At 37.3% G+C, this 72,089-nt stretch overlaps 1 protein-coding gene and 1 pseudogene across 1 annotated transcript; both read right to left on the reverse strand.

The window, feature by feature from the left end:
• Positions 1-16,383: 16,383 nt before the first annotated feature.
• LOC147911830 (nucleosome assembly protein 1-like 1 pseudogene) lies at positions 16,384-16,990 on the reverse strand (annotated as a pseudogene).
• Positions 16,991-17,549: 559 nt separating this feature from the next.
• LOC147911831 (cancer/testis antigen 47A-like) lies at positions 17,550-18,185 on the reverse strand. Its single transcript, XM_087426420.1, has 2 exons — positions 17,801-18,185; positions 17,550-17,753 (listed from the first exon to the last, which is right to left on the reverse strand). Exons 1-2 carry the CDS (start codon positions 18,143-18,145, stop codon positions 17,550-17,552), a joined length of 549 nt encoding a protein of 182 aa, XP_087282546.1. The 5' UTR covers positions 18,146-18,185.
• Positions 18,186-72,089: the final 53,904 nt, after the last annotated feature.

Raw genomic sequence — 72,089 nt, forward strand, 5'->3', positions numbered from 1 at the left:
ATAGAGAACTAATTAAGTAAGTATTGGAATCCTGAGAAAGAATAAAAGAAAATACTGAGGAAACTCAGAGATAGGAAAAGCATCAAGAATCTACCACCTCAAGAGCTGGGCAAATGGGGTTAGATTTTGCCGTGATGAAGGATATCTGTTGGGGTGACACTGAAAGGAACAACAGCATAGAGCAATGCACATTCTGTTTCTCCCTCTTGCACAGTCCCTGTGGTAGCCTCCAAGGGCATCCTTAAACTGGGGTTCAGGTGATAAAGGAAAAATGTGGTTTTCAAGGTCCCAGGCCAGCCCTGGTGGTCTAGTGGTTAAGATTTAGCACTCTCAACACCATGGCCTGGGTTCCTTTTCCAGTCAGATCAGGGAATGACACCACCCATCTGTCGGTTGTCATACTGTGGCAGTTGGGTGCTGCTGTGTTGCTGAAAGTTATGCCACCAATATTTCAATTTTCAGCAGGGTCACCCATGATGGACAGGTTTCAGTAGAGCTTGCAGACTAAGACAGACTAGGAAGAAGGCCTTGGCCACCCACTTCTAAAAAATTGTCCGTGAAAACCCTGTGAATAGCAGTGGAGCATTGTCTGATATAGTGCCAGAAGGTGAGAGGACGGCATAAGAAGATTGGGCAGGGTTGTGACCTGCTGTACACAGGGTCAATAGGAGTCAGAATTGACTCAATGGCACTAACAACAACAAGGTCCCAGCCCCGGCATGGTAGAACAGATTATGAAAGTTTTGAAACTTGGCTATTCCTTAGCTACCACCTGAGTTATCCTAAAGTGCACCTCATAACAAAGAAAACAGTGATTTAAATTTTGTGCCAGTCTAATTAAAAGGGGTAAACAGAAAGGTCAACAGCAGCGACTACCTAAGAAATGCATAGACATTCTGAGCCTTTATTAAGTTTCACTTTATACTGAAGGTAACAGGGACAAATTTACAGGTTTTAAGTACTGATGTGATAAGATCACATTTGACCTTTAGAGCAGTGGATTCTAAGCTATGTTTGAACAAACTAGGTCATACAGAAGTTGATCCATTGAGGTCAGAGAAAAAATATTAATAATTCCAATCATTTATGTATTGTCCTTTATTACCTTTAATTACTGTGTATTTCATAATGTACATAAAACTATTATTTCCTTACAGCACATTTGTGCAGGTATACAGACATACATGACACACACACATATATTTACAGAATGAAGATGCATATTTGGGGGATATCTGTACAAATGTTTTTCTGGATCAGTGTCCATGATCAGGAATGTTTAGAGAGCTATGGAAACAACCTAAATGTCTGTCGACAGATGAATGGACAAGGAAAATGTGGTATATAATGTGACACATATGCACAGACACACACACACACACACACACACACACACACAATGGAATATTATTCCGCATTAGAAAAGAAAGAAATCCTACTATTTGCAACAACATAGATAAACCTGGAAGACATTATGCTAAGTGGCATAAGTCAGACACAGAAAGACAAATACTGCATGATCTCATTTATATGTAGAATATAAAAAAGTCAAACTCATAGAAGAAGACAGCAGAATTATGGTTGTCAAAGGCTGGTGGGGGAGGGTTAAATGGGAAGATTTTGGTCAAAGGGTACAAAGTTTCAGTTATGTAGATGAATACGTTCTGGAGATCTAATGTACAGGATGGTGACTCTAGTTAACAATAGTGTATTGTATACTTTAAACTTGCTAAGAGGTAGATCGTGTTTTCATCACAAAAAAGATAGAAAAAGAAAATGATATCTATGTGAGGAAATGGATATGTTAATTAGATTGATCATGGTGATTATTTCACAATGTATATGTATAGCAAAACATCAAGCTGTATACCATTTATACAATTTTTATTTGTCAATTATTATTCAATAAAGGTGGAAAAATAAAATAAAATGTTTGGAGAGTTCTGCTTGGTGTAACTCAGAGTTCTCATGGCCCTCCCACCCCAAGTACTATTTCAGCACACAGAAACAATTTAGGAGAAGGAATGACTGGGGACTCAATCACCTCAGCTTTGATTCAGCGAGATGTTGCCATCTCTCATACAACAGAATTGATCAGATCCATTCATCCCCAACCAAATACCCCTACCCATGCACACACACTAACACACAATATGATGTTAGGAATCCGATAGGCTTTATACCTTATGTAGGTAATAGACATTTCCTTCCCGTAAACATCCTTGCTAAATGGTTCTACTCTATGATAAAATTATATATCCCAATTGCCATATAAACCAGAAGCTCATCATGATGTTTGAACTGTTGACAGCTTTCTGTGGTAATCAAAATGTGAAAATTGATTTTCACCATGAGAGCCATAATCCATATGTTGGCCGCTTACACCTCCTTCCAATATAAAGAATTAAATAGACTTTGTTAAAGACAAGAAGCTCACCAAGGTGTAATGTGGAGAGGAAAACTTCACACAATAAGTTAGGTAGGTAGTCAGTATATGGTGGGTAACAGATTTGGTTTCCTTTCAAAACCACAAACGCCTGGGATTCCAGTCCTGTAATTTAACTTCCTTACAGACCAGCATAACTGATGCTACAGCAAGGAGCAATCCCAAAGACAACACAGATATCCCAACAAAGATATCTCAAATATATACCCATCACTCAGCTGACTCTAGGGTTTGGCAGATAAGGAAAATAAGTCTCAAGAATGAGGAAAATACAAGCAAATCTGAGAAACTTCTGATTACCTGCAGAAAGTGCCTCAGGTCTCAATCATATACCAGAAAGCTCAGGCAGCTTCCTTCCACTTCCAAATAAATACAAAACCACAAACTGAGTGGTGAGTCACCTGGAATCCCTACTATCACATCCTGATATTAACCACCGTGTGTCAGTCTATACCTCTGCTCAATATCTCATTTCCAGGCATAAACCACTACATGCTGTCAGCGTAAAAATTTGTCACTTCAATTAAAAGATTATCCACTTCTTTCATAGGCACATTAAGTTTATCCTCAGAGTTACAGGCTTTAAAAAGCACCATTATTCCTCACAATGCTAGAAATGTATGAACATATGAATGAATGAAGTGGTAGAAAAAATATTAGAGATATTGATATGATTTTAATGAAAAGGGATGACCTGAGTAAACATATGGAAGTCAGTTTATATTTTGATAAATATCTTCCAAGTAGCAAGTGGAGACCTCTTGGTAACAACAATCCTTACGGTTCCAGTGAGGCCAGGAATGTCTGTGCAGGTGAGATGCCCAAGGAATCTTGGTCACATTGGAATAATATTAGAAAGCATAACCCAATTAAAAAATGGGCAAAAGATCTGGACAGACATTTCTCCAAAGAAGATATATGGATGGCCAACAGCCACATGCAAAGATGTCCAACATCACTAGTTATCAGGGAAATGCAAATCAAAACTACAATGACATATCACTTCATGCCCATCAGAATGGCTATAATTAACAAGACAAGAAACAGCAAGTGTTGGAGAGGATGTGGAGAAAATGGAACCCTCATACACTGCTAGTGGGAGTGCAAACTTGTGCAGACACTATGGAAAGCAGTATGGAGATTCCTCAAAAAATTAAGAATAGAACTAGCATATGATCCAGCTATTCCACTGCTGGGTATTTATCCAAAGAACATGAGTGCATAAAGATATATGTACCCTCATGTTCACTGCGGCATTATTCACAATAGCCAAGACTTGGAAGCAACCTAGGTGCCCATCAAGGGATGAATGAATAAAGAAGATGTGGTGTATATATACGCAACAGAATACTACTCAGCCATTAAAAAGGATGAAATCTGGCCATTTGTGACAACATGGATGGATCTTGAGGGTATTATGCTGAGCAAAATAAGTCAGAGGCAGAAAGTCAAATACCCTGTGATCTCACTCATAAATAGAAGATAAAAACAGCAACAAACAAACACATAGAGACAGAGATTGGATTGGTGGTTACCAGAGGGGAAAGGGGGAGGGAGGATGGTGAGAGGGGTGATTAGACACATGTGTATGATGATGGATGGTAACTAGTCTTTGGGTGGTGAACATGATGTAATCTACACAGAAATCGAAATATAATGATGTACACCTGAAATTTATATAATGTTATAAACCAATGTTACCACAATAAAAAAAGAGAGATAGAAAAAATATATAAATAAATAAATAGAAAGTATAGAGAATGGCAAACAACACACTGACGTGTTTCCCAAGCCAATAGTCAATAGCTGTTTCCAAAGGCAATCTTTGGAACAATGTACATAAAGATGGCAGCAAAGATGAAAATGATTCCTGGAAAGACAGATCCATTTTCGAAAAAGTGCCCTAGTGACCACAGAGAGATAATCTGATTCTGTCACAATTGGGAAATTACATTCCTAAAACCATGGAAACACCTACATACTGCCAAAGAGTAAGGGTGCACAGAGATAGTTATCTTAGAATGATGCTAGACAATGACTCAATAAATAAAATGTATGTAAAGCAGATGAGGACCCAACAAATACATCATTACTGGGGGAAGTAAAACACAATTTCTGTAATATTGGGTTATTTAGGTTAGAAAGGCAGAGCTGTAATATGACATAGTTTTGTTGGATTAAAAAGCAAAGTGAAAGAACCTTCTGTGTTCATTCTTGGGGACTCTACTAAAGAAGAAGCCATCCTATTTCCCAGATGACATGCAGAAAAACGGCCACACTGGACCAGAATTAAACCTGGAAACAAAATTAATAAAGGTCATCATCAGGTTCTTAGTGGGGACAAATAGAAGACAGATATCAAGGATCATTACTGAGCCTCTATACTTTGTCAAGAAGGCAATATAACAGAGTGGTTGCATGTTTAAGCTTTCCATCAGAAAAAAAGACAGATGTAGGTTTCAGTCTTAGGGTTGCAACTTAAAAGCTACATAACATTTAGTGTAATCTTTAACCTCAGTAAAATTTAGCTTCCTTATCTGTTGAATAGGGATAATATTAATGCTAGCATCATAGAGTTGATAAAAGTACATAACATAACATCTGAAGAGAATAGCCATGAACATTCTTTTAAAACAAAGTAATAGCAGGAAGGTTTAAAGTCAATAAGCTGTGCACATTAAGAAGCTAGACAAAGAAGAGCAAATTAACACCAGAATTAGTGTAAAGAAAGAAATGATACAGCTAATAAGAAGAAAAATATCAGTTTTCTGCTAAGCTAACATTATTTTCTTGAGAACATAAATAAAATTCATTAAGTCTTGCTTGAATAATTAAGGAAGACAGAGAACACTAACAACATCAGGAAGGAAAGAGGGGATATTTCTACAGATTCTTTAAACACTCTAATAATAACAAGAGAACATACAAACAATTTTATGCCAATAAATTTGATAACATAAGAAATAGACAAATTCCTTGGAAAACGCAATTTTTGAAAACTAACACAAGATAGAAAATCTTAGCAGTAGTGTATCTACAAAAATTTGAATTTCTGATTTTAGAAACACGTCCTGCTTATGGTGCAGGGAAAGGGAACTAAGGCAGAGCCCAGTGGACTTTATGAGCAGAAGAGATGGAGCTGAGTATCTGAGGAAACCGAGGTGACTAGAGATTGTAGAATAGAATACTCAAGAAGAGAAATCTCCACGGAGAGAAACTCCTAGTTCTGCAGAGTCCCTTGAATAGTAAGAGTAGTAATCAGCACATGCACATGAAGAAATTACCCCAGGCTGGTGAAAAAAACGAATTGGAAGTACTAGAGTACGCTTTCCAGTGCTCACACAGGAAAAGGGATAGTGCCTGTTCCCACAAGCCAGACTGGAAAGACTTATAATTCACTGAGTATTTGGCTGAATACACAGGAAGATCTTGCCTCAGTAACAGGAAATAATTAGCTCTATATGGAATAGAGCTCCAAATCCACCATACAAAATCACAAAAGCAATACCTGAAATAATCAAATTGCTTCCAAGTAACTTAAATGTATCTCAGAGAAAACTCAAGGATATGTATGGGAATACAAAAATATCCAAGGCGCACCAAGGTAAAATTCACAACTGACATCCATTTCATTATTAATAGGCATTCAGTGGACCAGGGAAAACACAATCCATAATGACGAGAACAATCAATAAATCAAAACAGACTCAGAACTGACATTAGAAGAATTATATATAAATATTCCATAAGTTCAGTTATATAGAACTATGGAAGATATAAAAAAAGATGGAAATTGAAGATTTGGAGATGAAAACTACCATGTTTGACATGAAAAATACAATGGATTTCCAATCAAAATCCCAGCAAGTTATTTTGTGGATATCAACAAACTGATTCTAAAGTTTATAAGGAGAGGCAAAAGATCCAAAATAGCCAACACAATCTTGAGGAAGAATGAGGTCGGAAGACAGACATTACCCAACTTAGAGATTTACTATAAAGCTACAGTACTCAAGAAAGTGTGGTATTGGTGAAAGGATAGACAGATAGATCAATGGAACAAAATAGAGAGTCCGGAAATAGACCCACATAATACAGTGAACTAAACTTTGACAAAGAAGCAAAAGCAATACAATGGAGAAAAGATAGTCTTTTCAAAAAATGGTGCTGGAACAACTGAACATCCACATGCAAAAAAAAAAAATTAATCTAGATATAGACCTTTTACCCTTCACAAAAATTAACTCAATTGGATCCTAGACCTAAATGTAAAATGCAAAACTATAAAAATCCTAAAAGATTACATAGGAGAAAATCTAGGTGACAATGGGTATGGCGTTGAATTTATAGGTACAACACCAAAGGCACAAACATGAAAGAAATAATCGATAAGCTGGACTTCATCAAACTTAAAAAAAAATTCACATCAATATGTCATTAGGGAATTGCAAACTAAAAAAAACAGTAATGTGATACCACTATGCCTATATTAGAATGGCAAAAATCCAAAACCCTGACAACACTAAACACCGGTAAGAATATGAAGAAAGAGGAACTCTCATTTCTTTGCTGTGGGAATGCAAAATGGTGCAGCCACTTTGGAAGACAGTTTAGCAGTTGCTTAGAAAATTAAACATACTCTTACCATACAATCCAGAAATCTTGCTCCTTGGTATTTACCCAAAGAAGTTGAAAACTCATGTTCACATAAAAACCTACACAAGGATGCTTGTAGCAGCTTTCTTTGTAATTTCCAAAACTTGAAAGCAACAAGATGCCCTTCAGTAGGTGACTGGATAAACAAAGTGTACATGTGAGAGGACAGGGGACTCTGTAGGTTGTGCTGAATGCTGCTGTGAATCTAAAATTGCTCTAAAAAATAAAGCTTAAAGAACACAAAAACCAAACCAAAACAAATATAAACAAAAAATACACTTGATGGGACCTACGGTAGTTGAGACTTTGCAGAAGAAAAGATAGTGACTTTGAGGACACAGAAAAAAAACTATTCAAAATGAAACACAGAGAAAAATCTAAAAAATATGAAAAGAGCATCATTGATCTGTTGGAAAACCTCAAGTGGCCAAATGTATATGTAATTAGAGCTCCTGAAGAGAGGACAGAAAATAGAAATAATGACTGATATTTTTCCAAATTTGATGTAAATGATAAATCCATGAATCCAAGAAGCTCAGCAAACCCAAAGCACAAAACACATAAAGAAAATTTCAACAAGGTATATAATAATGTGATTGCTCACATTGAGTGATAAACAAAAGAATCTTAAAAGTAGCCAGGGGGCAGGGGGAACATATTACTTACAGAGGAACAAAGATACAGATGACATCAGATTTCTCATTGGAAACAATCAAGTGAGAACATTGTGTAGTAATACTTTTAAAGTACTTAAGGGAAAAAAATTTCAAACGGGCTTTTTATAGACAGCAAAAAACCTTTTAAGAGGAAGAGAATTTATCACCACAAAACCCACATTGTAAGAAATGTTAAAGGAAGTTCTTCAGGACAAAAGAAATTTAACAGATGGAAATCGAGATCTACACTAAGAATTAAAGAGCACCAGAAATGGTAATGACTTGGGTAAATATATATGTATTTTCTTATTATCTATCTTTGATTAAAAGATAATTAGCTGTTTACACAAAAATAATAACAATGTGGAGTTTATAAAATATGTGTAAATAAAATGTATGACAACAATATCATAAAGGCTAGGAGGGTAGAAATGAAAGTATACTATTTTAAGGTTCTTATATGTGACATAGTACAATATCACTTGAATGTAGACGTGATAAGTTAGAGATACATACTATAATCCCTAAAGCAACCACTATAATAACAAAACAAAGAGTTACAGCTAGAGGCAACAAAGGAGTTAAAATGGAATCATAAATATAGTCTGCAAAAAGGCAGAATAAAAGTAAAATGTATTGGAATGTATATGAATGTATTGGACAAATAGAAACCAATAGCAAGATGATAAACTTAAACCTAATCACATCAATAACTACATCAGTGTCAATGGGCTAAACACCCCAATTAAAATGCAGAGATTGTCAGATTGGATAAAAAAGCAAGACCCAGATACATGCTGCCTACAAGAAATACACTTTATATTTAAAGACACAAATAGGTTAAAAGTAAAAGAATGGAAAAATATATACCATGCTAACACTAATCAAAATAAAGCATAAATGGCTACTTTAATACCAGATGAAGATTTCAGAGCAAAGAATACTACCAGGAATAAAGAATGATATTTCATGATGATAAAGGGGCCAATTAATCAAGAGGACATTAGAATTCTAAACATTTGTGTCCCTAAAAAACAGAGCTCAACATACATGAATTGGTATTATTTCTCACTTATGTATTTGGTAGAATTCACCATTGAAACCATCTGGTCTTGGAGTTTTCTTTATGGTAAGGTTATTAATCTACTAATTAAATATCTTTTTTAAAAAATTTAACTATTAGATTTATTCTGCTAATGTTAAATTTCTTTTTTCTTTTCCTCCCCAAAGGCCCAGTGCATAATTGTATATTCTAGTTGTAAGTCCTTCTAGTTCTTCTATGTGAGCTGCTGCCACAGCATGGCTACTGACAGATGAGTGGTGTGGTTCTGTGACTGGGAACTGAACCCGGGCCACCAAAGTGGTGAGAATGCTGAACTTTAACCACTAGGTGATCAGGGCTGGCTCTAAATTTCTTTTTTCTTTAATTTAGGTAACATTGGTTTATAACATAATATAAATTTCAGATGTACATCATTATATTTTGACTTCTGTATAGACTACATCATGTTCACCACCAAAAGTCTAGTTACCTTCTGTCACCATACAAATGTGCCCTTTTACCGCTTTTGCCCTCCCCCACTCACCTCTCTCTCTGGTAACCACCAATCTGTTCTCTGTATCTATGCGTTTGTTTATTTTCCACATATGAGTGAAATCATATGGTATTTGTCTTTTGCCATCTGACTTATTTCGCTCAGCATAATGCCCTCAAGGTCCATCCAAGTTGTCACAAATGGCAAGATTTCATCTTTTTTATGGCTGGATCTTTATGGATGGATTCCATTCTTTATCCATTCATCCGTGGATGGGCACTTAGGTTGTTTCCAAGTCTTGGCTATCGTAAATAATGCTGCAATGAACATAGGGATGCATATACCTTTTCAAATTAGTGTTTTTGTGTTCTTTGGATAAATATTCAGAATTGTAATAGCTGGAACATATGGTAATTCTATTTTTAATATCTTGAGGAACCCCCATACTGTTTTCCATAGTGTCTGCAACAATTTACATTCCCACCAGCAGAGTACCAGGGTTCCCTTTCCTCCACATCCTCTTCAATACTTGTTATTTCTTGTCTTTTTCATAATAGCAATTCTGACAAGCATGAGGTGATTTCTCATTGTGGTTTTGATTTGCATTTCCCTAATAATTAGTGATGTTGAACATCTTTTCATGTGCCTCTTGGCCATCTATATATCTTCTTTGGAAAAATGTCCATTCAAATCCTCTGTCCATTTAAAAAAATTATTTTATTGAGGTCATATTGGCTTACGACATTGTGTAAATTTCAGGTGTACATTACTATATTTCAGTTTCTGTGTAGACTGCGTTGTGTTCACCACCAATAGTCTAGATTTTATCCATCAACATACATACGTGCCCCTTTACCTCTTTTGCCCTCTCCCTACCCCCTTTCATCTGGTAACCACCAATCTGTTCTCCTCTTTGTCTTTGTTTGATTATCTTCTACATATGAATGAAATAAGATGATATTTGTCTCTCTGTATCTGACCTATTTTGCTTAGCATAATACCCTGAAGGTCCATCCATGTTGTCACAAATAGCACAATTTTGTGTTTTTTATTGCTGGGTAGTATTCCATTGTATATATACACCACATCTTCTTTATCCATTCATCTGTTGAAGGGCACTTGGGTTGCTTCCACATCTTGGCTATGGTGAACAGCGCTGCGATGAACATAGGGGTATATATATCTTTTTGAATAATTTATTTCATGTTCTTTGGATAAATACCTTGTAGTGCAATAGCTGCATCATATGGTATTTCTATTTTTAAGTTTTTGAGAAATCTCCATACTGTTTTCCATAGTGCTGCACCAGATTGCAATTCCCACCAGCAGTGTATGAGGGTTCCCTTTGCTCCATATCCTCTCCAACACTTGCTGTTTCTTTTCTTGTTAATTATAGCCATTCTGATGGTGTGAGATGATATCTCATTGTAGTTTTGATTTCTATTTCCCTAATAATTAGTGATGTTGAACATCTTTTCATGTGCCTGTTGGCCATCTGTATATCTTCTTTGGAAAAAAATGTCTGTTCATTTCCTCTGCCCATTTTTTGATTGGCTTGTTCATTTTTTGTTGTTGACTTGTATGAATTCTTTATATATTTTGGAAATTAACTCCTTGTTGGATATACAACTTGCAAATATTTTCTCCCAGTTGGTCGGTCGTCTTTTCATTTTGTTGATGGTTTCCTTTGCTGTGCAGGAGCTTTTTAGTCTGATGTAGTCCCATTTGTTTATTTTTTCTTTTGTTTCCCTTGCCTGAATAGACATGGTATTTGAAAAGATACTACCAAGCCCGATGTCAAAGTGCATAGTACCTATGTTTTCTTCTATAAGTTTTATGGTTTCAGGTCTTACATTAAAGCATTTAATCCACTTTGAGTTAATTTTTGTGTATGATGTAAGATAATGGTCTACTTTCATTCTTTTGCACGTGGCTGTCCAGTTTTCCCAACACCATTTATTGAAGAGACTTTCCCTTCTCCACTGTATGTTCTTGGCTCCTTTATTGAAGATTAGTTGTCCACAGATGTGTGGTTTCATTTCTGGGCTTTCAATTCTGTTCCATTGATCTATGTGTCTGTTTTTCTGCAAGTACCATGCTATTTTGATTACTATAACTTTGTAGTATATTTTGAATTTAGGGAGTGTGATATCTCCAACTTTGTTCTTTTTTCTCAGGATTGTTTTGGTTATTCGGGGTCTTTTGTTGTTCCATATCGATTTTGGGATTCCTTGTTCTATTTCTGTGAAGAATGTAATTGGGATTCTGATAAAGACTCCATTGAATCTATAGATTGCTTTAGGTAATATGGATATTTTAACTATATTTATTCTTCCAATCCATGAGCATGGAATATCTTTCCATTTCCTTATGTCTTCTTCAATTTCTTTCAATAATATCTTATAGTTTTCAGTGTTAGGTCTTTCACCTCCTTGGTTAAATTTATTCCTAGGTATTTTCTTCTTTTGGTTGCGATTGTAAATGGGGTTGTATCCTTGATTTCTCTTTCTGCTAGTTTGCTATTAGTGTATAGAAATGCTACTGATTTTTGTATGTTGAGTTTGTAACCTGCAACTTTACTGTATTCATTTATTGTTTCAAATAGTTTTTTTGGTGGATTCTTTAGGGTTTTCTATACACAGAATCAATCATATCATCCACAAAGAGTGACAGTTTTACTTCTTCCCTTCCAATTTGGATCCATTTTATTTCTTTTTAGTGTCTAATTGCCCTGGCTAAAACTTCCAGTATTTGTTGAATAAGAGTGGACAGAGTGGGCATCCTTGTCCTGTTCTCAGAGGAATGGCTTTCAGTTTTTCAACACTGAGTATGATGTTGGTTGTGGGCTTGTCATATATGTCCTTTATTATGTTGAGGTTCTTCTCGGCCCATTTTTTAATCAGATTGTTTGCTTATTGGATATATTATTTGCAAATATCTTCTCCTAACTGATAGATTGTCTTTTCATTTTGTTGGTTTCCCTTGCCATATGGAAGCATTTTAGTTTTATGCAGTCCAATTTGTTGATTTTTTCTTTTGTTTCCCTTGCCTGAGGACAAAAGTCCTCTTTTCAAAACCTTCTCCCCAGGGCCAAGTGCATTAGTTTTCCATTGTTAAAAAAGAAAACCAAATTACCACAAAAATGATATAAGGATCAAACTATAGTAACATATCAGAATGTAATCAAGGGAGTGACATCCCATCACTGTTTCCATATTCTAATGGTTACAAGAAAGTCACAGGTCCAGCCCAACTCAAGGAGAGGGTAAATACGAAAGTATGAATAACAAAAAGGTTCAGGTCACTTAGAGGCTATGCATAATACCTGGACTCCTCAAGCTGTGTTCCAGTGATGTGAGGAGAGGGAAGGCCACAACCCAGGCCACTGGTACACATCCCAGGACCCAGTCTTCAGCCTCCTTGCCGTCTGTACTCACTCTGAGCTCCATTCCTTGCCTCAGGAGACCTCATGTACATATACAAGGATACTTAAGCCCACTTGTCCCCTATTCCTTGAATACAGCCACTACCACTTGGTCACCTCCGAGTCCTGGAAGTATAACACTGGCATTGCTAGTCAACCCTCAGAAGCAGAGATCCATTGAATAGGAGCATGCAGGCCTCTTGGCACTTGGGCCTTGGGGCCACTCGTGCAGCAAATTCAGGGCCCCAGATACATGGAACATGGTTGGGGGCAGGTAGTGTGGGTTCTGAGCATGCACCTCTCCTTGCTCCCATACAATGGACCCTTAGCCATTTGCAGAGAAGTGAGGCTGGAAGAAGTTGAGAGTGGAGCATCTAAAGTGTGGGGCTCATGAGAAGCCCCTCTAGCCTGGGTCTCAGAGCAGTGCTATGATCAAGAACTGGTTCAGCACAGGTACTGTGATAGCCAGCCTCCAAGCGCACCCCAGTGATTCCTGCCTCCTGGTGTTCATGTTCTGGTGTAGTGCCCTACCTCATTTCACAGAGGTAACCTATGGGACAAAGCATTTGTCATGAAGCAACAGAAAACTAAAACAGATGTTGGCACTAAGAGTAGGGTGCTGTGGTAACAAAACAGGATAGAGATATAAATAAAACCCTTTGAAATAGGCGAGAGAGATAAGAAAACCCTTTAAGATCCCAATCATTTAGAAGCTCACATCACAGGGGGTGGGGGAGATAGACACATATGTAAACAATGTGAAAATATATTAGGATATGATATGTGCTACCATGGAATATGAACAAAGGAGGCATTAATGAGACCTAGAGAGCACCTAGGCAGCCTTACCTAACTGCAAAAAGGAGGTCTACACTCAAACCCCTGGCCTTTACCCTTCTCTGATCCTCTACTCTGGTGAACTAAGACTTCATTTTCTTTAAATAGCTTCCAGATATTAGGACCATTTTCTCCCGTTCCTTTTAAGATTTTTTGTCATTTTTTATTAGAAAATATTTCCAACCTACATAATAATCTATAGTATAGAGAATAATATGTCCATGTACCCACTACCCCACTTAAGAAATACATTTCAAATACAATTGAAGCCCTCTGTGTATGTGTATGTGTTAAATTGCATCCTTCAAAAAGAAATTTCCAAGTCTTAATCCCCAGTGCCTATAAATGTGATCTTATTTGGAAACAGGGTCTTTGTAGATGTAACTAGACTAAGGAACTCAAGATGAAAATCATCCTGGATTTAGGGTGAGCCTAAAACAAATGACTAATGTAATTATAAGAGAAAGAAGAGGGAGAATTGAGACATAAAGACACAGGGAAGGTCAAATGAAAATGGAGGCAGAGACTGGGAAGTCCTTAGAAAGACTGAGGACTTTCAGGAGCCACCCAAAACTGGAAGAGGCAAGGAGGATTCTCCCCTAGACCTTTGGAGGGTGTGTGTCTGTGTCGTCAACCTGATTTCAGACTTCTGAAATCAGGACTCCAGAACTGCCAGAATCAGCCTCCAGAACTGTGAGGGTATAAATTTCTGTTGTTTTAAGCCACTCACTTTGTGGTAATTTGTTATGACAGCGGTAGAAAACTAAGAAGGCCCCTCCCCAATTGAATTCTCCTCTATCCTCCACAAGACATAACCACTATCCTAAATAAGCTCTTTATCATTTCCTTACATGCCTTTCTACATATGAATGCATCACTCCAATGCACGCCTTTTACTACATACATATGTATCCATTATCAATAAATGATTGTTCTGCATGTTTTTAAAATTCATATACACGGTGTCATATTGTTTGTACCCTTTTGGAACGAGCTTGTTCCCTTGCGCATTTTTTCCACTGCCACCACCCAATGTTTGCCCCTCCAGGAAGTCTTTCTCTGTGTCCCAGGCCCTTGAGAATTTTAGTCTCATCCCCAGTCCAGTCCTTACTTTCTTGTTCAGTTTACTGGAAACAGTCCCAAGTCACTGAATTAACGCTGGTCTTACCATAAGAAAAGCTCAGTCCCTTACAAACACCCCCCCATCACTGCTCTAAACCTGTGGTGCTCAAACTTTAGTGTGCTTCATAATCACCTGAAGGACATGTAAAACTGATTGCTGGCCCACCTTCAGAGTTTCTAATTCAGTAGATCTGGAGTGGGGACTGAGAATTTGCATTTCTAACAAGTTCCCAGGTGATGCAATGCTACTGGTTCACCTCAGCCCAGTTCCAGCCCAGCACCATCTGGTCTCAAGGTAAGCTAGGTCATCCATCAGGTTACTTCAAAAAAAGTGCTGTGGGGCTAGACCTCCATCCCTCTTCAAATAAATCGTTTATAATTTAATATTTTAATTAATTGGAGGATGCAATAAAAGAACTTAAAACAGGCTTACCAAATGGTTGAACGTGATTCCTTTCAATAATAGTAAGGTGGGCCATAACAAAAAGATACAAAGATAGATTTGAGTCAGTGTTATTTATCTAAAAAATCTGCAGCTTATATATTTCAAACAAACTTTTATTTTTAATCTGAACAAATGCTGTCAGATATGTGTGAAAGAGGTAAAAAAATGTCAGATATCAGTGGATGTCACTTGTTGCGTGGTGAACTTTAGAACAAAACCAGTGTTGATAAAATTCCATTGGACTACTGAAAATCAGAAAATCTGGAGTCTGTGAAGAACAAATTCATTGTTTCTTCCTTCATCCATGTCTTTCTATTCCTTTGAACTGTAGATGAAATAAGAGACAATTAACAATTAAACATCATTAACATACATGAGTGACCTTCTAAATCTAGGAATAGTCAATCCTATGTATGTCTGCCATAATAGGAGAAATCATGTTTTCCTCCTGTAACCCAGATCCTTTGGTATCAGGGTACACTTGCATAATGTGATGTCAATTCTCTGATCACATCAACCTCAACTCCCATTTGTCAAACACCAAAAATGCTTGTTTTGTTTTGAGTAACCATTCTGGTATTTATGCATTTCTCTCCATTTTAAAAGTCTGTGTTCTAGCCATAAACTACATTCTCTTAACCTCCCAGACCCTCAGTTTCCATATCTGTAAAAGGAAAAAGAAAAAGGACAGATAAGTCATAGATTGACTTTATCAGTTTGGTGAGAAATAATCTTCTTATGACTAATTTTCTTTTCTTTTAACTGTCATATGAAATACAAAAATTTCCAACTGAATGAATAGTTAGGTATTAATCATTAAAGGTAGTCCTAATTAAAATTCTTATACCTTTGTAAGTAGTCAGATTCTCAAAAGAATCCTCTCCTAGTTAGTCGAAGGGACTGTATTACTATAACTAAATGATGAAGGCCAAGCTAGTATTCATTCAAGTTGCTTTTTCCCCTTGTTCTGGTAACGATGTTCTAAACAATACTGGTCTCTGTTACCAAGGCTGATAAATTTCCCACCTGTAGAAGTCTTACAATTACAGCTCAAAGGACTGTAGCTGTGAACGAAGTACACTTCAGAATATGCTACATTCTATACCGATATACAAGTACATTATTAACATTAAACTAGCTTGTAGAACTAAATTTTTCAAAATTTTTTGTTATTTATTATATTGAGAAAATTTAAAAACATAACTCATGTATATTAGGAATGGCTGGACGATACGCAAAGCTATATAGATATAGATGGCTTCTCAGAGACTGCGATCTTCTGGATCCAGATCTTTTTCAGGTCCTTTTTCTCGTTCTTCATTTCTGACCCCTTCCACTTTCTTCTCCTCACCTTCAGTTTCTTGGGCCTTGTCACCAGTTTTCATACTGATATTCACTCACTTCATTAGGGAAGAATAATACAGACTTTGGGACCAGAACTTCATTGAAAAAATAGCCCAATTTATAATCAGCAGCGACATCCAGTACTCTACTCTCAGGAGAATCAGGAGGATAGAAGTGGGAGAAGAAAGAATATCTGGGTAACTTCCTAGTGTTTGATAAAACACGTCCAAGGTCCTCACATTTCTGCAGCTTGATAGTTTTCACAGTGATGTTTTCCCCCTCTTTCCAGTAGATCCCCCACCCTGTGCTGCTGAAATTATACCTGGCCCTTTGGGAAAAAAGGGATCAGAACGATCTGGGTCTGATTGCTTTCTGTATGTTTTTGTCAGAACTTCGTGGAAAAAAGTGTTCATTTGACTTAAAGACAAATTCTATAGAGTAGGTCATTGGTTCTTCAACCCCTGAAAACTTAATTTTTACATCTTTCGGGTGCTCTAGTACAAGTTCACCATTTTCTTGGATCATCTGGCCACGAATATTTACATTTTTAAAAGCCATCAACCAAAAGTGAGGTATGCCGTTTGTTTGCCCCTTTCCTTCAGGCTCTCTTGCCATTTCCTCCCAAGCTCCTTCCAGAACACCTGTTTCCCACTGACATTCACCTTCTGTGGGCTCATGAACTGCACTGATGATCTCAGATCTCTAAGCAAACAAAGGTTGGTAGAAGGCAGCATACCTTTTCTCAAGATCGTGAAGGCCTTTACAGAATTGGGCTTCTACTTATGTGTGTTCTGCCTGAAGTATTTTGAGCGCTTTGACCCTCCTTTTAACTGCTAAAGGCAAGGCTAACCGCTGAGCACGGCCTGCCTTTGAGCAGGATGCACCAACAGGGGCTACAAGTCCTGAAGACTTTGCTGCCACTTGCCAGCTTCAGTCCCCTCGGTTGCTCAGGCCCCCACTCATAGAATACACGTGCATCAGTCAAGGGGCATGGCCTCCTCTGGTTCCTCTGCCTTCTGGCAAGCAGGCCCCTCCGCAGTTTCCTCGGGCCCCTGGGGGGAGGTTCCCCTGCCAGGTACTCAGCCTACAAGGTCTCCACTCCCCCCGCCAGCTTTTCGCCCTCCCCAGGCGCGGGTCCCGCTCCCAGATTCTCGGGCCCCTGGGGACCACGCCTCATCACCACACGGCCTGCATGAGGCCGAACCAAGACATGGTCATTACTACGAATACGGTGTAGAAGGGAACGGACCAGATCCCAGAACAGAAACCGAAACCCCGCCATGGGGGCCTCACGGGCCCCTACGACAACCTTCGCGCCCACCTCCCGCGCCGTACCTCCTCAGCGTGGTCTCCCGGTTCATCCTCATCTTCCTCCTCCTCGCCTTCGTAGTCCTGGTCCTCTTCCTCCTCCTGTCCCGCCTCCATGTCCTCCTCCTGCTCTGCTGACCAGATGTCTCCATCCTCCTCGACTGTGGGCTGGGCGGCCTCTTCCCCACCCTCTATCTCCTGCAGGGCTCGTGTGACCGTCTGGGAAACCAGAAAGGCTGCGACACTCACAATTGCATCTGACCCTTCTGCAGGAACCACCGGGACCCCGACGAGTCTGGGGTCGCAGTCCTCCCCGCCGTCAGCTCGGTCCTGGCCGCCTTGGGCCGGATCTCGCTCTTCTGGGGCAGACATGGCAGAAGGGACACCCTGGTCTGTGCCTGGACCTGAGCAGCGATCGGGTTGCCGCAAGGACTGCGGCGAAGATGGCGGCCGCTGAGGGGACTGCCTCTGAGGGGAGGCTGTTGGCAGCGGGGCCTGCTGGGAAGGGGGCGGTGGGGGCAGCAGAGAAAATGGCGACAGTGAGGACACAGTCTTCAAAAGTGCCTGTGAAGGCCGCGCGACAGGAAGGGCAGGAGGGCGGCCAGAGGAGCAGCCCACCAAGACTGTCCCTGAGGTGGCCGTTGACAAGGCGGGAAAGAATCCAGTGGGCCAGTGACGGGAGGCGGAGCTTGGACGGGTCAACAAAGGGCCAGTTCAGTCACCGCGAGCTCTAAGCTCATTTGCTGAGAGGCGAGGATTGACATGTCCAGGGTCCAATGAGTGATCAAAGCCTTCAACTTTTCTTGAGGCCTATGATCCTGGGTTACCCTTTAAGCCCACACAAGTCCCGTCTTTTTAATTCTACCACTGCAAGCAAAACTACAGTGTCCCTATATGGCAGTGCCCTGTGGTATGCAAACTAGTTTGTTCCCCAGTTTCCACCTTGGGACAGCTCATGCCAGTAGAGACACCATTATGTAAGGAAAAAAAGGAGATGTATAGATCAAATATCAGCAATGGTTGAAATCTCCCATGAGAGAGAGAGAGAATTTGAATGTTTTAATGTTATATAAAAAAACATACAAAGTTGAAATGGATGCAGTGAGAATGGAGAGTGAAAGAAGTATTAAAAATTGGAGCTGGAAGGTGTTTCATGAATGGTACCCACTTCCCTTCAAGCCTCCAAAGAATGACTAAAGAAAGAGAGAGACTTCTTTTAAAGGACTGGGCTAAGCACGTACTATGGACTGAATTGTATGACCCCAAAATCCATATGTTGAAGCCCTTACCCACAGTGTTATGGTATTTGGAGATGGTGGTCTTTGGTAGGTAATTAGGCTTTGATGAGGTCATGAGGGTGCGGTCCACATGGTGGGATTAGTGCCCCTATAAGAAAAGACCAGAAAGCTTGCTCTTCATCCCCTCCCCTCCAACCACCCCCATGTGAAGACACAGAAAGAAAGTGGCTGTCTCCAAGCCAAGATGAGAGCCCTCACCAAGAACTGGTCCTGCTGATACCCTGACCTTGGACTTCCCAGTCTCTAGAACTGTGAGAAATAAATGTCTATTATTTAAGCCACCAAGTCTATGGCATTTTGTTATGGCAATCTGAGCAGACTAATACAACATGGCAGACATTAAAAGGACAGACTTCTCAGTCTACAGTCCAAGACTTTTTGTTGCACTGAGCCCCACTTAGCCAAGACCTCAAGTGTAATGAATTCTTAAAATTAAGAAGAAATCAACACCGATTTTATGCTAATTCCATTTGCTATTGTCACCAGGCTGATCTTCCTCAGCAAAAACTGTACATGGAAGAATGTCACAGAGGTTTAGTGAAAGAAACCAGACAAAATGGTACGTGTTGTACGATTTCTTTTATATGAAGTTCAAACTCACCTCTGGAGAGGTGATTACTGATTGGAAATAGGCAAAAGAAAAGTTTTTGGGATGTGAAAACTGTTCTATGCCTAAATCTAAGTTATAGTTATAGTGGGGTATGTGAAATGACATTGAGCTGTACATTTAGTATTTGTAATTTTAGCCTACGAAAAGCGGACCTCAAATAAACAAAAAGAAAAACTGCTGACTTTATTTTTTAATTTTTTTCTTTTATTGAGGTAACATTGGTTTATAACTATATAAATTTCAGGTGTACATCATTATATTTCGATTACTGTGTAGATTACATCATGTTCACCACCCAAAGACTAGTTACCATCCATCACCATACACATGTGCCTAATCACCCCTTTCACCCTCCTCCCTTCCCTCTTCCCCTCTGGTAACTGCCACCTCAATTTCTGTCTCTATGTGTTTGTTTATGGTTGCTTTTACTTTCTATTTATGAGTGAGATCACAGGGTATTTGACTTGGTCCCTTTGACTTATTTCGCTTAGCATAATACCCTCAAGGTCCATCCGTGTTGTGGCAAATGGCAAGATTTCATCTTTCTTATGGCTGAGTAGTATTCCATTGTGTATATATACCTCATCTTCTTTATCCATTCATCCCTTTATGGGCACCTAGGTTGCTTCCAAGTCTTGGCTATTGTGAATAATGCCACAATGAACATAGGGATGCATATATCTTTATGCATTCGTGTTTTCATGTTCTTTGGATAAATACCCAGCAGTGGAATAGCTGGATCGTATGGTAGTTCTATTCTTAATTTTTTGAGGAACCTCTATATACTGTTTTCTATAGTGGCTGCACCAGTTAGCACTCCCACCAGCAGTATATGAGAGTTCCCTTTTCTCCACATCCTCTTCAACACTTGTTATTTCTTGTCGTGTAAATTATAGCCATTCCGATGGGTGTAAGTTGAGATCTCATTGCAGGTTTGATTTGCATTTTCCTAATAATTAGTGATGTTGAACATTTTTTCATGTGCTTGTTGGCCACCTGTATATTTTCTTTGGAGAAGTGTCTGTTCAGATCTTTTGCCCATTTTTTTTTATTGATGTTTTAATGGTTTCTAACATTGTGAAATTTTGGGTTGTACATTTTTGTTTGTCCATCACCACATATATGACTCCCTTCACCCCTTGTGCCCACCCCCCCACCCCCACTGCCCTGGTAACCACAGTCCAGTTTTCTCTGTCCATGTGTTGGTTTATATTCCACATATGAGTGAGATCATACAGTGTTTGTCTTTCTCTTTCTGGCTTATTTCACTTAACATAATACGCTCCAGGCCCATCCATGTTGTTGCAAATGGGACGATTTTGTCTTTTTTTATGGCTGAGTAGTATTCCATTGTATATATATACCACATTTTGTTAATCCAATCGTCAGTCGAGGGACACCTAGGTTGCTTCCACTTCTTGGCTATGGTGAATAATGCTGCAATGAACATAGGGGTGCATAGGCCTCTTTGGATTGTTGATTTCAGGTGCGTTGGATAGATTCCCAGTAGTGGGATGGCTGGATCATAGGGCATCTCTATTTTTAATTCTTTGAGGAATCTCCATACCGTTTTCCATAGAGGCTGCACCAATTTGCATTCCCACCAGCTGTGTATGAGAGTTCCTGTTTCTCCACATCCTCTCCAACATTTGTTGTTTTTTGTCTTGATGATTATAGCCATTCTAACAGGCGTGAGGTGGTATCTTAGTGTTGTTTTGATTTGCATTTCCCTGATGATTAGTGATGTTGAACATCTTTTCATGTGCCTATTGGCCATCTGTATATCTTCCTTGGAGAAGTGTCTGTTCATTTCCTCTGCCCATTTTTTGATCGGGTTGTTTGTTTTTTTGTTGTTCAATTGTGTGACTTCTTTATATATTATGGAGATCAACCCCTTGTCAGATGTATGTTTTGCAAATATTCTCTCCCAGCTGGTTGGTTGTTTGTTCATCTTGATTCTGGTTTCATTTGTCTTATAAAAGCTCTTTAATCTGATAAAGTCCCACTTGTTTATTTTTTCTTTAGTTTCCCTAGTCTGGGTAGGCATGTCATGTGAAAAGATTCCTTTAAAACCAATGTCAAATAGTGTGTTGCCTATATTTTCTTCTATGAGTTTTATAGTTTCAGGTCTCACCTTCAGGTCTTTGATCCATTTTGAGTTAATTTTTGTGAATGGCGATAGCACATAGTCCACTTTCATTCTTTTGCATGTGGCTGTCCAGTTTTCCCAACACCATTTATTGAAGAGACTTTCCTTTCTCCATTGCATGTTCTTAGCACCTTTGTCGAAAATTAGCTGTCTGTATATGTGTGGTTTTATTTCTGGGCTTTCAATTCTGTTCCATTGATCTGTGTGTCTGTTTTTGTACCAGTACCATGCTGTTTTGATTAGTATTGCTTTGTATTATGTTTTGAAGTCAGGGATTGTGATGCCTCCTGCTTTGTTCTTTTTCTTTAGGATTTCTTTAGCTATTCGGGGTCTTTTGTTGCCCCATATAAATTTTAGTATACTTTTTTCTATTTCTGTGAAGAATGTCATTGGGATTCTGATTGGGATTGCATTGAATCTGTAGATTGCTTTAGGTAATATAGACATTTTAACTATGTTTATTCTTCCAAGCCACGTGCATGGGATATCTTTCCATTTCTTTATGTCATCATGGATTTCCCTCAATAATGTCTTGTAGTTCTCATTGTATAGGTCCTTCACCTCCTTGGTAAGATTTATTCCTAGGTATTTTATTCTTTTTGATGCAATTGTAAATGGTATTATCTTTTTGAGCTCTCTTTCTGTTAGTTCATTATTAGCATATAGAAATGCAACTGATTTTTGTAGATTTATTTTGTACCCTGCAACTTTGCTGTAGTTGTTGATTGTTTCTAATAGTTTTCCAACAGATTCTTTAGGGTTTTCTATATATACAATCATGTTATCTGCAAATAGTGAGAGTTTCACTTCTTCCTTACCTATTTGGATTCCTTTTATTCCTTTTTCTTGCCTAATTGCTCTGGCCAAAACCTCCAGTACTATGTTGAACAAGAGTGGTGAGAGTGGGCAGCCCTGCCTCGTTCCTGTTCTCAGAGGAATGGCTTTCAGTCTTTCCCCGTTGAGTATGATGTTAGCTGTGGGTTTGTCATATATGGCCTTTATTATGTTGAGGTACTTTCCTTCTATTCCCATTTTATTGAGAGTTTTTATCATAAGTGGATGTTGTATCTTGTCAAATGCCTTCTCTGCGTCTATTGAGATGATCATGTGGTTTTTATTCTTTGTTTTGTTGATGTGATCTATCACGTTGATTGATTTGCGTATGTTGAACCATCCCTGCGTCCCTGGTATAAATCCCACTTGATCATGGTGTATGATCTTTTTAATGTATTGTTGTATTCGGTTTGCCAATATTTTGTTGAGTATTTTTGCATCAATGTTCATCAGCGATATTGGCCTGTAATTTTCTTTCTTTGTATTGTCTTTGTCTGGTTTTGGTATGAGGGTGATGTTGGCCTCATAGAATGATTTAGGAAGTGTTCCATCTTCCTCTATTTTTTGGAATTGTTTCAGAAGGATGGGTATTAACTCTTCTTTGAATGTTTGGTAAAATTCACTGGAGAAGCCATCTGGTCCTGGACTTTTATTTTTTGGGAGGTTTTTGATTACTATTTCAATCTCTTTACTTGTTATTGGTCTATTCAGATTCTCCATTTCTTCTTGGTTCAATTTTGGGAGGTTGTATAAGTCTAAGAATTTATCCATTTCTTCTAGATTGTCCAATTTGTTGGCATATAATTTCTCATTATTCTCTTATAATCCTCTGTATTTCCATGGTATCCGTTGTAATTTCTCCTCTTTCATTTCTAATTTTATTTACTTGAGCCTTTTCTCTTTTTTCTTAGTAAGCCTGGCTAAGGGTTTGTCTATTTTGTTTATCTTCTCGAAGAACCAACTCTTTGTTTCATTAATCCTTTCTACTGTTTTTTTGGTCTCAATATCATTTATTTCTGCTCTGATTTTTATTATTTCTCTCCTTCTGCTGGCTTTGGGCTTTGTTTGTTCTTCTTTTTCTAGTTCTGTTAGGTGTAATTTAAGGTTGCCTATTAGGGCTTTTTCTTGTTTGTTAAGGTAGGCTTGTATCGCTATGAGTTTCCCTCTCAGGACCGCTTTTGCTGCATCCCATATGGTTTGATATGGCATGTTATCATTTTCGTTTGTTTCCAGATAGTTTTTGATTTCTCCTTTAATTTCATCAATGATCCATTGGTTGTTCAGTAGCATGTTGTTTAATCTCCACATTTTTGTCACTTTCCCAGTTTTTTTTTTCATGGTTCATTTCCAGTTTCATAGCCTTATGGTCTGAAAAGATGCTTGTTATGATTTCAATCTTCTAAATTTATTGAGGCTTGCTTTGTTTCCCAACATATGGTCTATCCTAGAGAATGTTCCATGTGCGCTTGAGAAGAATGTGTAGTCAGCTGTTTTTGGATGGAGTGCTCTGTATATGTCTACTAGGTCCATCTCGTCCAGTTTTTCATTTAAGTCTAATATTTCTTTATTAACTTTTTGTCTGGATGATCTATCCATTGCTGTAAGTGGGATGTTAAGATCCCCTAATATTATTGTGTTGTTGTTGATTTCTCCTTTTAGGTTTGTTAATAGTTGCTTTATGTACATTGGTGCTCCTATATTGGGTGCATATATATTTATAAGTGATATGTCTTCTTGATGTAGTGTCCCTTTTATCATTATATATTTCCCTTCTTTGTCTTTCTTAACCTGTTTTATCTTGAAGTCTACTTTGTCTGATATGAGTATGGCAACACCTGCTTTCTTTTGTTTGCCATTAGCTTGGAGTATTGTCTTCCATCCTTTCACTCTGAGCCTGTGCTTGTCTTTAGTGCTAAGATGTGTTTCCTGAAGGCAGCATATTGTTGGGTCTTGCTTTTTAATCCATCCTGCCACTCTGTATCTTTTGATTGGAGAGTTCAATCCATTTACATTTAGGGTAATTATTGATATATGAGGGCTTAATGTTGCTGTTTTGTCACTTATTTTCTGGTTCTTTTGCATTTCCTTTGTTTCTTGTCCCATTTGTTTTGGACTGTCAATTCAGTTTGGTTGTTCTGTCTTATGATTCTTCTAGTTTTCTCTTTGTTTATCATATGTGGTTTTGCTTTGATTATTTGTTTAGTGGTTACCTTGAGGTTTGGGCAAAAAATCTTGTGTATGAGATAGTCCATTATCTGATAGCCTCCTATTTCCTTATACTAAGTCAATTCAGTCACTTTCCTCTTCCCCTTCTAAGTAGCTCTTGTTATACCTTATTCTATCTTGTGTTGTGGCTGTGTGTTTACAGTGATGAGGTTAAATTTATTTTTGGTGAATTTCTTCCTTTGATCTTTGAGTTTAGTATTTAAGTGGTTGCTAACCTATTCCGGTAAAGATCTACTATTTTTCTGAGTTTGTCTACCTACTTTTCTCCTTCCTCCAAGCTTTGTGTTCCCTTTCTCTTCTTTTTTTCAGGCTTGAGGGCCTTCTTGAGTATTTCTTGTAGTGGGGGTCTCGTGGCCATGAACTCCCTTAGCTTTTGTTTATCTGGGAGAGTTACTATTTCTCCATCATATTTGAAGGATATTTTTGCTGGATAGAGTATTCTTGGCTGAAAGTTTTTGTCTTTCAGTATTTTGAATATATCACTCCAGTCTCTTCTAGCCTGAAAAGTTTCTGTTGAGAAATCTGCTGAGAGCCCGATGGGAGTTCCTTTGTACGTTATTTTTTGTTTTTGTCTAGCTGCCCTTATTATTGTTTCTTTGTCGTTGACCCTGGCTAGCCTTACCACTAGGTGTCGTGGTGAAGGCCTTTGTCTGTTAATATATATAGGTGTCCTGTTGGCTTCGCTTACTGGTATTTCCTGCTCCTTCCCCAGATTTGGGAAATTCTAAGCTATTATTTCCTTGAATAGGCTCTCTGTTCCTCTTTCCCTCTCCTCTCCCTCAGGAATACCTATAATTCTTATGTTACATTTTCTAATAGAGTCAGATATTTCTCGGAGTCTTTCTTCATTTCTTTTTAGTCTTAGTTCTCTCTCCTCTTCCATCTGGAGTATATCGTATTCCTATCCTCTAAAGTACTAATTCTTTCCTCCATATTGTCAGCTCTGTTCTTTAAAGATTCCAGATTCTCCTTTATCTCCTCCATTGTGTTCTTCATCTCCATCAGCACTGATTGGTTTTTCTTTATGATTTCAATCTCTTTTGTGAAGAAACTCCTAATCTCATTGAATTGTTTGTCTGTGTTGTCTCGTATTTCGTTGAGTGTTTTTATGATAGCTATTTTGAAATCTCTGTCATTTAGTTTATGGATTTCTGTGTCTTTGGGGTTGATTTCTGGGTGCTTGTCATTTTGTTTCTGGTCTGGTGATTTCATATATTTTTGCATTGTGGTTCCTGTGTTGGTTTTGTTTTTCCTCATCCTGGAAGTCTCTGGTTGCAATTTCCACCTGCCGCCACTGTCTGGTGGTACAGGGCTGTGTAGTCTAAGCCCCCTGCGCTCTGCCCCGGTTTTTCTGCTGCGATCCGCAGTTTTGTTTTTTTTTTCCCCACTGCGATCCACGGGTCCAGTCGTTTGATCAGGTCTGCCTCGGATCGCTAGGTCTGGTCTGGTCGAGCTGCAGAGTCCGGGTTGCGGGGAGGGGGGAGCTCTCTCTTTTGCCCTCTGGGTCCCTGACGTGGGAGGCTTCTCGTTTGCCCCTCTTTATCTGCTCTCTGGGGTGCTCAGATGTTGATGGTAGCCCTGTGGCTCCTCTGAGTCCTCTGTGCGGGAGTTTCCCACTGGCTGAGAGAGTCTGAAGAGCCACGGTTTCCCCGCCGAGGGCCACCCCTCCCCCCTCTCTGGGAGCCGCGCGGACCGGGATCGCTGATCTGATGGGGAGGGAGAGGAGTTCTCCTTACCTCTCCCCACTTCCTCCAGGGGCCCAGCACGTTCTGCTCTCAGATGTGCGGCAGTGTGGATCCCTCCGCTCTAGGTTTTCACTGTCTGGGATTCCGTTGTTGGTCTGCGACTGTTGCTTTTGTTGTATCTTGTCGGGGGAAGAGTTCACGGGAAAGCTCACTCTGCCATGATGCTGACGTCACTCCTGCCCATTTTTTAATTGGGTTGTTTGCTAGTTTTTTTGTTGTTGAGATATATGAGTTCTTTATATATTTTGGATATTAACTCCTCACCATATATATGGTTTGCAAATATCTCCTCCTGATTATTAGGTTCTCTTTTCATTTTGTTGATGGTTTCCTTTTTTGTGCAGAAGCTCCTCAGTTTGACGTAGTCCCATTTCTTTATTTTTTCTTTTGTTTCCCTTGCCTGGTCAGACAGGGTAATTGAAAATACGCTGCTAAAACCGATGTTGAAGAGCATACTGCCTATGTTGTCTTCTAGAATCTTTATGGTTTCAGGTCTTACATTCAAGTCTTTAATCCATTTGGAGTTAATTTTTGTGCATGGTGTAAGATAATGGTTTACATTCCTTCTTTTGTATGTGGCTGTCCAGTTTTCCCAACACCCTTTATTGAAGAGACTTTCCTTTCTCCACTGTATGTTCTTGGCACCCTTGTTGAAAATTAGTTGTCCATAGATGTGTGGGTTTATTTCTGGGCTCTAAATTGTGGTCCCTTGATCTGTGTGTCTGTTTTTCTGCCAGTACCATGCTCTTTTGATTACTATAGCCTTGTAGTATATTTTGAAATCAGGGAGTGTGATACCTCCAGCTTTGTTCTTTTTTCTCGGGATTCCCTTTGCTATTCGGGGTTTTTTGTTGCTCTTATAAATTTTAGGTTTCTTTGTTCTATTTTTGTGAAAAATGTCATTGGAAATTTGATACAGATTGCATTGAATCTGTAGACGGCTTTAGGATGTAGGAACATTTTAACTATGTTAATTCTTCCAATCCAAGAGCATGGAATAAATTTCCATTTCTTTGTGTCTTTTTCAATTTCTTTCAACAATGTTTTATAGTTTTCACTGTACAGGTCTTTCATCACTTTGGTTAAGTTTATTCTTAGGTAATTTATTCTTTTTGTTGGAATTGTAAATGGGATTGTATTCTTAATTTCTCTTTCTGCTGCTTCATTCTTAGTGTATAGAAATGCAACTGATTTTTGTATGTTGATTTTGTACCCTGCAACTTTGCTGTATTCTTTTATTATTTCTAAGAGTTTTTTGGTTGATTCTTTAGGGTTTTCCATATATAAAATCATGTCATCTGCAAATAGTGACATTTTCACTTCTTCCTTTCCAATTTGGATACCTTTTATTTCTTTTTCTTGCCTGATTGCTCTGGCTAGGACTTCCAATACTATGTTAAATAAGAGTGGTGAAAGTGGGCATCGTTGTCTGCTTCCTGTTCTTAGAGGGATAGCTTTCAGTTTTTATTCGTCGAATATGATATTAGCTGTGGGTTTGCCATATATGGCCTTTAGTATGTTGAGGTACTTTCCTTCTATACCCATTTTATTCAGAGTTTTTATCATAAATGGATGCTTTATCTTCTCAAATGCTTTCTCTGCATCTATTGAGATGATCATGTGGCATTTATTCTTCATTTTGTTAATGTGGTGTATCACGTTAATTGATTTCTGGATGTTGAACCATCCCTGCATCCCTGGAATAAATCCCATTTGATCATGGTGTGTGATCTTTTTAATGTATTCTGGTATGCAATTTGGTTGTATTTTGTTGAGGAATTTTGCATCAATGTTCATCAGTGATATTGGCCTGTAATTTTCTTTTTTTGTGTTGTCCTTGTCTGGTTTTGGTCCCAGGGTAATGTTGGCCTCATAGAATGAGTTAGGAACCTTCCCCTCCTCTTCAGTTTTTTGGAAGAGTTTGAGAAGTATAGGTATTAAATCTTCTTTGAATGTTTGTTAGAATTCTCCAAGGATGCTGTCTGGTCCTGGACTTTTATTTTTTGGGGAGGATTTGATTACTTTTTCTATATCCTTACTGGTGATTGGTCTACTGAAATTCTCTATTTCTTTTTGAGTCAGTTTTGGAAGGTTATATGAGTCTAAGAATTTATCCATTTCTTCTAGTTTATCCACTTTGTTGGCTTATAGCTTTTCCTACTAGTCTACTATAATCTTTTGTATTTCTGAGGTCTCTGTTGTAATTTATCCTCTTTCATTTCTGATTTTATTTATTTGAGACTTCTCCATTTTTTCTTGGTGAGTCTAGATAAAAGTTTGTCAATTTTGTTTATCTTTTCAAAGAACCAACTCTTCGTTTCATTGATTTTTTTTTATTGTTTTTTTAGTCTCTGTTTCATTTATTTCTGCGTTGATTTATATTATTTCCCTCCTTCTACTGATTTTGGGCTTTGCTTGTTATTCTTTTTCTAGCTCCTTTAGGTGCACTGTTAGATTGTTTATTTGAGATTTTTCTTATTTGTTGAGGTACAACTGTATTGCTATAAACTTCTCTCTTAGAATCACAAATTTTGGCATGTTGTGCTTTCATTTTCATTTGTCTCCAGGTATTTTTTGATTTCTTCTTTGATTTCTTTGTTGACCCAATCGTTGTTCAGTAGCATTTTGTTTAATCTCCACATATTTGTGGATTTTCCCAATGTTCTTCCTGTAGTTGATTTCTAGTTTCATACTGCTGTGGTCAGAAAAGATGCTTGGTATTATTTCAATCTTAAATTTATTGAGACTTGTTTTATGGCCTAAAATGTGATCTATCCTGGAGAATGTCCCATGTGCATTCAAAAAGAATGTTTATTCTCTGGTTTTTGGATGGAATGTGATGTATTTATCTACTAAGTCCATCTGGTCTAATGTGTCATTTAAGGCCAATGTTTCCTTGTTGATCTTCTCTTTGGATGATCTATCCATTGGTGTAAGTGGAGTGTTAAAGTCCCCTACTATTATTGTGTTACTGTCTATTTCTCTTTTTATGTCTGTTAATAATTGCTTTATATATTTAGGTGCTCCTATGTTGGGTGCATAGATATTTACAAGTGTTATATCTTCTTGTAGGATTGTTCTCTTTATCATTATATAGTGCTCTTCTTTGTCTCTTGTTACAGTTTTTGTTTTAAAATCTATTTTTTCTGACATAAGTATTGCTAGCCCAGCCTTCTTTTCATTGCCATTTGCATGGAATATCTTTTTCCATCCCTTCACTTTCAGATTGTGAGTGTCTTTAGGTCTGAATTGTGTCTTTTGTATGCAGCATATATATGGGTCTTGTTTTCTTATCCAATCAGTCATCCTATGCCTTTCGATTGGAGCATTTAGTCCATTGACATTTAAAGTAGCTATTCATAAGTATGTACTTATTGCCATTTTGTTACTTTTTTTCTGAGTGTTTTAGTAGTTCTTCTCTCTTTCTTATTCTCTTGCTCTCCTCCCTTGTGGTTTGACGGCTTTCTTTAGGGTTATGTCTGGGTTCCATTCTCTTATTTTTTTTTGTGCATTTATTATAGGTTTCTGGTTTGCAACTACAATGAGGTTCATATATAATAACCTATGTATATAGCAATCTATATTAATTTGATGGTCTCTTTAGTTTGACCTCTTGTTAAAACCTCTACTCTTTTACTCCCCTCCTCTCACATTTTATGATTTTGATATCATATTTAACCTCTTTTTAGTGTGTGTGTATCTGTTACCCTCTTATCATGGAAATAGATAATTTTAGTACTTTTGCCTTTTGACATTCATATTAGCTTCATAGGTGGTTGATCTGCTACCTTTACTGTACATTTGCCTTTACCAGTGATTTTACTTATTTTATTTTTTGGTAATTTTATTATTCCTATTTGTGGTCTTTTCTTTCCCACTTTTAAATAAGTCCCTTTAGTGTTTCTTTTAAGGGTGGTTTATTGGTGATAAAATCCTTTAGTTTTTGCTTATCTGGAAAACTCTTTCTCTCTCCTTCCATTCTGAATGATAACCTTACTAGGTAGAATATTCTTGGCTATAGGTTTTATTCCTTTCAGCACTTTACATATATGGTGCCACTCCCTTGTAGCTTGTAAGTTTTCTGCTGAGAAGTCAGCTGATAGCCTTATGGGGTTTCCTTTGTATGTAACTTGTTGCCTTTCTCTTGCAGCCTTTAGGATCATCTCTTTATCTTTAACTCTTTACATTTTAATTATAATGTGTCTTGGTGTGGGCCTCTTTGGGTTCATCTTGCCTGGTACTCTCCATGTTTCTTGTACCTGGATGTCTGTTTCCTTCCTTAGGTTAGGGAAGTTTTTAGGTATTATTTCTTCAAATAGATTCTCTGCCCCTTTGTCTCTCTCTTCTCCTTCTGGGGCACCTATAATATGGATGTTAGTGCACTTAATGTTGTCCAGACGTCCCTTAGACTGTCCTCGTTCTTTTTAATTCTTTTGTCTTTTATCTATTCAGCTTAAGTGATTTCCTCTAGTCTTTTGTCCAGCTCACTGATCCGTTCTTCTGTATAATCTACTCTGCTATTGAGTTCCTCTAGTGAATTTTTTATTTCCATTATTGTATTCTTCATTTCTGATTGGCTCTTTTTTACATTTTCCAATTCTTTGTTGAGGTTCTCAATGAACTCATCCATTCTTCTCCCAAGATCAGTGAGCATCCTTATGACTATTAGTTCCTACTCTTTATCGGGTAGATTATCTTTCATTCATTTAGTTCTTTTTCTGAGGATTTATTCTGTTCCCTTATCTGGAACATATTCCTTTGTCCCTCATTTTGCCTCTTTCTCTATGCTTATATCTATGTATTAGGTAGGTCAGCTATGACTCACGATCTTGGAGAGGTGGCCTTATGTAAGAGATGCCTTATGAGGCCTAGCAGTGTGCTTCCCTGTTGTCACCAGTTCCCAATGTTCCAGGAATGTCCCCTATGCATGTCCTTCTCTTGTGGCAGGGTTGCTCTTGCCGCAGGTACATGGGGAGGCTAGGCTGTCCCTGTGGCCAGCTGGTTGTAATCCTCAGCTGTGTGCAGCTACTATGGTCCCTTCAGTCACTTTATCGGTTGTGGGGAGCCCCAGCACAGTTGGGTGCAAGGTCTAATAGCCCATTCCTGCTGCAGTTTTTCTGCTATGAGTAGGCCCCCAGCAGCATGACTGGTTGCTATGTTCAGGGGCTTACAATTTTTGTAGGCCTCTGGCCAGCAAAGCTGTTGTCAGCTCTTTCAAGAATGCAGCTGGGTGGGGCCGGCCCCAGGCATGGGAGCACACAATTGTTTCAGGCATTGGAAGGTGGGGCCAATCCCCTATGTGGTTCTTTGAGAACCACAAGTCTGCTGCAGCTGACAAGCCCCACCGCCTGCAGGCCCACCCACCCCATCAATGCAGTCCTGCCCTGTGCGCGTGCCCCAACCCACTGAAGTGGACCCACTCACCCCGTTGAAGAGGCCCCACACACTCTACCAATGCTGGCCCACCCCTCTCGCCCACACTGCCCCACAGAGGCAGACCCACTGACCTCTTTGCAGAGGTCCAACACACCCCATCTATGTGGGGCAACAAGTTGCTGGAGGTCTTGTTGTTGGGTAGGGCCAGTCCCTAGGGTGGGCTGTCTGCTCTGGCTGAGCTGGATTAAATCAGTGCTCTAGTGGGTGGGGCAGACCCCTGCACTAAGAGGCCAAGGGAAGAACTCCAATGGCGTCTGCCAGCGTCTGTGTCAGCACACCTGTACTAGGTCACAATAATGGCTGCTCCCAATGTCTCAGTCCCTGGGGAGGCAGTCCCAGACTAGGGAGGTCTCACCTCTTGCTGAGATGCTCCCAGAGTCTATCAGGTGAGACTTTTTTCACCAAAGGACTATGCACCTTTATTTCTGGTGATTTTAGGCTGCTTTCCAAAATGGATGAATTTGTGTGTGGTCCCTTTAAGAGCAGGCTCTTCTTTCCCCTTATATCTGATAGTTTTTCTGGGAGTATTCCCTGTTGTTGTTAATAGCCAGCAAAGCCAGATATTATGACACTTGTCTTGGTTGTGCTGAGTCCAAAAGACGCTTATTATGGCAAAACTCTCCTGCTCAGACGCCCCACTCCTCCAGGAAATGCTTCATACCTTAAGATTGCTCCAGGCCATGAAGCATCATGGCTAAAAGGTGGTTTTGTTCTCTCCAGAAAGAAATTTCTGCCTCTTCCACCTCAGTCAGCATTGTCCCTTGTTGTGTGGCTTCTTTTTCTCCAGTTTTCAGTACTCTCTCAAGGGCAATTGTTCCAAGAGTAATTGTAAATTTGTTGTGTCCACGGGAGGAGGTGAGCTGAGAGTCTTTTTACACTGCCATCTGCCCAACAATCCAAAATCAAAACTGCTGATTCTAAAATTAAACATTCCATATATGCATAAGGGTCAATCAGTACTTAAAAATATCATATTATTCTTCTCTTTAAAAAAATAATGCAAAATAGAACCAAAGGCAATATATAAATACATGTGCAATACTGGAACAATACTAGAATTAATGTTTTTTGGCATTTCTTTTTAGGATTTGAAAAATGTATGATGATGAAAATGTTGTTGTATAATAGAACATGGAATATGGGGGGGAAATAATAATTTATAATACTGTTGGTGAGAGAAAAACATTATAATAGTAATAATATCACATTTATTCTTAAATGTTGATAGACATTAACTCCAAAATCATTGTAACAATGTATAATATCACAGCAATATGCTCCTTTCTACATACCTTAGCTAAGCCAGGGTATTCGTTTATTTTTTATAATGTTAGAAAACCTGACAGGCAAAAAATAGTTCATATAATTTTTATATGTATATTTGAAGATTTAAGTGAGGATCATCATCCCCTTCTATGTGTACGGGGCATTTGTTTTTATTTATATTTTTCCTTTGATCATTTGGTATATAAATAAAAAAAGATTCTAAACTTCTTTAACCGCCTACCCCAATTCACTAATTCTTAGGAATATTACACTTAGGGCCACCCCTAGAGTTTGTGAGCCCAAGGGAAAATATTTTTGTGGGCCCCTGTTTATTTAAAGAATTTGGTTAAAAATGTATTATAAGCAAGTCTTCTCATTCTAATCAAGATGGAATAACTTCATTCCTCTCATCTCATCCCTCTTTCACCTAAAAACCCTGGATGTAATATAGCAAACAAACAAGCAAAGAAAACTCTGAAATGTGGAAAGGAGAAGATGCTCTGGCTAAGGATCTCAGGACATGAAAAACAACACAGCAGTGATTTCATTTGGTTTTCTTATTTCCTCCCATATATCTCTGGCAAAACACCATAGACACCTCTAACCTTGAAACACTAACAAGTGCTGATAAAAATCCCCAAGAAAACTGTTTCTAATAAAAGAAAGGACCTGGCAAAGGGTGGCCTAACTGCAGAAAAACTTCTTGGCAATATCTTCACTACTCAAGACAAAAAAAAAAAAATGGAAAAATTGATATATACTCCATGGTTTTAGCAGGGCTGACTGGGGAGCTGACCATCAACCCCTTCTTCCTGCCATATGAAGAACGTGGCGGTGTCAGTGGGGGCCAGCAGGCAGCTACTCTTCCATTCTCCACCTGGCAGAAGCAAGTGGCCTTCAAATTTCTTTGCCAGGTGGTGATCATGGGAAAAGTGAAGAGTAGGTCTTTCATCCATGCCCAAAAGAAGCGGATGACAGGAATTCAATTCTCTTGCCAGTGGGGTGTGTTGGCAGGATTGAATGGGAAGCTGATCTTTCACAACACCCCAGGAGAAAGCAGGCAATGCATTGATTCACCTGCCAGGGTAGGGGTCCAGTGACATGCTGAGGCTACATCCTTTCCTGAGAGCAATGCAACTTCAAAGGTGGTGAGAAGCAGAGCTAGGCACCTCTCAGGTTCAACTCCCACACCTCAGGTTCAGAGGGGCTCAATGGAGAGCTGACACTTCACATTCACATGTCAGCAAAGAGGCTCAATAAGGTGATGCAAAGCAGAGCTAATTGACACTCAAAATACCCCAACCTCTAATGTCACAATGGCTCAGTGGGGTACTGATCCTCCACACCCACCTAGCATCAATGATACTGAATGGCGTAGTGTGAAGTGAGGTCTGATCCTCCATTCTTGGTGTCATCAGGGCCCAGTGATGGCTATTCTTCTGCCCCAACCCCACAGCATAAAAGCTGTATAAGTCAGCATTCTGTTTTCATTCTCTCATCTGTTACCTGTGCCCAGAGAGGAAATGAGTTTACAACCCAACTCACATGCCACAAGGTGGTGTGAATTGGTGCTCAAAATTTGGCTGGAAAGGTTTAAGCAGTGTTGTGGGGAGAGATGAACTTCTACACCATCAATCTACAATGAGGCATTGTTAATTGGCACTCTACTCTTGTCAGGGTAGTGTCGATGAGGCTCAGCAAGAAGTTAAGTACACACTCCAACCCAGCCCGCATGCTACACTTTAACAAGGGTAGTTTAACTAGAAAAGAAGTTTAAATAGGGTAAATGTCTTATAATATCCAAGCTATCCAGAATAATATAAAAAATTAGTCATTAGACCACAACCCCAGCAAATCACAACGTGATTTAGTAAAAACAATTAACTGATGATGCCACCAAAATGAATCAGATATTGGATTTATCTGACAAGGATTTTAATGCAGCCATCATAAAATACATCAAAAAACAATTATAGAATCAACGTGGTACACCACATCAACAAAACAAAGAATAAAAACCACATGGTCATCTCAATAGATGCAGAGAAGGCATTTGACAAGATACAACATCCATTTATGATATAAACTCTCAACAAAAGGGGTATAGAAGGAAAGTACCTCAACATAATAAAGGCTATTTATGACAAACCCATAGACAACATCATACTCAATGGGGAAAGACTGAAAGCCATTCCTCTGAGAACAGGAATGAGGCAGGGCTGCCAACTCTCACCACTCCTATTCAACATAGTACTGGAGGTTTTGGCCAGAGCAATTAGGCAAGAAAAAGGAATAAAAGGAATCCAAATAGGCAATGAAGAATTGAAACTCTCACTATTTGCAGATGATTTTATATATAGAAAACCCTAAAGAATCCATTGGAAAACTATTAGAAATAATCAACAACTACAGCAAAGTTGTAGGGTGCAAAATCAATCTACAAAAATCAGTTGCATTTCTGTATGCTAATAACGAACTAACAGAAAGAGAGCTCAAAAAGGTAATACCATTTACAATTGTGTCCAAAAGAATAAAATATCTAGGAATAAATGTTATCAAGGAGGTGAAAGACCTGTAGAATGAAAACTACAAGACATTATTGAAGGAAATCAATGATGACATAAAGAAATGGGAAGACATCCCATGCACATGGATTGGAAGAATAAACATAGTTAAAATGTCTATATTACCTAAAGCTATCTACAGATTCAATGCAATCCCAATCAGAATCCCGATGACATTCTTCATGGAAATAGAAAAAAAGAACACTAAAATTCATATGGGGCAACAAAAGACCCCAAATAGCTAAAGCCATCCTAAGAAAAAAGAACCAAGCTGGAGGCATCACAATCCCTGACTTCAAAACATACTACAAAGCAATAGTAATCAAAACAGCATGGTACTGGTACAAAAACAGACACACAGATCAATGGAACAGAATTGAAAGCCCAGAAATTAAACCACACATATACAGACGGCTAATTTTCGACAAAGGAGCTAAGAACATACAATGGAGAAAGGAAAGTCTCTTCAATAAATGATGTTGGGAAACCTGGACAGCCACATGCAAAAGAATGAAAGTGGACCATCTGCTATCACCATTCACAAAAATTAACTCAAAATGGATCAAAGACCTGAAGGTGAGACCTGAAACTATAAAACTCATAGAAGAACATATAGGCAACACACTCTTTGACAGTGGTCATAAAGGAATCTTTTCGGATGACATGCCTACCCAGACTAGGGAAACCAAAGAAAAAATAAGCAAGTGGGACTTTATATCAGATTAAAGAGCTTCTACAAGACAAGTGAAACCAGAATCAAGATGAAGACAACCCACCAGCTGGAAGGAAATATTTGCAAAACATATATCTGACACGGGGTTAATCTCCATAATATATAAAGAACTCACACAACTGAACAACCAAAAAACAAAAAACCCGCTCAAAAAATGGGCAGAGGAAATGAGCAGACACTTCTCCAAAGAAGACATACAGATGGCCAATAGGCACATGAAAAGATGTTCAACATCACTAATCATCAGGGAAATGCAAATCAAAACAACACTAAGATATCACCTCACGCCCGTTAGAATGGCTATAATCACCAAGTCAAAAAACAACAAATGTTGGAGAGGTTGTGGAGAAACAGGAACCCTCATACACAGCTGGTGGGAATGCAAACTGGTGCAGCCTCTATGGAAAACGGTATGGAGATTCCTCAAAGAATTAAAAATAGAAATACCCTATGATCCAGCTATCCCACTACTGGGAATCTATCCAACGCACCTGAAATCAACAATCCAAAGAGGCTTATGCACCCCTATGTTCATTGCAGCATTATTCACTATAGCCAAGAAGTGGAAGTAACCTAAGTGTCCCTAGACTGATGATTGGATCAAGAAGATGTGGTATATATATACAATGGAATACTACTCAGCCATAAAAAAGACAAAATCGTCCCATTTGCAACAACATGGATGGGCCTGTAGGGTATTATGTAACATGAAATAAGCCAGAAAGAGAAAGACAAACACTGTATGATCTCACTCATATGTGGAATATAAACCAACACATGGACAGAGAAAACTGTATTGTGGTTACCAGGGACAATGGGAGTAGGAGGTAGGCACAAGGAGTGAAGGGAGACATATATATGGTGATGGACAAACAAAAATGTACAACCCAAAATTTCACAATGTTATAAACTATTAAAACTTTAATAATAAAAAAACAACAGCAACAAAAATAATCAAGAGAATACATAAAAGTAAAAAAAGCAATTATAGAATGATTTTACTGAAAACGGTAGAGTAGGAAACTGAAGGAGTCCGTCCTTCCACTAAAGCAACCATTATGCTGGCAAATACTGTGAGAATAAAATTTCCCAGAATTCTAGAATTAAATCGTAAACTTACAAAAATCAGTAGAATGTTTGATGAATAAAAGGGCTGCTGAGTTTTGGAAAGAGAGCATTGTAGTATTTTTACTTGCTCACTTACTATGTTGCATTCCCCAGCTCAGCAGCAGCTATGGAGAGGGCAACATTCTTGCTGTGGTTTGCTGGGGCCAGAGGGGGAAACATAGACTTTGTTCTTGAATGGTGGTTGTCCATTTTGACCTATCTTGCAGCTCCCTGAGGGATCATATCAGGTGCTTGATTTTGCTTCACTCCATTGGAACTCTCTCAGGAGTAGAGAGGACACCAGAAAATGATTTTCAAAATCATTTAAAGGCATATACTATCAGCAGATACGTGGAGAAAGGGATAACAGACAAGGCAACTGGCAGACATGTAGAAAAGCCTAGGAAAGAAGAGACTGAGGTAGAAGATATAAGGGGGAATAAAAGCTTTAAATGATCCTGTACATACCAGGGAATTTAGATCACCACAGGTATGCCTAGGGTTAGACATTTGCCGAGAAAAATACCTAAGAAGATCCTAAGCTTTTACAGCCAGCATATCTGTAGTTTCCCGCTAAGCAGGAAGGAAAGGCAGGTAGAGTTGTAAACAGCCTGGTTCAGTGTTGAAAAAGTAAACAAACTCAGACAATTTGCAAAAACTGGGAAAGTGTTTTTATTGCTTTATTTATTTTGAGGAAGATTAGCCCTGAGCTAACATCTGTTGCCAATCCTCCCCTTTTTTGCTGAGAAAGATTGGCCCTGGGCTAACATCTGTGCCCATCTTCCTCTACTTTATATGGGATGCCACCACAGCATGGCTTTGGTAAGCAGTGCGTAGGTCTGTGCATGGGATCCAAACCAGCGAACCCAGGGCCACTGAAGCAGAGCATGCAAACTTAACCATTATGTCACCAGGTATATATAAAAATTAGTATTAATTATTTTTAATCATAACAGTTCTTTTTTAAATATTTAACAGACAAATGTTTAAAACAATAATTATAAATCTGTTAGTGGGCACAAAATGTATAAAGATGTAATTTGTGACAATAACAACATAAGGGGAGAGACAAAGTTGTATGGAAGCAAAGGGTATACTTCTGAAATCAGGTTGGTATTAAATCAAACTGTTTTCTTATAAATTTTATGTATTAATTGTAATCTTCAAGGTAACCAGTAAGAAGGTAACTTTAAAATCATACCAAAGACAAAATGAGAAGGGATCAAAGAGGATACAAAAAATCAAATAAGCACATAAAAAACCAATGATGGAGGAATTGAGAAATAAAAAAATTATAATGTATACTAATAATATATATAATTAAGAGCAGTGTCAAAAATTAGTTCTTCCATCTCAGTATTTCACTTACATATAAATGGATTAAAATTCCCAATCAAAAGGCAGACATTGGCAAAATGAATTAAAAAGAACATAATCCAACTATATCTTGTTTACAAGACACTTTAGATCCAAAGACACAAATAGCTTGACAGTGAAATGAGAGAAAATATTTCCCCTGCAAATAGTAACAAAAAAGATATGGGGTGGCTATACCAATATCAGGCAAAAAAGACTGTAACTCAAAAACTTTTGCAATAGACAAAATGAACATTAAGTATTGATAAAAGAGACTATCCACCAAGAACATTTAACAATTATAAACATATATGCACCTAACAACAGAACCTCAAAATATAAAAAGCCAAATTTTCCAGAATTGAAAAGAGAAATAGACCATTATATAATAATATTTGGAGACTTTAAACCCACTTTCAAGAGTAATTAGAACAACTATTCAAAACATTAATAAGGAAAGAGGGAACTTAAATAACAGTAGATCAAAAAGACCTGACAGACATATACAGAAGAACATTCCACCCAACAACAAGAGAATACGTATTCTTCTAAAGTTCACATGAAACTTTCTCCAGGATACACCATATGTTAGGCCACAGAAAATGTCAAAGTAATTTTTAAAAATTGAAATCATACAAAATATCTTTGATCACAATGGAATGAACTAGAAATCAACAACAGAAATTAAGATGGAAAATTCACAAATATGTGATAATTAAGTAATACATTCCTAAAAAACCAATATGTAAGATAAGAAATCAGAAGGGAAATTAGAAAATGTGTTAAGATGAATTAAAATAAACGCACAACATACCAAAACTGGTTGAATGTAGTATAAACAGTGCTCAGAGGGAAATTTAAAACTATAATTGCCTATATTAAAAAACAAGACAGATCTCAATCCAATAACCTAACTTTATGTGATAAGGACCAGAAAAAGAAGAGCAAATTGAACCCAAATCTAGCAGAAGGAAGGAAATAATAGGTTAGAGCAGAGGTAAATTAAATAAAGAACAGAAAAATAACGAAGAGAATCAATGAAACCAAAAGTTGGTTCTTTGAAAAGATTGAAATATTGGCAAACCTTTAGCAAGACTGACTAAGAAGAAAAGAGAGAAGATTCAAATTCTAAAATTGAAATGCAGGTGAGGACATTACTATAAACCTCACAGAATAATAGGATTGTTAAAGAATACTATAAACAAATGTTTTCCAACAAGTAACATAACCTACATGAAACAGACAAATTTCTGGAAACACACGACCTAACAAAACTGAATCAAGATGAAATAGAAAATCTGCACAGAACAAGTAAAGCCATTGAATCAGTAACCAAAAACCTTCCAACAAAGAAAAGCCCAGGACCACTAGGACTAGATGGTTTCACTGGTGAATTCAACAAACATTAAAAAAGAGTGAACATCAATCCTTTTCAAACTCTTCCAAAAAAAAAAAAATACAGGAGGGAACACTTCCTAACTTATTCTATGAAGCCAGCATTATCCTGATACCAGGGCTAGACAAAGCACCCCAAGAAAATGAAATTATAGGCTGATATCCTTTATTAATATATATGCAAAATCCTGAACAAACTACTGGGAAACCAAATCCAGCAGCATATCAAAAGTGGGATGTAACCCAGGAATGCAAGAGCTGTTTGACTTGCAAAAGTCAATTAATGTAGTATAGCATATAAATAATGCCTACTTTTACCACTTCTATTCAACATTGTACAGGGAGCTCTAGTGAGAGATATTAGCCAAGGGAAGTAAAAGTCATCCAAATGGGAAAGGAAGAAGGAAAACTATCTCTATTCGCATATGACATGATCTTATACATAGAAAAAACTAAAGAAATACAAATAAAACTATTTTTTATAGTTCTGCAAATAAAACTATTACAGCTAATAATAAGTTCAGCCAGTTGCAGGATACAAGGTATGCACAAAAATCAGTTTTATTTCTATACACCAGCAATAGGCAATCCAAAAATGAAATTTAGAAAGCAATTCCATTTACAATAGCATCAAAATGAACAAAATTCTTAGGATTAAATGTAATCAATGAAGGGCAAGATTTTTACACTGAAAACTATAAAACATTGCTAAAATAAATTAAAGAAGGCCTAAAGAAAAGGAAGGATATCCCATGTTCATGGATTGGAAAAGAATATTATTAAAAGATCAATACTCCCTAAATTGATCTACAAGACTCAATACAATCCCTATCAAAATCTAGTGGCCATTTTTCTAGAAATGTGCAAGCTGGTACTAAAATTAATATGGATTTGTAAGTAATCCTAAACAGCCAAAACAATCTTGATAAAGAAGAACAATCATGGAGGAATCACACTTCCCAATTTCAAAAATTATTACAAAGCTACAGTAATCAAGGCACTGTGGTACTGGCATGAAGACAGACATATAGATCAATGGAAAAGAATTGGGAATTCAGAAATAAATACATACATTTATAGTTGATTGATTTTTGACAAGGATGCCAAGACAATTCAGTGGGAAAGAATAGTCTCTTCAACAGATGGTACTGGGACAACTCCATATCCACATGCAAAAGAATGAAATTCGACCTTTACCTCACACCAAATACAAAAATTAATTCACAATGGAACAAAAAGGTAAACTCATAGAGTCTTATATGAAAATTCACAAGGGTAAATGTTCATGGCCTTAGATTTGGCAATGGTTTCTTAAGATATGACACCAAAAGTGCAAGCAATAAAAGAATAAATAAATTGGCCTTCATCAAAGTTAAAAACTTTTGTGCATCAAAGGTCATTATTTTGAAAGCGAAAATACAACCCACAGAATGGGAGAAAGTATTTGCAAATCATTTATCTGATAAGTATCTAGGAGCCAGAATATATAAACAACTCTGACAACTCAACACCACCCACTAAAATGGCTGTAATTATAAAAACAGAAAATAACCAATGTAGGTGTAGATGTGAGGAAATTAGAACATTCATACACTGCTGGTGGGAATGAAAAATGGTACAGCCACTGTGAAAAACATTTTGACAGTTTTTCAATAAGTCAAATGTAAAATTAACGTATGACCCAGCAATTCATCTCCTAGGTACATGATCAAAAAAATTAAAAACAAGTTTCAAACAAAAACTTGTACACATGTTCATAGCAGATCTATTTACAATAGCCACAATGTGGAAACAATCCAAATGTCCATCGACTGATGGATGGATAAACAAAAGTACTATATCCATACAATGGAATGTTATTCGGCCATAAAAAGGGGAACAAAGCACTGATCCATGCTACAATCTGGATAAACTTTGACGTTATGACAGATGAACTTAGAAACAAAAGACAACATATTGTACAATTCCATTTATTTTATTTTATTTTTTTTTTATTTTTTTTATTTTTTTTTTTATTGCAGTAACATTGGTTTATAACTCCATTTATTTTAAATATCCAGAATAGGCAAATCCATAGAAACAGAAGAAGATTAGTGGTTGCCAAGTGCTGGGGGAGGAAGGTATGGAGATATGGGTATGGGGTTTCCTTTTGGGGTGATGAAAATATTCTGGAACTAGATAATGGTGATAGTTGTACAACACCGTGGATGTACTAAATGGGCATTGTACTCTCTAAAATGGTTAAGCTAGTAAATTTTATGTTACGTGAATTTATCCACAATAAAAAAGCAATTACATTCTTTTGAAACAAATGTACTCAGCAAAGGAATAAAAGTTGCAAAAAAATTACAAAATTGTAATTCTTTTAAAAATAAAATACTTTTTTAAAAAGCAGTTTTAGGCTTACAGAAAAAATTGATTAAAAAGTAGAGTTCCCACATACTCCCTCACCCCTGCCCTCAGTTTCCATTACTATTAATATCTTACATTGGTGTTATACATTCATTAGAGTTGATGAACCGATGTACTGATACATTATTATTAACTAAAGTCCACAGCTTACATTAGGTTTCACTCTGTGTTGTACTGTTGTATGGGTTTTGCTAAAGGCATAATGCCATGTGTCCACCTTTAAATTATTATACAGAATAGTTTTAATGCCTCAAAAGCCTCTGTGCTCCACCTATTCATCCCAACCCCTTCCTTTTCATTGTTTGTAGAGTTTTGATTATTCCAGAATGTCATATAGTTGGAATCATACAGCCTTTTCAGACTGGCTTCTTTCCCTTAGAGATATGTTTCCCCCCACCCCCCAGATTTTATTTTCAGAGCAGGTTTAGGTCCACAACAAAATTGGGGGGAAAATATATAGACTTCGCATATATTCTCTGCCCCCACACACGCATAGCCTCCCCCGTTACCAACATCCCCCACCATAGTGGTACATTTGTTACAATTGATGAATCTACATTGACACTTCATTGTTACCCAAAATCCACAGTTTACCTTGGGAGTCACTCTTGATTGTGTACATTCTATGGGTTTGGACAAATGTATACTGACATGTACCCATCATTACAGCATCATACAGAGTATTTTCACTGCCCTAAAAACCCTCAGTGTTTTGCCTATTCATCTCTCCCCCTAGCCCCAACCCCAGGCCACTACTGATATTTTCACTGTCTCCATAGTTTTGCCTTTTCCGGAGTGTTAAATAGTTGGAATCATACAGTATGGAGCCTTTTCAGATTGGCTTCTTTCACTTACTACTATGTGCTGTTTCCTTCACATCTTTTCATGGCTTGATCATTTATTTTTAGCTTGGAAATACTCAATTGTCTGGATGTACCACAGTTTGTTTATCCATTCACTTACTGAGGGACATCTTGGTTGCTTCCATTTGGCAATTACGAATAAAGCTGCTATAAACATTTGTGCACAGGTTTTAGTGTGGACATAAGTTTTCAACTCCTTTGGGTAAATACCAAGGAGCCCAATTGCTGGATTATAGGGTAAAAGTATGTTTAGTTTTATAATTAACTGCTAAAATATCTTCCAAAGTGACTGTATCATTTTGTATTCCCAGCTAAATGAATGAGAGTTCATTCTCAGCAATGAATGAGAGTTCCTTTTGCTCCCCATCCTCACCAGCATTTGGTGTTGTCAGTAGCAATGTTTCAAGGTTCTTCCATATCTTTTCATGGCTTGATAGCTTATTTCTTTTTATCATTGAATAATATATAATTATAGGGATATACCACAATGTTTATCCATTCACCTATTAAAGGACATCTTGATTGATTCTAAGACTTGGCAATTAATAATAAAGCTGCTATTGAGCCAGCCTTGATGGCCTAGTGGTTAAAATTTGGTGCACTCTGCTTTGGCAGCCCTGGTCCGGTTCCCGGGCGTGGAACAGCACCACTTGTCTGTCAGTAGCCATGCTGTGGCAGCAGCTCACATAGAAGAACTAGAAGCACTTACAACTAGATTATACAACTATGTACTGGGGCTTTGGGGAGGAAAAAAGAGAGAGAGAGGAAGATTGGCAACAGATGTTAGCTCAGGGCAAATGTTTCTCAGCAAAAAAAAAAAAAAAGAAAAAGAAAAGAATCCAATCACCTGGGGAGAACCAGAATAAAACAAATCAAAAAGAATAAAACTGCTATTAACATTCTTGTGCAGCTTTTACATGGGCATAAGTTTTCAGCTCCTTTAGGTAAATACCAAGAGATGATTGCTGCATCATATGGTAAGAGCACGTTTAGTTTTGTAAGAAACTGCTAAACTGTCTCCCAAGGTGACTGTACCATTTTGTACTCCTACCAGTAATCTTTGTGTGTGTGTGTGATGGCAGTCTTAGCAAACTAAAATACCAGATGTGGACTGAAAAAGCTCCTACCAAAACACTCTTTCTTTTCCACTTATGTTGCTGTTGTTGTTAGTCTTATTCATTCTATTTCTATACTTTTGTTACTTAGTTGGGAGGCTAGGGGTGAAACCAGTCAGAGAATTTTCAAGGCCGAGTATAAAAATTAAACTTCAATGTTTAGACAAAAGACCAGGAAAGGTACACTGAAGAGCTAGAATTTACCAGTGATTTTGCTGAGATAATGAAGTTCATGAAAATGACCAGGTAAAATTTTGTGTAAAATTTTGGGCTCATGAAAAAACTTCACATGCATAGATCTGAACCTAAAAATAATATCAAATAATTTGAGAAATGATCCAACAAGTAGACCACTGTCCATATCCCACGTTCCTCACTGGGTGGCATATATATGGGCCAGATATGAATAGCACTGCAAAGGCTTTGAAATTTGAAGTGAGACTGGAACAACAGCCAACAAAACTTGGATAAGAATTTGTGGCCTGAACCTAAAACAAAACAAAACTAAACACCAAAAAAAAAAAAAAAACACAAAAAACAAAAACAAAATAAATACTCTCCATAGGATTTAAGTCAGATACAATGTCTAACAATATAATACTAAAATGTCCAAGATATACTTAAAATTAATTGGTATATAAAGAACAAGGAAAATGTCAGTAAGTTCTAACAGAAAATACAAACAACAGAGGCAAACACCAAGATGACACAAATATTGGAATTAGCAGAAAATGATATTAAATCAGCTATTACAACCATACTACCTGAAGTAATGGCTGTTGGTAACAAACCAGAGCAAATATGAAATACCATTCTCTGATCTCTCAATCTCTATATATACACACATACACATACAAATATAGGCATACATATATAAATACAAATTTATGTTTACAAATACATGTAAACACACACATACATATAAAGAGAGGTATACACATATACATGTTTATATACACACAAATGTGTATATAGATAGATAGATAGATACAGATGTACACATCACATACACACACTCACACACATTAGAGATGTGTCAAAGCCAAAACTGCAGCATGCATTTCAGTGTGGCATTGAAACCGCCATCAGTCAACTTCAGCAATAATATATGTATCCAGCCTTTTTGAGTGCCCAGATAGTTCCACCAAACTTAGTAAAGACAAGTAGAGAGGACATATATGTGTACACAAATAATGTCATGTTTTTATCAGTTTCATTGCGTTTTCTTTTTTCCCCAAAGTGGAATTGTTCAATACAGGCCATTCTACAATTTGCTTTTATCATACAACTTGATATCATTTCACACCCCTTCCTTAAAAAGGGATGTGAATACTTACACTTCCTTCAACTTCATTTTTTTAATATCCACATTAGCATTCTATTGTTCAGAGAACATAGTTTGGAATGAAAACCTTTAAGTTTATTGAGACTTATTTTATGGCCTAATGTAAGGTCTATCCTGGAGAATATTCTATGTCTATTTGAGAAGAATGTGTATTCTGCTGTTGAGTAGAGTGTTCTATAGATGTCTGTTAGATATAACTGGTTTATGGTGTTGTTCAAGTCTCCTACTTTTTGGTTGATCTTCTGACTAGCTGTTCTATTTATTTGTGAAAGTAGGCTGTTGAAGTCTCCAGCTATTATTGTTGAATTTTGTATTTCTCCCTTCAATTGTGTCCCTTCAATTATTTCTCCCTTCAATATATGTTTTTGTTTCATATATTTTGGTACTCTGTTGTTAGGTGCATTTATATGTATAATTGTTATGTCTATCCTATGAATTTGCCCTTTAATCATCATCAACTGTCTTTCTTTGGCCAATAACTCTGTTTTGCCTTAAACTCTATTTTATATGATATTATGATAGCGAAAAACCACTCACTTTTGGTTATTCTTTCCATAGTATATATTTTCTCATCCGTTTACTTTCAACTTATTTGGAATCTAAAGTATGCCCCTTGTAGACAGCACATCATTGGATTATGGCTTTTGCAATCTTTTCTACAAACATCTGATTTTTGATTGGAAGATTTAGTCTATTTACATGAAATGTAATTAATGATAAGATTTATGTTTACTATTTAGGTATTTCTTTTCTGTATGCTTTATGGTTTTTGTTCCTTCATTCATTATTTCCTTTTTTGTTAAACAGATATTTTTATTATAAAATTTAATTGTCTTATTATCAATTTTACTACATTTTTTAGTTATTTTCTTAATGTTTTCTCTAGGGGTTACAACTGACATTTTAGCTTAAAACAATCTAGGATGGAGTAATACCAACTTAATTTTAATAGCAAACAAATCTTTGTAACTATTAGCATTTTGTCCTTATTTCTTCGGGCTATTATTGCCATACAAATTATGTCTGTACATATTATAAGGTCATCAATGAAGTTTTATAATTATTTTTTAATAAGTGTCTCTAGAATCAGACAAGAAAATAAAATAGAAACAAAGAAAGATCTATAGGAACTGTCTTTATATTTACCTATCTAAATACATTTGCTGGTGCTTTTTATCTCTTCATTTAAATTAGAGCTACTCTTTAGTGTCTTCTCATTTCAGCCTGAAAGATTCCCTTTAATATTCCTTGTGGGACCAGGTCTGCTAGTGACATAATCTCCAGTTTTCATTTATCTGTGACAGTCTTAATTCTTCTCCAATTTTAAAGAATAGTTTTTCTAGATATAGAATTCTTCATTGACAGCCTTTTTCTTTCAACACCTGAAATACATCATTACTGCCTTTGGGTCTCTGTGATTGTTGATGAGAAGTAAGGATCTCTTATATGTGATGAGTTGATTTTCTCTTCCTTCTTTCAAGATCTTTTTGTCATGGGCTTAGAAAGTTTGATTATATTGTGCCTAGGTCTGTCTGTCTCTCTCTGAGTTTATTCTACTTGGATGCTATTGAATTTCTTGAATGTGTATATTAATATTTTTCAAATAATTTGAGAAGTTTTAGTGATTATTTCTTCTTTCTGTTCTTTTTTTTTTTTTTTTTGTGAGGTAATCAGCCCTGTGCTAACATCCGCCAATCCTCCTTTTTTTTTGCTGAGGAAGACGGCCCTGGGCTAACATCTGTGCCCATCTTCCTCCACTTTATATGGGACGCCGCCACAGCATGGCTTGCCAAGCAGTGCGTTGGTGCACGCCCGGGATCCGAACCAGCGAACCCCGGGCCGCTGCAGCGGAGCGCGCACACTTAACCGCTTGCGCCACCGGGCCGGCCCCTCTTCTTTCTGTTCTTTTTGCCCTTTCTTCTATATCTTCTATTTCTAAGACTCCCCTTATGTGTATGTTGATATGCTTGATTCTTGTCCAATAGGTCTCTGACTCTCTGTTCAATTCTCTTCACTTTTTTTTCTTTCTGTTCCTCAGTCTGGACGATCTTAATTGACCTACCATCAAATTCACTGATTGTCTCTTTCCTTAGTTCAAATCTGCTATTGAGCTCCAATGGGAAATTTTTCATTTCACTTACTGTAATTTCAACTACAGAATTTCTATTTTGCTCTTTTTTTAAAAAATACTGTCTCTTCAGTATCACTCTTTATTTGGTGAGATATTGTTCTCATTTTTAACTTTATGTAGATATGCTTTCCTTTAGTTATTTGAACATATTTATAATAGTTGATTTAAAGCCTTTATTTGGTAAGTCCAACATCTAGGTTTCATCAGGAACAGTTAATGTTGACTGTTTCTCTCTTTTCTCATGAGCCATACTTTCTGGTTCTTTGCATGTTTTTGTAGTTTTTTTTTTTAAGTTGGACATTTAAAATAATACACTGTGGCAACTCCAGAAATAAGATTATGCCTCCCTCCCCAGATTCATTATTATTGTTTGTTCCTATTGTTCTTCTTGTTTGATTGTATAGTAACTTTGCCCAAATAATTCATTAAAGCCTGGATACTTTGTCATCTGTGGCCACTGAATTCTTTTCTCTGATGGCTTAGTGATCAGCTAATGATTGGAGAGAGATTTCATTAAATACCTTGAACCAATAAATCTTCCAGACTTTATCAAGGTGCTTTGTGTGTATGTTTTGGGATGCACTCAAAGCTCAGGTGAGCAGTTTACAACTCTGTATAACTCTTCAGTTTCTACTTTTGCAGAGCCTCATTTTCAGCTAGAGGTGAAAGCTAGGCCTTCTCAAGTATTATCTGAGCGTGCACACAGTTCTACACATGTTTCTGGCCTTCTAGATCTCAGTTATATGTCAGAATTTTTCAAAGCATCCTCTGGACATTTCCTTTCCTGGCTTCTCATTTTAAGTTTTTTTGATAGCTTCTTGTTAGCCTTAACTAGTAGCACCACATCTGGAAGCTGCAGTGTTAAACAACTGCTGCTGAATATTTTTTCCAAATGCCCTGAGGACAGGCCAATTCTCACAACACAGACTCTGAGTGAGAACAAATGAAGTGATGTTTGAGAATGGAGATTTTCAGAGAGATGACAGAGAGGTCAAATGTCGACAATTCTCTGAGAATGGGATTGTTGGGGAGCTCCAAATCTTTTCTGCCTCTCCACTGGCCACCATGTTGCAAGTTTCATAGATAACACAATTGCAAAACTGTTGGTTTTCAATGTCACCATAGATCTGAGGTGAAGGGGTTCAGAATAGGCCAAACTAAAATGCCACAAAGCTTATTGTTCATAATAAAATCTGGCCATTTTTCTTAAACAAATACTCCTTAGATGATTGAAAGCATTTCATTAATTTCCAGACTTCTGAAAAGTTGATTTTCACAATTTTTTCTTGTGTTCTCATTGCATTTATGGAGGAACAGACATTCGGAGCTCCTTACTCCAGCATTCCAGAAATGCTTCTCTAACTCGTCTCTTCATTTCAGTAAGTGCTCCTTCTAGTTGTAGAATTTCCATTTGGATTTGTTTATTTCCCATGTAGTCCTACCCTACTTTGTTTTATAGATCCAAAAATTATGTTGTCATGTACTTACATGTTTACGATGACTTTAATTAGAATGAAATATCCCTCTAAGTTCTTTTGAAAGCTATTTGTCATGAACTCTACTATTTCCCTCTAGACTTTGCTATATGTTCTTTGTTATTGTTCACATGTTCTTTCTCTCTATATTTTCCTTCTCTTTAGAGGATTTGAAAAAGTAATATTTAGTTGTATATCTGAATCATAAAGTCGTTCTCCTTATAAAAATTTCAAATATTATAGGAATACTAAAGTCCTGTTTCACCATCTGTCACCATCTTCATTCTCCCTAACTTCATATGTTACTCCATCATCAGACTATGGGATATAGTTCAAGACCTTTATTATGTGTGTTTACATGTCCTTGCATACTACAAGAAAAAAATATATATCTCTTTACATGTATTTTTGAGTTTTAAACAAAGGACACAATTTGGTACTTATTGGTTTGCAATCTCATTTTCACTTGATTTGTCTTTCCATTTGTTATATTTGCATCAGCCTCATTCATTCTAATTGATGTATAATATTCCATTATCTGGGTAGAACACAGATTATTTATTCTATCACACTTTGATAGATACTTTCATTTTATGATGGGATATTTTCTTGTTATTACAGAAGATAATGCAGTGAGCAACCTTGTAAACATCTCCTTATGAGACTAGGACGTTGTGTGTATTCAGCATCAGTGAGGACTCTCAATAGGTGATGAGACAATTACACACCTACTTCACTCACCTGAAAGTCATAATGGAGGTTTTGACTTTGGCAAAGGATGAAATGAAACTTGCATTTTGATGTGAAGCATCATTCAGTAATTTATTACAGTAATAAGGATTTGGAAATTCTTGCCCATGGCAAGGCATGAAAGTAGAGATCAATTATAAGACAAGGGAAAGTCACAAAAATTAAACAACACAATCCTATATAAACTATGAATCAAATAAAAATTACATTAGAAATTAGAAAATATTTTGATAAGAATGAAAAGGAAAATACAAGATATCAACATTTATGGGATGCAAATAAAGATGAGTAGTAATAAATAAAATAAAGAGTAGAAAAAAAATTAAAAAGAATCAATGACCAAAAGGTTTTTTCTTTAAAAAATCAAAAAAAAATGTTGCAAACCTTTAGTTAGATTGACCAGGGAAAAAACTGAGAAGATTTTAAGTTAAAAATGTCAGGAATAAAAGAAGGGACATCACAATATTAAAAACAAGATAACAGGCCCAAAATGGCGTCGCCTATGCTAAGCCCATATCACCAAATTGAGACTTAATTACAGTTTTGGCTCTCTCAGAAATGGAATCTTCAACCAGTCAATCAGAAATCACCTAATCAGCACTAGTGAGATAATCCGCCTGATAGACCCCTGTCATCCCCTAAAAGGAAGTGATCTTGCCACAACCAATCCAGTTTTTGCTAGTATAACTTCTAGTTTCTGCTCTCTTCTGCCTATAAAAGTCTTTCATTTTGTACAGCTCCTTGGAGCTCCTTTCTATCTGCTGGGTTCGATGCTGCCCAATTCATGGATTGTTGAATAAAACCAACAAGATCTTTAAAATTTACTCAGTTGAATTTTGTTTTTTAACACTACTTATCTTACAAAATTAAAAGGGATTATAAGGGTATAGTGCAAAGTGAAATAAGTCAGAGGGAGAAGGTCAAATACCGTATGATTTCCTTCATTAAGTAGTAGATAATAACAACAATAAACAAACACATAGGGACAGAGATTGGATTGGTGGTTACCAGAGGGGAAGGGGGGAGGGAGGAGGGTGAAAGGGATAATTCGGTACATATGTGTGGTGATGGGTTGTAATTGGTATTTTGGTGGTGAACATGATGTAATCTATGCAGAAATAGAAGTACAATGATGTACACCTGAAATTTTTACAATGTTATAAACCAATGTTACTGCAATAAACAAAAAATTAAAAAAAAAATAAAATAAAAACCACCTATAATATTTTCACTCAGAAAAAAAAAAGGGATTATAAGGGAGCATTATGAAAAAGTATATGCCAACAAATTAGATAATCTATACGAAATGTGCAAATTCCTGAACAGACACAAAGCAATGGAATTGACTCAAAGAGAAATAGAAAATCTGAATAGACCTATAACAAAAGATCAACTTACTAATCAAAAAACTTCCCATGATGAAAAGCGCAGGATCGGATGGCTTCACTGGTCTAGTCTATTTTTAAAGAAGATTTAACATCAATCTTTTAAAAACTTCCAAAAAATAGATGAGGAAGAAATATTTCTCAACTTATACCATGAGGGCAGTATTACCCTGACTCTAAAGACAAAGTTAACAGGAAAAAAACCCGGCAGATCAAAGTCCCCTACAAATATAGACAAAAAAATTGTCAACAAAAGATTTGCAATACTAATCCAGCAACATATAAAAATGATTATTTACCATGACTTTGTGGAATTTATTCCAGGAATGAAATGTCAAATAAAATATGAAAATCAGTCAATGTAACTGTTAGGAAAGACAGTTGTGCACAGTCTGTCAACCCCTGATCCACTGCATAAGAATGGACCTTGGGCCTGGAGCATTTCCTTGCTGGGAGATAAAGGGCCCTCACAGACTGTGCCAGGCTTAGCAGCTTGTGAGGGAATATATTTTCCTGTGCTAGACTTGATGTATACTCCATTGTTTCGCTTATGCACTGTGTCAATGGCCCTTAGTCACACCTCCAGCTTTCTGTATTTCAGACCCCACAATGGAGGAGTCCCTTCCACTACAGCACAAAGTAAGGTGCATGCAGTCACACTGCCCACATTGGCTGCAGAATGGATCCACTGGCCACACGGGACCGATGTACTACAAGGGGCTGCACCTTGTGCGCACTCTCTCTCTCCTCTTACTGTAAGGACTGTACCACTTGAGCCTGGTGTGCATGTTATCTGTTCTCAGTGACCTTGAATCTAGCACTGGTTTCTTTCCTAGGTGACACTTATCTGCCTTTTAACCTTGGCTATGCTCATGTTACATTCTATCCTGCAGCACAGCTTGACCAACCAGTGAACAGTAAAGCAGTAATACACCATATTCATAGAGTAAAGAATAAAAATCACATAATGATCTCAATAGATGCAGAAAAAAAATATTTGACAAAAACCCAACAGCTTTTTATAATAAACACAATCAACAAACTAGGAATAGAAGGGAAATGCCTTACCCTGTTAAAGGGCATCTGTGAAAACCCCACAGCTATTATCATACTTAATGGTGAAAGACTGAAAGTTTTCCCCTTAAGTTCAGGAACAGACAACGATGTCTGCTCTTACCACTTCTATTCAACATTGTACTGGAGGTTTTAGCCAGGAAAATTAGGTAAATAGAAGACAATAAAAAAAGACATACAAATTGGAAAAAAGAAGTAAAATTATTTCTATTTGCAGAAGGCATAACCTTATATAAAGCATTCCCTAAAGAATCCACACACAAAAAAATTATTAGAGCTAATAAATAAGTTCAGCAAAGTTGCAGGATACAAGATCAATATATAAAAATCAATTCTATTTCTTTACATTAGCAATGAACAGCACAATAATGAAATTAATAGATAGATTATATGTATAATAACATAAAAGAATAAAATACATAGAAATAAATTTAAAAACCCAGTATCCATCAACTGATGAACAGATAAAAGAAAAAGTACTATATTCATATGGTGGAATATTATTCATCCATGAAAAGAAGAAAGCACTGATAAGTGCTACAACATGTAGGAACTTTGGAAACATTATAATAAGTGAAAGACACTAGTTACAAAAGATCATGTAATGTATTTTTTGATTTATATGAAATATCCTGAAAAAGCAAATCCATGGATACAGAAAGCATATTAGTGGTTGCCTGGGTCTGAGTCTGGGGTTAGAAGCAGGAATTGCCTGAAAATGGGCACAGAAGGTCTGTCTGAGGTATCAGAAATGTTCTAAAATTAAATAGAATGTATAGATTGCAGTGATGGTTGCATAACTGTGTAACTTTAATACAAAATCATTGAACTTTACATTTGAAACAGGTTAATATTATGTTATATTAATTATACCTCAATCAATATGTTAAAATGATCTCTTTATTAATGCTGTTTTTTGTGCTGTTGTTGGATGCAACAGTCTATAAAAGTCAATTGGAGATCTCGGTGGAAATAAAATTTCACTTTCCCATATTACTCAGACTCTGCTTTTCCGTTAGAATCATCTCAATGTTCAGATCCTAACATATTCTGTTCTATCTCATTCATTCATTCATTCATTCATTCATTCAGCTTTAGAATTGAGTCAAGCGTGAGCCACTGAGCTGTGGTGAAAAGCTATGATTTTGATGGTAAATTTAAGGTGCCACGGAAAGAATGTGTTAATCTTGTGGACCAGGTGGTCTGGAGCTATTGAGCATTTGCACTGGATTTGGGAATGTATGAAATTTGAGATCCTTTTCAGAATAAGCACCTGTTATTTCATGTTCTACGGTGGTCTTTAACAGAGATTGAGACAGATTTGGTTTGTCTGATAGGACAGCTAGAATGATTAACCATCTTTTTTGTCCACTTTAATCCTCTGTGTTAAAATCTGTGTGTTTGTTTTTTTCTATTCCAGTTGTTACCATTTGAGAATTGCTTTGTAACCTCTTCTTTTATTCATTTATTCATTTATTGTATTGATTCTGAGGATGAATTTTTATGTCTCAGTTTCCATAGGAAGCTAATGTCAAGCTGATTGTTATACTGATATTCTTGTTTAATGACAACTGAGAAATGTATTTAATAGCTTGAGATAGAAACAGTTTTTAGGGATATCTACAAGCAGGAAATGCCTACATCCATAGCAGCCTTTTTGGGGGGTGTACCATCACGGTGACTGTGTGTATGTATGTTTGTATATTTGTTTATGTTTGGGAAGGTGATATATTTTATTTAAGAAGCTATGTCTGAGATCTCTGTTACTTGGGATAAATTGCTGGCTCCTCATAAGCGGAGCTGGAAGTAGCTGAGTCACCAGTCATTCATTCACTTCTCTTGTTTCTGTGCCCTAGATAGCCTGATAACTGTAGAGGGAAAGCCAAGCTAGCCTTTGATACTTTCAATTGGATTCCGTTGATGGACACAGAATAAAATTTGGAAGATCAGAAAGAATATTAAAGTTTCCCATTCTTTTAAGAAATCTGAGGTTAAAATTATGCATTTATAAATTTAAAAAATTATTTTTAATTTTAACATTATGTATTAAAAATTCCCCTACCAAAATGGCTATTATTTATTAGAAAAAAAAGAAACTTTAGTGAAGTCCTAAATCTCTCTAAATTATTCTATATATTGAATACCCAAATGGTTAATTATCAAAATTTCCTTTTAGTTACACAAGGCAATTCTAATATTCATATAGTGCCTGAGTAGCCACAATACTTTTAGTACAGAAGACCATTATGAACTTTCCTTTTATTGTAATAAAGAAGTTTCCTTTCTCTTTGTTTTTCAGAAATTTCAAGTGCCTTTAAATTTTCACAGGCTCCATCATACAAAAAGCTCCAAGGTAACAGCTTGAAATTTCAGTGGGAGGTCTGGGATAAAAATGAGAAAAAATAAACTTTCCCATGAGTCTTGGTGTTCATGGTGGTCATTTTAAGAAACTGCTCTTATTTAGAGAGAACTCCATACCTAGGATTTCTTTTCCTTTAGGTATATGTTAACTAACCACCTGGGTAGGGATTATTAGAATATAGCTTCCAAATTAGTAGTTTTGTAAGGCATGCTCATTTATTGGATAATGGAAAACTGTTTTTTGTTTAGTGGCTTTGTTTTCAACCTAAGAGAAATGGTGGAAAATGAGTTATTATTTTTGTTAAAATCATGGGAATTAAAAACTCCTCATTTGGGCATTTTATTTATTGATGATCCTTAGAAAACTTTTAATTTATTGGACACAGATTTGGAAAGATTAATATTTGTTCTTTATGTTAATTTTATTGTGGGCAGGAAAGTGTTAACTCAGCAAGACTGGGTTGTTCAAACCATGCACATTCCAAAGAAGGGCCTGTCTTCTGGACTGGCTCCTGGGGGATAACCCCTGATCCCTTAGGATATTCTACCTGATAAGTTTGCTTTTGTATGTCTGAGTCCTTGGGCCGTGCTGTACCTATTTGACCAGTTGAGTTTGTCCTAACAATGTGATTTATTGTGAATGTCTGTTTTTGTTCTGGAGAATGGACTGAAATCCGAGTAGCTGTGGTCAGTCACACAGGCATGCAGTGTGAGCCTCCAAGGCTCAAGTGAACTTCCCTGGTTGGCACACATAATTTCTGATAGAATTAGGCGTGTCTGTACCTGACTCCTTTTGGAAGGGACACTTGGAAGCTTACACCTGGTTTCTCCTGCACTTTTCCCCAAGTACCTTTTCCCTTTGCTGATTTTAATCTGTTTTCTTTCACTGTAATAAACCATAACCATGATTACAAAGGATTTTCTGAGTTCTTTGAATCCTTCTAGCAAGTAACGAAGCTTGGCAGTGGTCTTGGTGAGGTCTCTCAGAGTTGGCATCAGAAGAGGGATTCACTAGAATGACCCCCACTTACTGAAGCATGGTAATCACATTGTTTGGGAAAAGGAAGGATGAGGAGGTGATGAATAACAAATCTTTGATGCCTGAAGGTCTACTGAGTCACCCATTGTATGAGACAGCAGCTGTGCTTCAATCATCCCCTGAATGTATAAGGAAATGTGAAATAATGAGAAACACTAAATATACAACCCCTTAGTTATTTTTATCTGTATTAGATAACATGAAAGTAAAGGAGAGTGTTGGGGTAGATTCTAGCACTGCACTGAGCTCAGATTTCAGCCAGTCTGAGTTACAATTACTAGCCTTAGAGCTGCTACCAAAGGGAAAAGTTGTGCTGAAATAATAGATAATACCTCTATGACCTCTGGTCACCATGAAGGTATTCCAGGTGGCAGGGGGAGGCAAATCCACAAAACTACTGAAACCAGTGGGGATGGTGTTAAAGAGTTGTCTCCTTTTGTGGATCAATATCATCAGCTTCCTGAAGATCCTTGAATAAAAATGGATTGTGATAATTACTAACCTAGGAGCAGTCTCCTTGGTGTTGAATGCTGCAGAATGGAGGAGTACGTTTGGGTTGATGCAGGACCCACTGCTTACTATTGACCAGATGGCTGTACATGATCCAAACACACAGCAGTTTCTTCCTGAGGGGAGAGCTAGCCTTGCATGCTGGGTAAAAGCCACTGTAAAGTTTGTTTGCCCAGAGAAGGGGAATGTTCTTTCCTCTCCTTTAAAAACCAAGTGGAGCTCTCAAGATGAAGCAGGTGATATGAGGCATATGCAATCCATGCTGGATTGGTTTTACAATGATCAGGATGTTCATCTACTTAAAATACCTCTTATCCAGGTCATGGTAGATGCTGTGATTTAGGAAGACTCTTTTGCATTGTCACCCCATGTAACCTTGATGGAAAATCAAGCAATGGTCCAAGAAGCTGTATGAGATTTGTTATATCAGCTTCCCTTTATGGGTCTCACAGACGCTAAGAAAATTAGAATGATGCACAAGAGAATAGGGAGATAAAAAGGGGATAGTCAAGGGACTCACTCCAGCAAAGTGGAAATCTTTAAATAGTTATTAAGGAATTGAATGAATAAAGTAGCATTGATGGGGTCATCACTGTTAGAATGAGAGGATATGAGGATAAAGTGATTGATGGGATTAAAGTCAATGTTTGGATGAAAATTGAATGTTTGAACAGACTTTATGTGAAGTGGTTGCATCTCCTTTTCCTGCATGTATTATTGAGAAGGATATATGTCTACTGGGGAACATTTTCTCTATCCAGCATTGCAAAACAAAAGACATGTAAGTTCACCCTTTGGTCAATATTAATTGCACATGTTAAATAGGAACCTACAGAATTTCCTAAGCCCACACAGGTTGTTAATTTGAAACAGTATAGAACACCTGGTGGAGAAAAACAGACGACTACTTTAATTAATGACATATTAGTAGCTGGAGTGCTGTGACCAACAAATTCTCTGTACAATAGTCCTGTGTAGCCAATGAACAGGTAGCTGGTACATGGAGACTAATAGACTATCAAGGCTTGAATAATATAGTACTTCATATAGCATCAGCAGTCAAAAAAAGTGAAAAAATACAAGTTAAAGAAGGTGAAAATACGTTTTTCCTTGATAGCACTCATCAAGTCAACTGCAGTCTTTTTTATGTAAGAGGGATCTCAATTTACATTTACTGTATTGCAACAAGATTATTTGAATTCACAGTTTACTGTCATAATTTGATTAGGAGGGATTTAGACTTGATGCAGGTATCAAGTGCAACAATACACTGCATTAAGGATGTCATGATAATATCATAATCTGAAGAGCAAGGTACAACTTAAATACATTGGTGACACCCATGAATAACAAAGGCTGGTTGATAAATCTAGTAAATATCTGAGGGCCTTTCCAAACGGTGAATTTACAGCAATAACATGTATGAGAGCCACCGAGACATTCTGTAGGTAACCAGAAATAAAATGCTGTCATTGCTTACCCCTGAAAATAAGCAAGAAGTTCAGCACCGGGATGGGTTTTTTTGAGTTTTGAAGGATGCATATTCCACCTCTGGGAATATTGCTATCTCCAATCCATAAAGCTATCTGTAAGAAGGCCATATTTGAATGGGGACCTGAACAACATAAAGCTATGTCTAAAATGCAAAAAGAAGTGGCTTGGTCAATGACTTTGAGCCCTTATGATACACACTTAGATATGACTTTGGAAGTATCTGAAACTTGCACTTATGCAGACTGGAGCTTATGGCAAAGCCCATGAGTGCTACCCAGCAGTGACCACTGGAATTTTAGACCAGAAAGTTTACAAACATGGACGTATACTATACACTGTTTGAGAGACAATTACACATTTGCAATTGAGCACTTATTGAAACTGCTCCTATGACTGAAGGATGTAGCATAATCTTGAAACAATTGCCCATAATGTCTAGGGTAATATCTAATAAGAAAGGCAGTGCCCATAAGGAACATGCTACTGGAAGATTGCAAAGATATACTCATTGTGTTTATGATTAGGGAGCTTCTTTTCCCTTAGGCTAACTAACTTTGGAATCACCTAAGGAATTGCCAGATCCTATTGCCACATGGGTGGTGCTCTATGCACAGCTCTCAATTGACCAACAAGTAGTTTCTTGGTTTATGGATGTCAGTTACAGGGTGGATGGGAAGCATCCTGTTTGGAAGGATGCTGCTCTATAACCTACTGATGGAAAAACTCTGATTGAAGATAAGGAAAAATCAGCTCAATGGACTGAACTGCATGCTCTTTTCCTTGCAGAGATGAAAGAATAGAACAACAATAAAATTTTAAAAGTCTAGGTTTATTCTGACACATCAGTGGTATTAGTGGAATAGGGAGGTGGCAAATGGCCTGGCCATATCTTCAGATAGAAGGGAAATGGAAAATTGGACTATTAAAGGATTCTTGCATGTGTCACAGCTATATGGAAATCACTATGGGAATTTAAGAGGCACACTGAAGAATTTCATTCTCAAATCAGAAGGTGATTGGAATCAGCAAGTGGATATCCTAGTGCGTTTGTTTGAGGTGGCCACTTGGGTCCATAAAATAAGTGTACATGGGGTAGCTGCAGCAATACAGAGACGGGCTGATTATCAATATATTCCACTTGCACCGTCTAAGGCACAAAATGCAAGCAAGAACTATCCTGTCTTCCAGTCAGGGAGACAAAAACTACAGATGGATATGGAGCAGATTCCCTGGGGAAAGGCTTCACACATAGCTGGCATGTAAACTATATCAGACTATTATCAGTAGCCCTAGAGCTATAAGTGGGTCCTGAAGGGAATAGATATTTACTGTGGACTAGGCTTTGTATACCTAGTGGTAGATGCAAGTTCTCAAAAATCTATAAAAAATCGGAATAGAAAATACTGTATGAATTTAGACCATCGGCTTACATTTCTTCAGACCAAGGATCACATTTTATAGCCCATAGGGTCTAACAACGGTCAAAGAGATATCATATCAAGTGGACATATCATATTGTATATCATCCTCAGAGTAGTGACTTGATAGAGAATTGGAATGAGCAATTAAAACACTAGTTGTGTAAAATGAGTAAAGATAAAAGCATGAAAGGTTAGTTTACACACATTTAAGAATGTGAGCTCACATTCGATGTGAGAAGGGGACAAGGGAGAATTCCCATTTGGTAGATTCCTCTGTTTTTCTGGGGCATATGTGGGAAAAAAAAGGTAGGGGAGGATGTTGGTATAAATATACAGTACTTCCCCAAATCACTCAAACTTTCTTTTTTCCTACATGACTCAGTCGTTCTGGGACCAGGGCTACAGGTGCCGAATGCAAGGATGATCTCTAAGAAAGAAACCGTAACTACACCCTTAAACCTTTATGCCAGTATTCCTAAGGGTCTGATGGGATAGATTGTACTTTTACTCCATCTGGTAAAATTGGGGTTGACAGTAAATGTAGCTGTGTTGCCTAGCGGTCAAGAAAGCCCACTAGTTCTGCACTTATGTAACCCTATCCTATATGGATGAGAATGGACTGAGTTTCTCCTTACACAGAAACTGTTGAAAACTGTTGAGGGTAGGCACTTGCTAGACAGGTATTGGTGCCAATGATCTGGACAAACACAATGGATGAATCTAACATTCCTTCCAAAGATGAAAAAGTTTGGGTAAAAATCAATGAAAAATGGTGAAAAAGAGCAATAGTAGTTGAGGTTAAAGGAATGACTAAAAGGGGTATGGAATAAGGGAAATCAAATATTACATTGCTGTCTTGAGAGGCTCGGAGCAAGAAAATGATATTGTCTCTCAGCGCAATTGTACCCTAATGTTCAAAAGGGTGAAGCTATATATTTTCCAAGACCATCCTAGCTTTTTGAACCTGACAAGGTTGAAGGGAAGCCTGGAAACCTGAGTGGCATTGCTCTGGGAGACATTTTAATCATACAATATGGTGAAACGGGTCCTACAGTTAATGACTGAGTGTAACTCTAGTAATGTGCCAGTATCTTTTGACTCATTTTTCAGGTTACATCTACTACAAGGGATATCATTTGGGTGGAGTTTTTGGAAGATAGCAGTATAGGAAGATCCTGAGCTTGCCTCCTCTCATGGGCGCAATAAACCTACAATTACGTGTGGAACAATTTTCTCTGAAACAGATCTGGAAACTGGATGAAAAGAACCTCCACAACAAGAGACAACAGAGCAAGGGGTGGAAGATGCAGAGATACAGTCCTGCGGAGGAAAAAAAACACACCCTAGATGCAGCGCTTCACAGTCAGGAGTGATCTCAAAGGTATGAAGCTTTTCCCAGAGGAGAAAGGGATTTGACTCCGTATTAGGTACCCCAGCCCTTAGATCCAGCACAAGAGAAACAATACACCCAAACACCTGGCTTTGAAAACCAACGGGGAATATGCCCAGGAAAACTATAGAACTTCAAGGAAAGAAAAGCCTGCTCTTAAAGGGCCCATGCACAGACTCACTTGACCTGGAAACCAGCCAAAACACAACAGATAAAAATATGCATAGTCCATTGGTCAAAGAGACTCACTTTTTAAGCTTGGAGCACATCCCAGAAAGGCAAGAGGTGGCTACTTCCCCCTACACCCTGCCCAGGGACTGAGACACTGTTGACATCCATTTTTGTGACCTAGCTCAGCCATGTTGACACAGACAATGGCCAAGCCATTTTGGAATCCTTCCTCTAGCCTGTTAGTGCAGGGGCCTATTCCACCCACTAAAGCACCCAAGGCAATTCAGTGCAGCCAGGCAGCACAGACAGCCTGCCCCATGGACCTGCCCTGCCTACTAGTGAGCCCACAGCAGACTTATACTGCCAGCTCTCACAACCAGACACAAGGGGATCGGGTCTGCCCACAAACATACCTGAGGCAATTGCACACCCTCATAGTCAACCCACGCCAGGGGACTGCCCAACCCAATAGCACACCTGCAGCAGCTGTACATAGCTGTGCCTAGCAACCATCTGGCCCTGGCACTAGCTCTGCCTACCCACATGCCTTTAGCAATAACAGCCATGCCACAGCAGAAGGGCATAGGCAGCCCACACAGGGGCCACCCCTGGAGCATTTGGCACAGGTGACAGGAGGGGAGCATGCTGCTGGACCCCATAAGATATCTTCTACATAAGGCCACATTTCTAAGATTGGGAGACATAGCTGATCCGCCTAATACATAGAAATAAGCAGAGAAGTAAGCAAAATGAGAGACAACAGAATATGTTCCAAATAAGAGAACAGGATGAATCCTTAGAGAAAGAACTAAACAAAACATATAAATAATAGACTGGATAAAGAATACAAAGTAACAGTCATAAAGTTGCTCACTGAACTTGGGAGAAGAATAGACAAACACAGTGAGAACTTGAACAAAGAATTAGAAAATATAAAAAAGAACCAATCAGAGCTGAAGAATACAATAAGAAATGAAAAATGCACTAGAGGGAATCAACTGCAGACTAGATGACACAGAAGAATGTATCAGCAATCTGGATGATAGACTAAAGGAAATCACGCAAGCTGAACAGAAAAAAGAAAAAAATAATTAAAAAGAACAAGGAAATTTTAAGGGACCTCTGAGATAACATCAAGCATACTAACATTTGCATTGTAAGTGTCCCAGAAGGAGAAGAGAGAGACAAAGCGGCAGAGAAATTATTTGAAGAAATAATAGCTGAAAAATTCCCTAACCTGGGGAAGTAAATAGACATCCAGGTACAGGAAGCATAGAGAGTATCAAACAAGATAAACCCAAAGAGGCCTGCACCAAGACTCATTATAATTAAAATGTCAAGAATTAAAAATAAAGAGAGAATCTCAAAAGCTGCCAGAGAAAAGCAAGAAATTTTGTACAAGGGAAACCCCATAAGGCCATCAGCTAACTTTTCAGCAAGAACCTTACAGGTTAGAAGAAAGTGGCATGATTTAGTCAAAGTGTTGAAAGGAAAAAAACCTATAATCAAGAATGCTCTACATAGCAAGGTTATCATTCAGAATAGAAGGAGAGATAAAGAGTTTTCCAGACAAGCAAAAACGAAAGGACTTCATCACCAGTAAAACCAGCCTTGTAAGAAATGTTAAAGGGACTTCTTTAAATGGAAAAAAGGCCAAAAATAGAAATATGAAAATTCTCAAAGAAAAAATGTCACGGGTAAAGGCAAATATATAGTAAAGGTAGAGGATCAACAGACTATAAAGCTAGTACGAAGATCAAAAGACAAAAGTACTAAGATCATCTATATCTACAATAAGAGGTTCAGGGATACACAAAAATAAAAGAGGTAAAATATGATGTCAAAAACAAAAAACATGGGGGGGCAGGTAAAAAGTTAGGACTTTTAGTACAAGGTTGAACTTAACAAACCATCAACTTAATATGGACTGCTATAAACATACGTTGTTATATGTGAACCTCATGGTAAACACAAATCAAAAACCTATAATAAGTACACACAAAAAAATAAAAATAAAGGAATTCAAACATAATACTAAAGAAAATCATCAAATCACAAAGGAAGTGAGAAGAAGAAAGGAACAGAGAAGAACTACAAAAACATCCAGAAAAAAGTAGCAAAATGGCAATAAGTACATACCAATCAATAATTACCTTAAATGTAAATGGACTAAATGCTCCAATCAAAAGACATAGGGGGGCTGAAGGTACTCAGAAACAAAACCCATGTATATGATGCATACAAGAGACAAACTTCAGATCTAAGGACACTCACAGATTGAAAGTGAAGGGATGGAAAAAGATATTCCATGCAAATATAAATGAAAAGAAAGCTGGGATAGTAATACTTATATCAGACAAAATAGACTTTAAAACAAAAACTGTAATAAAAGAGAAAGAAGAGCATTATATAATGATAAAGGGGAAAATCCAACAAGAGGATATAACACTTGCAAATATCAATACACTCAATATAGAAGCACCTAATACATAAACAAAATATTAACAGACATAAAAGGAGAAATTGACAGTAACACAATAATAGTAGGGGGCATTAACACTCCACTTACATCGATGGATAGATCATCCAGACAGAAGATCAATAAGAAAACATTGGCCTTAAATGACACATTAGACAGGATGGACTTGATAAATGTATATACAACATTCCATCCCAAAACAGCAGAACACACTTTTTTTTGAATGCAAAAGAAACATTCTCCAGGATACATCACACATTAGGCCACAAAGCAAGTCTCAATAAATTTAAGAAGATTGAAGTAATATCAAGCATCTTTTCCAACCACAATAGTATGAAACTAGAAATCAATGACAAGAAGAAAACTGGAAAAGTCACAAATATGTGGAGATTAAACAAAATGCTACTGAACAACTATTGGGTCAATGAAGAAATCAAAGAAGAAATAAAAATATCCCTGGAAAAAAATGAAAATGAAAACAAGACATACCAAAATCTATGGAATATAGCAAAAGCGATACTAAGAGGGAAGTTTATAGCAATACAGGCCTACCTCAAGAAACAAGAAAAATCTCAAATAAACTACCTAACATTATACCTAAAGGAACTAGAAAAAGAACATATGAAGCCCTGAATCAGTAGAATGAAGGAAATAATAAAAATCAGAGCAGAAATAAATGAAATAGAAACTAAAAAAATTATGTATATGTGTATATTTATATATATAAGATCAATGAAACTAAGAGCCAGTTCTTTGAAAAGATAAACAAAATTGACAAATCTTTAGCTAGACTCAATAAGAAAAGAAGAGAGAAGCCTGGAATAAATAAAATCACAACTGAAAGAAGAGAAATTATAACAAAACCACAGAAATACATAGGATTATAAGAGAATACTATGAAAAACTATATGCCAACAAATTGGATAACCTAGAAGAAATTGATAAATTCTTAGAATCATACAACCTTCCAAAACTTCCTCAAGTAGTAATAGTGAATCTGAATAGACCCAATCACAAGGAAAGAGATTGAAAAAGTAATCAAAAACCTCCCAAAACACAAAAGTCCAGGACCAGATGGCTTCCTTGGTGAATTCTACCAAACGTTCAAAGGAGATTTAATACCTGTCCTTCTCAAACTCTTCCAAAAAATTAAAAAGGAAGGGTTGCTTCCTAACTCGTTTTACAAGGCCAACATTATCCTGATACCAAAATCAGACGAGGACAGCACAAAAAAAGAAAATTACAGGCCAATATCACTGATGAACACTGATGCAAAAATCCTCAACAAAATATTGGCAAACTGAATATAGAAATACATTAAAAGGATCATACACCCTGATCATACACCCTGATTTATACCAGGGATGCAGGGATGGTTCAACATCTACAAATCACTCAATGTGATACATCACATTAAAGAAAAGAAGAATAAAAACCACATGCTCATCTTAATAGATGCAGAGAAAGCATTTGACAAGCTAAAACATCCATTTATGATAAAAATTCTGAATAAAATGAGCATAGAAGGAAAGTACCTCAACATTATAAAGGCCAGATATGAAAAACCCACAGCTAACATCATACTCAATGGTGAAAAATCAAAAGCTATCTCTCTAAGAACAGAAGCAAGACAAGGATGTCAACTTTCACCACTCTTATTCAACATAGTATTGGAAGTCCTAGCCAGAGCAATTAGGCAAGAAAAAGAAATAAAAGGTATCCAAATTTAAAAGGAAGAAGTAAAACTGTCACTATTTATAGATGACATGATTGTATATATAGAAAACCCTCAAGAATCCACCAAAAACCTATTAGAAATAATTAATGAATACAGTAAAGTTGCAGGGTACAAAATCAACATACAAAAACCAGTTGCATTTCAGGCCGGCCCAGTGGTGTAGTGGTTAATTTCATGCGCTCGGCTTCAGTGGCCTGGGGTTCATGGGTTCGGGTCCCAGGCACGGACCTACATACTTCTCATGAAGCCATGCTTTGGCAGTGTCCCACATACAAAATAGAGGAATATTGGTACAGATTTTAGCTCCGAGACAATCTTCCTCAAGCAAAAAGGGAAGATTGGCAGCAAATGTTAGCTCAGGGCCAATATTCCTCACCAAAAAAAGAGTTGCATTTCTATACATAACAAAGAAATAGTAGAAGGAGAAATCAAGAATACAATCCCCTTTACAATCACAACAAAAAGAGTAAAATATCTAGGAATAAATTTAACCAAAGAGGTAAACAACTATACACTGAAAACTGTAAAACATTGTTGAAAGAAATCAATGAAGACACAAATAAATGGAAAGATATGTCATTCTCATGGATTGGAAGAATTAACACAGTTAAAATATCCATACTAAAATCTACATATTCAATGCAATCCCTATAAAAGTTTGAACAACATTTTTAATGGAAATAAAACAAAGAATCCTAAAATTCACATGGAACAACAAAAGACCCCAAATAGTCAAAGCTATCCTGAGAAAAAAGAACAAAGCTGAGGCATCATACTCCCTGATTTCAAAGTTTATTACAAAGCTGTAGTAGTCAAAACAGCATTGTACTGGCAGGAGAAAAGACACACAGGTCAATGGAACAGAATTGAGAGCCCAGAAATAAACCCACACATTTATGGACAGCTAATTTTTGACAAAGGAGCCATGAACATACAAGGGAGAATGGAAAGTCTCTTCAGTAATGGTGCTGTGAAAACTGGACAACCACATGCAAAGTAATGAAAGTAAACCACTATCTTACACCACACACAAAAATTAACTCAAAACGGATTAAAGACTTGAGCATAAGATTGAAATCATAAAACTCCTAGAAGAAAACATAGGAAGTACACTCTTTGACATTGGTCTTAGTAGTATCTTTTTAAATATGTCTCCTCAGGCAAGGGAAACAAAAGAAAAAATAATCAAATGAGACTACATCAAACTAAAAAGCTTCCCCATGGCAATAGAAACCATCAACAAAACGAAAAGACACCCTACCTATTGGGAGAAGATATTTGCAAATCATATATCTGATAAAGGATTAATATCCACAATATATAAAGAACTCATACAACTCAACAACAACAACAACAAAACCCAATTAAAAAATGGGCCAAGGATCTGAACAGTCCTTTTTCCAAAGAAGATATATACATGGCCAACAAGCGCATGAAAAGACATTCAACATCATTATTAGGGAAATACAAATCAAAACCACAGTGAGATATCACCTCATGCCTGTCAGAATGGCTATTATTAAAAAGAAAAGAAGTAACAAGTGTTGGAGAGGATGTGGAAAAAAGGGAATCCTCATACACTCCTGGTGTGAATGCAAATTGGTACAGCCACTATGGAAAACAGTATGGAGATTCCTCGAAAAATTAAAAATAGAACTACCATATGATCCAGCTATTCTACTTCTAGGTATTTATCCAAAGAACACAGAGACGCAAATGTGAATAGATATTTGCGCTCCTATGTTCATTGCAGCATTATTCACAATAGCCAAGACTTGGAAACAACCTACGTGCCCATCAACAGATGAATGAATAAAGCAGATATGGTATATATATGCAATGGAATACTACTCAGCCATAAAAGAAGATGAAATCTTGCCATTTGCAACAACATGGACAGACCTTGAGTGTATTATGCTAAACCCAAAATAAGTCAGACAGAGAAAGTCAAATACTGTGTGATTTCACTCATATGTGGGAGATAAAACAACAACAAACACATAGATACAGAGAACAGATTGGTGGTTACCAAGGGAGAAGGAGGGTGGGGAGAGGGCAAATGGGTAAAGGGTGACAAATGCACGGTGATGGATGGCAACTAGACTTTTGGTGGTGAACACGACATAGTCTATACAAAAGTTGAAATATAATGAAGTACACCTGAAATTTATATAATGCTATAAACCAATGTTACCTCAAAAAGAAAAAAAAAAGGGTATCATTTGGGAAAGAATTTCCGGGAACCACTCCCTAACAGGCCATTGGTCCATGGAGTGCATAGCTCCTGGTAGACTAATTGCTATGTAATTATAAACCTTGGTGACGAATAATTAGAAAGGTCTCTTGTTGTAATGAATGAAATGTAGCAGCAGCATTCCTAACATGCCATAGTGTATTGTCCATAGATATATATTACCCTTGTTTTTGTGAATGGAAAACTATTAAACTAAACAGAAAAAAAGTTGATTTCTAATGGGAATAAAGCAGTGGGCATCACATGCTAAGTTCTAATTCCCCTAGGGAATGGCCTCAACTTGAGAAACTACCTTAGGTAAATTAATGATATGACAATACTAATACTGATGATCAAATGTATTAGGAGACTGAGGGAAAGCCTTCTCAGGATATAATACTGATAGATAATGATTGGCCTGAGGGAAAGCTAGATTTAGCTAACCATCAGCCATATTCGATGTTAAATAGTTCTGTACAAATTTATCACAAAGTATAAATAATGGTAGATTAAGGGGGAAATGAGTAATCAAATTAGCAAAGAAATACAAAAATATTTTTCTTTTTAGGAAAGATTAGTTGTTTCAGTAGATATATCCCTTCCCTACACTGGCTTCTCCAACTGATGAGCGTATTCATGCTAATATTATTGTTGTATTTGTTATATAAATGCTATACTGAATATAGATGCACAGAAAAATGTGATGATTTTGCTGTAAGAGGGCCTACTCCAAGGGTCAGGGGAGGATTGGGCAAGAAAGGATTACTCAACCAGCCTGGTTTCCTCAAACACTGCATATTCTAAAGAAAGGACTGTCTTCAGAACCAGCCTTTGACTAACTCCAGGAAAATAATCTCTGTACACTGGAATATTCTACCTGATAAGTTTGTTTTTGTATGCCGGATAAGTTTATCATTTACAGTGAAGACCTGTTTTGGCTTGGGAATGAGGAAGGGGTGGGAGTCTGAGTAGGTTAGGTGTTGTTTAATTGTGATAAATATACTTATCATAAAATTTACCATTTTCACCATTTTTAAGTATGTAGTTCAGTGGCATTAAGTACATTCATGTTGTTGCGCAACCATCAGCACCATCCATCTCCAGAAATTTTTTTATCTTCCAAAACTGAAACTCTGTATACATTAAATAATAACTCCCCATTCCATCCTCCACCCAGCTCCTGGAAACCACCATTCTACTTTCTGTCTCTATGATTCTGACTAATCTATGAGCTTAAGGTACTGTAGTACTCATATAAGTCGAATCACACATTATTGGTCCTTTTGTAACTGGATTATTTGACTTAGCATAATGTCTACAAGATTTAGCATTGTTGCAGCATGTGTCAGAATCTCCTTCCTTTTTTAAGGCTGGATAATTTTCCATTGTATGTAGATATCACATTCTGTTTATAATTCGTCTCATAATGAACATGGATTAGTTCCACATTTTGGCTATTGTAAATAATACTGCTGTGAACATGGGTATACAAATATCTGTCCTAGTCCCTGACTTCAATTCTTTTGGGTGTATATCCAGAAGTTGAATTGCTAGATCATAATTCTATTTTTCATTTCTAAAACCATGTTTAATTCTATAAAAATAAAGTATTTTATTTTTAATTTTATACATAATTTAATTTTTAATTTCATGGTGATGGACCATACAGCTTTCCATAATGACTGCCCCAGTTTACATTCCCACCAGCAGTGCGCAAGGGTTCCAATTTCTCCACGTTCTTGCCAAACCTTGATATTTTCCGTTTTGCTTTGTTTTGTTTTTAGATAATAGCCATCCTAATAGGTGTGAACTAGTATGGCACTGAGACTTTAATTGGCGTTTCCCTAACGAGTAGTGACATTGAGCAAATTTTTGGGGGGAGTGATATAATTCCAATGTCCATGGAATTATAAGAAACATGCAAACTGTTCCTTACTACCCCTACTGAAAGCACATGACACAGCTGGGTGAAGGACCTTTGTTGGGGTGAAAATGATAGCAAAAGGAAGCAGAAAGGAAATGCAACCTGCTTCTCTCTCCTCTTGATTTCTTGTCTCTCTGTGGCATTCTCAATGACCAGACTCAAACAGTTGGTAAAGGACCAAGGGGCGTCAGAGTCCTGGTCACAGCACTTATGCACACTTTAAGGAATGTTGAACCGAGAGATTCAGATATCCCTTACCCACTATCTGCTTCCTCTTAAAGCATATTTCATACAAGGAAGTCAGCAATGAGTACTGAAGAGATTGTGCATCTCTTTCAAAACATAACTTATAGACTGAATTACTAACCACATCATCAACAATATCTACTGGCAGGCACCCAAACTGACAGAAAACAGTCTTTGTTAAAGGACTTGTGCCTATGTTACAGGTAAAGGGAAGCCACATTGAGATTTAAATTACTCTTGAGAGAAGACATAAATATTCCTTTGGAGAACTGGTTTCCAAAGCGATGCTCAGCTATGCAAGTGGCTATAAGCAACATGACGATGTATTGGAGCCCAGAAAAATAACAGTAGATTTTTCCAAACATTTAAAATCTAAACCTTTATTTAACAGGGTTTAGCAAATTAAAGGCCGATGGCTGTTTCTGGCCCGCTGCCTATTTTTTTTTTAAATTTTTTTTTATTGGAACGTAACTACCCTCATTTTTTATCTTGACATCTGAGGCTGCTTTCCTGTTACAATGGCAGAATTGAGTAATTGGGACAGAGACTTGTCTGACTACCAAAGTAAGGGTATCTAATACCTGGCATTTCACTGAAAAAATTTGCCAACTCCTGTTTTATAACCTCAAGTTTGTGTGTGTTTTTTAAGGTGCCAAAGCGATTATTATTCTATGTAAAGATAGAATTACATATGACACATCTTTAAAGTACTAGAATAAAGCTTTCTTAAACAAGTATGCTTGCCTAGCAAAGTGCAGAGGCCTCTGTTTTATGAAATAGATATCAAATTGCCCACCTAGCATAGGGGTCCCACCATCTTAGTTCACAGAACCAGGGAAGGAAAAACACTGGCTGGTGACTCAGCCTCTTCATGATCCTCTTAGCAAGAGCTGCCAGTGTGTCTCCCACAAAAAAGAATGGATGAAGCACCTTCAACCCTCAGTATATACCTCAGCCCATAAACACAGACACACACAAACAGGCTATGATGATATATTTTGAATAGGCCTGTAATTGATGCAGGTTTTCCCCTTTTCTGCCTGTAATTCTATCCAATCAACCTACCAGGAAATAATCACATAGACAGTTGTCATAAAAAACAAAGTGTTATCACATTTCCTACATTGGTGTGTAGCATTGTATGGAAACAGAGACATACATTCACTCTCAGAGTGAGAGTCATAACTGAGAGGTCAGCCACTTTAGCCTATACCACTCCAACTACAACTAATGAATGAACAAAATCACATTAAGGAACATACTAGCAACCCACCTTTAAGTAGCAGGTATTTCCTGGAACAAATTTTTCACACAATGGGTAATACAGAAAGTTTAGGATTGTTTATCGGCTCAGAATTCCCATCAGACCCACTGTTAGGATTAACCTGGGACCAACATCACCACATGCTTGGTCCTGAAGGGATGCCAAAATTCACAAGCCTCCAAAATTACCTCCAATACTCAGTGGCCACAGTTGACCCCTGGACTCAAGGACGAGGAGGAGGCATTGAAAATACGTCTGAGATGCCCTTCACTAAGTGCCTCAGGACTAACTTCCATGTTAAGAGGGCTCTGACTGTTTGCCACCATTGGCCAGCAGAAACGCACACTCAGTTCTGCTAAACTTGTGTCATGGGAATTTCTGGTAGCAGACCCTGATGCACACAAGGTCCAGTCAGTTCCTAACACTGCTTTATTGCCTCACTCTCCAGGCATAAGTCACCGCAACCCCAGTCAACAAGAAACTCCCTTGGCGTTTGAGTCACAAGATGCACATATACTTTCCATGACACATTACATTTATCTTTAGAGCATCAGTGTTGTACCAGACCGTAAAGTCTCACATGTAACTCACACTGCTACAACTGAACGAATGAAGTAGAAGAGAAAATGTCGGAACCTGACACTGTGATGACTCTATGCAGAACACAGGGCCAAAGCAGTATACGGGAAAGGGTTTTTTCCTTTGAACAATAGTAAATTGTGATCAGAGATACTCTCAGTATAGCAGGATGTCACGAGGGTGGAATGCCCACGAACT

This window comes from Ceratotherium simum, chromosome X (genome assembly GCF_057802395.1).
Source record: "Ceratotherium simum simum isolate JZ-2026a chromosome X, ASM5780239v1, whole genome shotgun sequence".
Classification (NCBI taxonomy): Eukaryota; Metazoa; Chordata; class Mammalia; order Perissodactyla; family Rhinocerotidae; genus Ceratotherium; species Ceratotherium simum.

Bases quoted from the DNA above. Each gene is read 5' to 3' on its own strand.
- LOC147911831 (XM_087426420.1), bottom strand. From the start codon at position 18,145: ATGTCTGCCCCAGAAGAGCGAGATCCGGCCCAAGGCGGCCAGGACCGA. The intron at 17,754-17,800 runs GTACGGCGCGGG...GGGGCCCGTGAG, and splicing joins CGGGAGACCACGCTGAGGAG to GCCCCCATGGCGGGGTTTCG.